Source organism: Heptranchias perlo, unplaced genomic scaffold, assembly GCF_035084215.1.
Source record: "Heptranchias perlo isolate sHepPer1 unplaced genomic scaffold, sHepPer1.hap1 HAP1_SCAFFOLD_639, whole genome shotgun sequence".
In the NCBI taxonomy this organism is placed as follows: Eukaryota; Metazoa; Chordata; class Chondrichthyes; order Hexanchiformes; family Hexanchidae; genus Heptranchias; species Heptranchias perlo.
In genome coordinates, this window is record NW_027139665.1 from 56,211 (window position 1) to 120,567 (window position 64,357).

At 54.8% G+C, this 64,357-nt stretch overlaps 2 protein-coding genes, 1 long non-coding RNA gene and 1 other non-coding gene across 5 annotated transcripts in view; all 4 read left to right on the forward strand.

The window, feature by feature from the left end:
• LOC137317900 (chromodomain-helicase-DNA-binding protein 7-like) overlaps positions 1–5,577 on the forward strand; it is a 13,931-nt gene extending 8,354 nt beyond the window's left edge. Inside the window, exon 5 of the mRNA XM_067980901.1 lies at positions 2,258–5,577. Within this exon, the coding sequence (XP_067837002.1) occupies positions 2,258–2,926 (669 nt within the window). The 3' untranslated portion in view covers positions 2,927–5,577. The remainder of the gene's footprint in view (positions 1–2,257) is intronic.
• A 1,403-nt stretch (positions 5,578–6,980) lies between these two features.
• LOC137317899 (uncharacterized) lies at positions 6,981–7,367 on the forward strand. 2 transcript variants are annotated; one of them, XR_010961772.1, is made up of 2 exons: positions 6,981–7,051; positions 7,139–7,367. It is a non-coding gene; the product is annotated as an uncharacterized lncRNA (long non-coding RNA). The 2 variants fall into 2 exon arrangements; XR_010961771.1 differs by lacking the exon at positions 6,981–7,051 and adding an exon at positions 7,075–7,089.
• Positions 7,368–15,522: 8,155 nt separating this feature from the next.
• Positions 15,523–60,661, forward strand: LOC137317901 (FACT complex subunit SPT16-like; the record flags this gene model as incomplete). The annotated part of the gene is given in 13 exon segments (XM_067980903.1): positions 15,523–15,682; positions 30,170–30,262; positions 30,372–30,542; positions 36,326–36,478; positions 41,054–41,200; positions 45,683–45,834; positions 50,149–50,321; positions 50,992–51,082; positions 51,810–51,883; positions 56,129–56,146; positions 56,149–56,240; positions 57,266–57,331; positions 60,566–60,661. Coding segments are annotated over 13 exon segments (1,392 nt in total), but the record flags the coding sequence as incomplete, so codon positions are not given.
• On the forward strand, positions 35,743–35,860 carry LOC137317902 (small nucleolar RNA U6-53/MBII-28). Its single transcript, XR_010961773.1, has one exon. It is a non-coding gene; the product is annotated as a small nucleolar RNA U6-53/MBII-28 (small nucleolar RNA).
• Positions 60,662–64,357: the final 3,696 nt, after the last annotated feature.

A 64,357-nucleotide genomic window follows, 5' to 3' on the forward strand; every position in this document is an offset into this window, starting at 1 on the left:
GGGAGTGTTTGATGGGACAGTGTCGAGGGAGCTTTACTCTGTATCTCACCCTGTACCTGCCCTGGGAGTGTTTGATGGGACAGTGTAGAGGGAGCTTTACTCTGTATCTAACCCTGTACCTGACCCTGGGAGTGTTTGATGGGACAGTGTAGAGGGAGCTTTACTCTGTATCTAACCCTGTACCTGACCCTGGGAGTGTTTGATGGGACAGTGTAGAGGGAGCTTTACTCTGTATCTAACCCTGTACCTGACCCTGGGAGTGTTTGATGGGACAGTGTAGAGGGAGCTTTACTCTGTATCTAACCCTGTACCTGCCCTGGGAGTGTTTGATGGGACAGTGTGGAGGGAGCTTTACTCTGTATCTAACCCTGTACCTGACCCTGGGAGTGTTTGATGGGACAGTGTAGAGGGAGCTTTACTCTGTATCTAACCCTGTACCTGACCCTGGGAGTGTTTGATGGGACAGTGTAGAGGGAGCTTTACTCTGTATCTAACCCTGTACCTGACCCTGGGAGTGTTTGATGGGACAGTGTAGAGGGAGCTTTACTCTGTATCTAACCCTGTACCTGACCCTGGGAGTGTTTGATGGGACAGTGTAGAGGGAGCTTTACTCTGTATCTAACCCTGTACCTGCCCTGGGAGTGTTTGATGGGACAGTGTGGAGGGAGCTTTACTCTGTATCTAACCCTGTACCTGACCCTGGGAGTGTTTGATGGGACAGTGTGGAGGGAGCTTTACTCTGTATCTAACCCTGTACCTGACCCTGGGAGTGTTTGATGGGACAGTGTGGAGGGAGCTTTACTCTGTATCTAACCCTGTACCTGACCCTGGGAGTGTTTGATGGGACAGTGTGGAGGGAGCTTTACTCTGTATCTAACCCTGTACCTGACCCTGGGAGTGTTTGATGGGACAGTGTAGAGGGAGCTTTACTCTGTATCTAACCCTGTACCTGCCCCTGGGAGTGTTTGATGGGACAGTGTAGAGGGAGCTTTACTCTGTATCTAACCCTGTACCTGACCCTGGGAGTGTTTGATGGGACAGTGTAGAGGGAGATTTACTCTGTATCTAACCCTGTACCTGACCCTGGGAGTGTTTGATGGGACAGTGTGGAGGGAGCTTTACTCTGTATCTAACCCTGTACCTGCCCCTGGGAGTGTTTGATGGGACAGTGTAGAGGGAGCTTTACTCTGTATCTAACCCTGTACCTGACCCTGGGAGTGTTTGATGGGACAGTGTAGAGGGAGCTTTACTCTGTATCTAACCCTGTACCTGACCCTGGGAGTGTTTGATGGGACAGTGTGGAGGGAGCTTTACTCTGTATCTAACCCTGTACCTGACCCTGGGAGTGTTTGATGGGACAGTGTAGAGGGAGCTTTACTCTGTATCTAACCCTGTACCTGACCCTGGGAGTGTTTGATGGGACAGTGTGGAGGGAGCTTTACTCTGTATCTAACCCTGTACCTGCCCTGGGAGTGTTTGATGGGACAGTGTAGAGGGAGCTTTACTCTGTATCTAACCCTGTACCTGACCCTGGGAGTGTTTGATGGGACAGTGTAGAGGGAGCTTTACTCTGTATCTAACCCTGTACCTGACCCTGGGAGTGTTTGATGGGACAGTGTAGAGGGAGCTTTACTCTGTATCTAACCCTGTACCTGACCCTGGGAGTGTTTGATGGGGCAGTGTAGAGGGAGCTTTACTCTGTATCTAACCCTGTACCTGCCCTGGGAGTGTTTGATGGGACAGTGTAGAGGGAGCTTTACTCTGTATCTAACCCTGTACCTGACCCTGGGAGTGTTTGATGGGACAGTGTAGAGGGAGCTTTACTCTGTATCTAACCCTGTACCTGACCCTGGGAGTGTTTGATGGGACAGTGTAGAGGGAGCTTTACTCTGTATCTAACCCTGTACCTGACCCTGGGAGTGTTTGATGGGACAGTGTGGAGGGAGCTTTACTCTGTATCTAACCCTGTACCTGACCCTGGGAGTGTTTGATGGGACAGTGTAGAGGGAGCTTTACTCTGTATCTAACCCTGTACCTGACCCTGGGAGTGTTTGATGGGACAGTGTAGAGGGAGCTTTACTCTGTATCTAACCCTGTACCTGACCCTGGGAGTGTTTGATGGGACAGTGTAGAGGGAGCTTTACTCTGTATCTAACCCTGTACCTGACCCTGGGAGTGTTTGATGGGACAGGGACTGAAATGACTGATTTGACCCTTGCTGATTTGAGTTGTGACCTTTGCCCCCCCGCTCCTCCAGGGCTACCTTCCAGAGGATATGTTTGATCGGATTCTCACAGGTCCAGTCGTGCCGGAGGAAGGAAGGCGGAGGGGCCGGAGACCCAAACATCTGGCTGCGGCCATGCAGGTCAACTCCCTGCTGGCCAGCGGCATGCTGGACGTCAACAGCCTGCAGGCCTTCCAGAAGAACCTGCAATCGCTGCAGCTGGCCGGCCTGATGGGCTACCCCGGAGAGACCAAGGAGATGACGGGCGGGCTGGCCGCAACTGACCCCAGCGCTGGGCCCCTGACCCTCGGAGGCTGCGGCAGCGAGCCCTCACAGACCAACGCCGCCCGCAGAGAGACCTGGGCCGCAGGACAACAGCGTGAGACCCTCTGCTCCCCGGCCCAGGGCGACTCCTTGACCCTCAACTCCTTGGTGCTGTCCAACATGTACGGGGGGATGTTCCTCCCGCAGGGCTTCGGAATGGGAATGTCGGAGCTGTCCCTGTCCGGCCTGGGCCACCCCGGAACGGCCAAGACTCATGAGGCCCGGGCGGGGGCCTTTGGGGTGACGGAGCAGGAGGCAGACGGCGACGATGATCTCTCTCAGGGCTACGACAGCACGGACGAGAAAGGGGACTATTCCCACTCCCTCATCGACGACCCCATGATGCCCACCAACTCTGATTTCAGTGGCGAGGACTGACCTGCTTTTCTTTTGTTGTTCCGAGAACATTAGGACCGGGGACTCGCCCGTTTGGAACGAGGGAGGAAATCCCTTTGGGTTCTGAAAACTCAGCAGGCTGGGGGCTGGCGTACCCCTTTCGAACTGACCCCCTCGCCCCCTTAACCCCCCACCCACCCGCCCGCCCCCCCCCGAAAAAGAAACTATCGCAGGCAGTAAACGAGTGGTTTGACCAACGGTTGCCCAGGAAATGAAGGGGGTGAGGGGTCGGGAGCGAGGCAGTGAATTCACCGGGAGAAGGGGAGGGGGAGGGGGGGCCGCGGGGATCGACAGGAGTTGGTACTTGAGCCACTGATTCCTGTACCTTGCTTTAACCCGGCTTGGGGCGGTGGAGGAATCCCCCGTGACTGAAGTGGTCCTGACCTGCGTGAGAGGGGGATTTAACGAGCTGCACCGGCCATTGACGTCGACCGGCGAGAATTGAGGGGGGAGGGGGGAGGAATAAACCACGGGAACCACGGAAAAACGGTCTTATATATTCTTGCTCTTACCCCCCCCCAAACCCAAACCCAACCAGGCGAGACCATTGGCCGTAAACTCCGACCCATTCTCAGCTCTTTGCATTCCACGAGGGGGCGACCTGTTTTATTGGTGGGTTGGGGTGGTGGGTTTACAGGGGAACGGGACACTGTCCTGAATTAATTCGGACGGGCGGTCCTTTGGTGCCAAACACCACGGACCTGCCAACCCCCAGCTCAGAGGAGCTGGGTCATCGACCCCGGGCAGCGCTCCCCACCGGGTGGACGGGGGTAATATCATTGGGTTGGTTTTCGCCACGATGCCAGCGGATGGGAGTGGGAGTCGGAAGGTGGCACACAGTGCAGTACCCATCACTGGGAGCCCGCTGCACTGTGCGGCTCCCTCGCTGCACTGTGCGGCTCCCTCGCTGCACTGTGCGGCTCCCTCGCTGCACTGTGCGGCTCCCTCGCTGCACTGTGCGGCTCCCTCGCTGCACTGTGCGGCTCCCTCGCTGCACTGTGCGGCTCCCTCGCTGCACTGTGCGGCTCCCTCGCTGCACTGTGCGGCTCCCTCGCTGCACTGTGCGGCTCCCTCGCTGCACTGTGCGGCTCCCTCGCTGCACTGTGCGGCTCCCTCGCTGCACTGTGCGGCTCCCTCGCTGCACTGTGCGGCTCCCTCGCTGCACTGTGCGGCTCCCTCGCTGCACTGTGCGGCTCCCTCGCTGCACTGTGCGGCTCCCTCGCTGCACTGTGCGGCTCCCTCGCTGCACTGTGCGGCTCCCTCGCTGCACTGTGCGGCTCCCTCGCTGCACTGTGCGGCTCCCTCGCTGCACTGTCACTCCTGCTCCATGTTCAGCCAACTGTCTTCGTAGAGGATGACCTCAGTCTCGACACTGCCCCCCTTTTAACCGTACACTGGGGGGTCTCAGTCCCCTCACCCTCGGAGATATCTGATCATTGACTGGTGTCTCTCAGGGAGATATCTGTACACTGACTGGTGTCTCTCAGTCCCCTCTCTCAGGGAGATATCTGTACACTGACTGGTGTCTCTCAGTCCCCTCTCTCTCAGGGAGATATCTGTACACTGACTGGTGTCTCTCAGTCCCCTCTCTCTCAGGGAGATATCTGTACACTGACTGGTGTCTCTCAGTCCCCTCTCTCTCAGGGAGATATCTGTACACTGACTGGTGTCTCTCAGTCCTCTCTCTCAGGGAGATATCTGTACACTGACTGGTGTCTCTCAGTCCCCTCTCTCAGGGAGATATCTGTACACTGACTGGTGTCTCTCAGTCCCCTCTCTCTCAGGGAGATATCTGTACACTGACTGGTGTCTCTCAGTCCCCTCTCTCTCAGGGAGATATCTGTACACTGACTGGTGTCTCTCAGTCCCTCTCTCTCATGGAGATATCTGTACACTGACTGGTGTCTCTCAGTCCCCTCTCTCTCAGGGAGATATCTGTACACTGACTGGTGTCTCTCAGTCCCCTCTCCCTCAGGGAGATATCAGTACACTGACTGGTGTCTCTCAGTCCCTCTCTCTCTCAGGGAGATATCTGTACACTGACTGGTGTCTCTCAGTCCCCTCTCTCTCAGGGAGATATCTGTACACTGACTGGTGTCTCTCAGTCCCCTCTCTCTCAGGGAGATATCTGTACACTGACTGGTGTCTCTCAGTCCCCTCTCTCTCTCAGGGAGATATCTGTACACTGACTGGTGTCTCTCAGTCCTCCCTCTCTCTCAGGGAGATATCTGTACACTGACTGCTGTCTCTCAGTCCCCTCTCTCTCAGGGAGATATCTGTACACTGACTGGTGTCTCTCAGTCCCCTCTCTCTCAGGGAGATATCTGTACACTGACTGGTGTCTCTCAGTCCCTCTCTCTCAGGGAGATATCTGTACACTGACTGGTGTCTCTCAGTCCCCTCTCTCTCAGGGAGATATCTGTACACTGACTGGTGTCTCTCAGTCCCCTCTCAGGGAGATATCTGTACACTGACTGGTGTCTCTCAGTCCCCTCTCTCTCAGGGAGATATCTGTACACTGACTGGTGTCTCTCAGTCCCCTCTCTCTCAGGGAGATATCTGTACACTGACTGGTGTCTCTCAGTCCCTCTCTCTCAGGGAGATATCTGTACACTGACTGGTGTCTCTCAGTCCCTCTCTCTCAGGGAGATATCTGTACACTGACTGGTGTCTCTCAGTCCCCTCTCAGGGAGATATCTGCACACTGACTGGTGTCTCTCAGTCCCCTTCCTCCGAATCTCGCCCACCCTCCTCCGCTGACCCGCTGGGCCGTTGCTGGACCCGAGGGGTTGATGAACCAGACTGGGGATACGGTGGGGATGGGCCTGGGTTGGGCACATCATATTCTGGGCCCCTGGACAGCTGGATAGAATTTGGTTGCCGATTTGCGGGTTAAGAAGTCCAACACTGTGGGGGTGGGAAGTTACTGTAAATCCGTGGTCCTGATTATTGACTGGGTGTCCTGCCTCTGCATGGCGGTGTTGATTGGGGAAATGATTGGAGCAGGCTGTGTGCCCAGGGTCTGGGAAGGGGGAGTGGGTTAATGGGCCAGCTGTACAAGGCCTGGTCCTGTTGTAATGCAGGAATATTTCGGTGCGTGTGTGAGTGTGGGTCCTCACCACCCCAATGGCCCCCACTGTCTTCCTTCCCCCCCCCCCCCAGAGCCTCCCAGGGGGCCAGCTGATGCCTGGTGGGACCTTCAGGATGTGCGGGATTGGGGTCGGTGGAGGGGAGGTTTGGTTGAAATCTGCACTGTGATCCTGTCTCCTGGCCCCCTGCCTCTCGCAGAGACCTGTGGAGCGCTGAACCTCTCTCTCTCTTTGTAAATGAGTGTTTCCCCCCCCCCGAGGGGGGGCGGAAGGCGACGACCTTTGAGGAGAGATGGGGCCGCTGTCGACCGTAACTTCGCACCGAGGGTTGGGGGGGTGGGGGCGAAGAAGCGGGGCAAACTTCTGGAACCCCGAATTACCTCCTGTGCTCACTGTTCCCCCGCCCCCCCTCTCACCAGGTTACCAGAATATCCCACCAAAGGAGAACGGGGGGAAGAGATCGGCCGATGGTCGCAGTCGCCCTGCTTTGTCTGCTGGTTGGGGGCGGTGTTTTATTGAGGGGTCGGGGGGGTCATGGCCTGCACTGTTAACACAGCCGTACCCCTCCCCTGCCCCCCCTCTTCCCCCTTCGCTTGTTCCTTTTCTGGGGAGGGGGAGGGAGGATCGGGTGGCCGGCCGACGGGAGGTCACGACAGAGAGAGAGAAAACTTTAATAATAAAAAAAAAAGTGAAGAAAAACCAAAAAAGAGGGAGGGAGGGGAGGAGGGAAATGAGTTTTTTTTTTAATAAGTGGTGGGTGTTGGGACTAAATTCTGCGACACACTGAGGAGAGAAAGGTTTAAATTATTTCATCAACTCGAGACAGGGAAAGGTGTATATTTAACTGAAATGGATGTGAGCACAATTAGGTTAATCCCAGTGTGCGCACTACGGTGTCCGCGAGCACGGTGTCCGCGAGCACGGTGTAGCGCTAGCGGGTGTCCGCGGCGCACGGTGTCCCGCGAGCGCACGGTGTCCGCGAGCGCACGGTGTCCGCGAGCGCACGGTGTCCGCGAGCGCACGCCATCGGTGTCCGCGAGCCACGGTGTCCCGCGAGCACGGTGTCCCGCGAGCACGGTGTCCCGCGAGCACGGTTCCCGCGGAGGCACGGTGTCCGCGAGCACGGTGTCCCGCGAGCGCACGGTGTCCCGCGAGCGCACGGTGTCCCGCGAGCGCACGGTGTCCCGCGAGCGCTACGGTGTCCGCACACGGTGTCCGCACACGGTGTCCCGCGAGCGCACGGTGTCCGCACACGGTGTCCGCACTCCTCATATCATTCTGACTGGAACCCTGTAAATAAAGAGAAAAATCCAGTGTTTTTTTCCTTTGGTAAATTTCTCTGTCTCAGTTTGTCTTTTTTCTCCTCTCCTCCACTCCCCTCCCCTCCTCTCCCCCCGTCTCCACTCCACTCCACTCCCCTCCCCTCCTCTCCCCCCGTCTCCACTCCACTCCACTCCCCTCCCCTCCTCTCCCCCCGTCTCCACTCCCCTCCTCTCCCCCCGTCTCCACTCCACTCCCCTCCTCTCCCCCGTCTCCACTCCACTCCACTCCCCTCCTCTCCCCCGTCTCCACCCACTCCACTCCCACTCCTCCTCCTCTCCCCCGTCTCCACTCCACCCTCTCCCCCCGTCTCCACTCCACTCCCACTCCCCTCCTCTCCCCCCGTCTCCACTCCACTCCACTCCCCTCCTCTCCCCCCGTCTCCACTCCCCTCCTCTCCCCCCTCCCCTCCTCTCCCCCCCCGTCTCCTCTCCCCCCGTCTCCACTCCCCTCCTCTCCCCCGTCTCCACTCCCCTCCTCTCCCCCCGTCTCCACTCCCCTCCTCTCCCCCCGTCTCCACTCCCCTCCTCTCCCCCCGTCTCCACTCCCCCTCCTCTCCCCCTGTCTCCCACTCCCCTCCTCTCCCCCCGTCTCCACTCCCCTCCTCTCCCCCTCCCCTCCTCTCCCCCCCCCGTCTCCTCTCCCCCCGTCTCCACTCCCCTCCTCTCCACCCGTCTCCACTCCCCTCCTCTCCCCCCGTCTCCACTCCCCTCCTCTCCCCCACGTCTCCACTCCCCTCCTCTCCCCCCCGTCTCCACTCCCCTCCTCTCCCCCCGTCTCCACTCCCCTCCTCTCCCCCCCGTCTCCACTCCCCTCCTCTCCCCCCGTCTCCACTCCCCTCCTCTCCCCCGTCTCCACTCCCCTCCTCTCCCCCCGTCTCCACTCCCCTCCTCTCCCCCCGTCTCCACTCCCCTCCTCTCCCCCCGTCTCCACTCCCCTCCTCTCCCCCCGTCTCCACTCCCCTCCTCTCCCCCCGTCTCCACTCCCCTCCTCTCCCCCCGTCTCCACTCCCTCCTCTCCCCCCGTCTCCACTCCCTCCTCTCCCCCCGTCTCCACTCCCCTCCTCTCCCCCCGTCTCCACTCCCCTCCTCTCCCCCCGTCTCACTCCCTCCTCTCCCCCCGTCTCCACTCCCCTCCTCTCCCCCCTTCTCCACTCACTCCTCTCTCTCCCCCTTCTCCACTCACTCCCCTCCCTCCTCTCCCCCGTCTCCACCCACTCCACTCCCCTCCCTCCTCTCCCGTCTCCACTCCACTCCACTCCACTCCCCCCGTCTCCACTCCACTCCCCCCGTCTCCACTCCACTCCACTCCCCTCCTCTCCCCCCGTCTTCACTCCACTCCACTCCTCTCCCCCCCGTCTCCACTCCCCTCCTCTCCCCCGTCTCCACTCCACTCCACTCCCCTCCTCTCCCCCGTCTCCACCACCCTCCTCTCCCCCCTCCCCTCCTCTCCCCCCTCCCCTCCTCTCCCCCGTCTCCACTCCCCTCCTCTCCCCCCGTCTCCACTCCCTCCCTCCCCCCGTCTCCACTCCCCTCCTCTCCCCCTTCTCCACTCCACTCCCCTCCCCTCCTCTCCCCTTCTCCACTCCACTCCCCTCCCCTCCTCTCCCCCCGTCTCCACTCCACTCCACTCCTCTCCCCCCGTCTCCACTCCACTCCCCTCCTCTCCCCCCGTCTCCACTCCACTCCACTCCCTCCTCTCCCCCCGTCTCCACTCCCCTCCTCTCCCCCCCGTCTCCACTCCACTCCACTCCCCTCCTCTCCCCCCGTCTCCACTCCCCTCCTCTCCCCCCGTCTCCACTCCCCTCCTCTCCCCCCGTCTCCACTCCCCTCCTCTCCCCCCCGTCTCCACTCCCCTCCTCTCCCCCCGTCTCCACTCCCCTCCTCTCCCCCCGTCTCCACTCCCCTCCTCTCCCCCCGTCTCCACTCCCCTCCTCTCCCCCCGTCTCCACTCCCCTCCTCTCCCCCCGTCTCCACTCCCCTCCTCTCCCCCCGTCTCCACTCCCCTCCTCTCCCCCCGTCTCCACTCCCCTCCTCTCCCCCCGTCTCCACTCCCCTCCTCTCCCCCCGTCTCCACTCCCTCCTCTCCCCCCGTCTCCACTCCCCTCCTCTCCCCCCGTCTCCACTCCCCTCCTCTCCCCCCGTCTCCACTCCCCTCCTCTCCCCCCCGTCTCCACTCCCCTCCTCTCCCCCCGTCTCCACTCCCCTCCTCTCCCCCCGTCTCCACTCCCCTCCTCTCCCCCCGTCTCCACTCCCCTCCTCTCCCCCCGTCTCCACTCCACTCCTCTCCCCCTTCTCCACTCCACTCCCCTCCCCTCCTCTCCCCCCGTCTCCACTCCACTCCCCTCCCCTCCTCTCCCCCCGTCTCCACTCCCCTCCTCTCCCCCCGTCTCCACTCCACTCCTCTCCCCCCGTCTCCACTCCACTCCTCTCCCCCCCGTCTCCACTCCACTCCACTCCCCTCCTCTCCCCCGTCTCCACTCCACTCCACTCCCCCCGTCTCCACTTCCCTCTCCCCCCGTCTTCACTCCACTCCACTCCCCTCCTCTCCCCCGTCTTCACTCCACTCCCCTCTCCCCCCGTCTCACTCCACTCCACTCCCTCCTCTCCCCCCCGTCTTCACTCCACTCCACTCCCCTCCTCCTCCCCCTGTCTTCACTCCACTCCACTCCCCTCCTCTCCCCCCGTCTTCACTCCACTCCACTACCCCTCCTCTCCCCCTTCTCCTCTCCACTCCACTCCCCCCTCCTCCCCCCGTCATCACTCCACTCCACTCCCCTCCTCTCCCCCTTCTCCCCTCCACTCCACTCACCCCCTCCTCTCCCCCGTCTTCACTCCACTCCCCTCCTCTCCCCCTTCTCCTCTCCACTCCACTCCCCTCCTCTCCCCCTTCTCCACTCCCCTCCTCTCCCCCCGTCTCCACTCCACTCCCCTCCTCTCCCCCCGTCTCCACTCCACTCCACTCCCCTCCTCCCCCGTCTCCACTCCACTCCACTCCCCTCCTCTCCCCCCAGTCTCCACTCCACTCCACTCCCCTCCTCTCCCCCGTCTCCACTCCACTCCACTCCCCTCCTCTCCCCCGTCTCCACTCCACTCCACTCCCCTCCTCTCCCCCTTCTCCACTCCCTCCCCCCGTCTCCACTCCACTCCCCTCCCCTCCTCTCCCCCCCGTCCTCCACTCCACATCCTCTCCCCCTTCTCCTCTCTCACTCCCCCCCCTCCCCCTTCTCCTCTCTCCTCTCCCCCTTCTCCTCTCCCCCTTCTCTCTCCCCCTTCTCTCTCTCTCTCACTCCCCTTCTCCTCCTCTCTCTCCCCTTCTCCTCTCTCTCCCCCTTCTCCTCTCTCTCTCCCCCTTCTCCTCTCTCTCTCCCCTTCTCTCCCTCTCTCACCCCCCTTCTCTCTCTCCCCCCTTCTCTCTCTCCTTCCCCTTCTCTCTCTCTCTCTCCCCTTCTCCTCTCTCCACCCCTTCCTCTCTCCCCCCTTCTCTCTCTCTCTCTCCCCTTCTCTCTCTCTCTCTCCCCTTCTCTCTCTCTCTCTCCCTTCTCCTCTCTCCACCCCTTCTCCTCTCTCCACCCCTTCTCCTCTCTCCACCCCTTCTCCTCTCTTCCCCCCTTCTCTCTCTCCCCCCCTTCTCCCTCTCCCCCCCTTCTCCTCTTCTCTCTCTCCCCCCCTTCTTCTCTTCTCCCTCCCCCCCTTCTCCTCTCTCTCCCCCTTCTCCTCTCTCTCTCCCCCTTCTCCTCTCTCTCTCCCCTTCTCTCCCTCTCCCCCCTTCTCTCTCTCCTCCCCCTTCTCTCTCTCTCCCCTTCTCTCTCTCTCTCTCCCCTTCTCCTCTCTCCACCCCTTCTCCTCTCTCCCCCCTTCTCTCTCTCTCTCTCTCCCCTTCTCTCTCTCTCTCTCCCCTTCTCCTCTCATCCACCCCTTCTCCTCTCTCCCCCCTTCTCTCTCTCTCTCTCCCCTTCTCTCTCTCTCTCTCCCCTTCTCTCTCTCTCTCTCCCCTTCTCTCTCTCTCTCTCCCCTTCTCCTCTCTCCACCCCTTCTCCTCTCTCCCCCCTTCTCTCTCTCTCTCTCCCCTTCTCCTCTCTCCACCCCTTCTCCTCTCTCCACCCCTTCTCCTCTCTTCCCCCCTTCTCTCTCTCCCCCCCTTCTCCCTCCCCCCCCCTTCTCCTCTTCTCTCTCTCCCCCTTCTTCTCTTCTCCCTCCCCCCTTCTCCTCTTCTCCCTCCCCCCCCTTCTCCTCTCCACTCCCTTCCCCCCCCCCCCCCCCCCCGTGGTTTGAACAGACGGTGAATATAACCGGGCCGGTGGTGAAGGGGATCGATTACTGGCCCCTTTTTGTTTCTCTGCTTCAAAAGGAAGCTTTTTCTTTTGAATGTTTTCAAGTAACTGGTTGGAAAACGAAGCTTCCCCCCCCCCCCCCCGGGGGGTGGGCTGCTCGGGGGTCTTTCGATGGAGAAGTGTCCGCTGCCCGACAGACTCTCCCCGGGGAAATATAATTCCTATTCTGAAAGACGCAGTCTGACTGGTGTCACCGAGGTTCTCTAACGGTGAGAGGACAAGGAGACACGTTCACCGCTGCTGCTTCCAGAGTCAGAGAATGAGGAGGAGGAGGCCATTCGCCCCATCGGGCCTCTGCTGGCTCTTGGGTTTAATTGTTCCCCACCCTGTCACTCCTTCCCCGTAGCCCAGTTTAATCGTTATTTCCATTGGTCGGTAAATAGAGGCCATTAATTTAAGATCAAAAGACGGAGGGAGGAGTTGGGGAGGGGGTTTGACCGAGGGTCCTTCCAATCACGGAAAACCCAACCCAGAACGGTTTGGGAAGGAGATTCCAGAACAGGGTGCAAACAGGAAGTGGAGAAAATAACTGGGAATGGGACTGAGGGGAGGGCGGAGAGGAGGGAATGGGACTGAGGGGAGAGCGGAGAGGAGGGGATGGGACTGGGGGGAGGGCGGAGAGGAGGGAATGGGACTGAGGGGAGGGCGGAGGGGATGGACTGAGGGGAGGGCGGAGGGGATGGGACTGAGGGGAGGGCGGAGGGAATGGGACTGAGGGGAGGGCGGAGGGGATGGGAATGGGACTGAGGGGAGGGCGGAGGGGATGGGAATGGGACTGAGGGGAGGGCGGAGGGGGGGAATGGGACTGAGGGGAGGGCGGAGAGGAGGGAATGGGACTGGGGAGAGCGGAGGGGAGGCGGAGAGGAGGGAATGGGACTGAGGGGAGGGGGGGAATGGGACTGAGGGGAGGGGGGGAATGGACTGAGGGGAGGGCGGAGAGGAGGGAATGGGACTGGGGGGAGGGCGGAGAGGAGGGGATGGGACTGAGGGGAGAGCGGAGAGGAGGGGATGGGACTGGGGGGAGGGCGGAGAGGAGGGAATGGGACTGGGGGGAGGGCGGAGAGGGAGGGAATGGGACTGGGGGGAGGGCGGAGAGGAGGGGATGGGACTGAGGGGAGGGCGGAGAGGAGGGAATGGGACTGGGGGGAGGGCGGAGAGGAGGGGATGGGACTGAGGGGAGAGCGGAGAGGAGGGGGATGGGACTGAGGGGAGAGCGGAGAGGAGGGGATGGGACTGAGGGGAGAGAGGAGGGGAGGGAATGGGACTGAGGGGAGAGGGGAGGGAATGGGACTGAGGGGAGAGAGGAGGGGATGGGACGGAGGGGAGAGAGGAGGGGAGGGGATGGGACGGAGGGGAGAGGAGGGGAGGGAATGGGACTGAGGGGAGAGAGGAGGGGATGGGACTGAGGGGAGAGCGGAGAGGTGGGGATGGGACTGAGGGGAGAGAGGAGGGGAGGGAATGGGACTGAGGGGAGAGAGGAGGGGATGGGACTGAGGGGAGAGCGGAGAGGTGGGGATGGGACTGAGGGGAGGGCGGAGGGGATGGGATGGGACTGAGGGGAGAGCGGAGAGGTGGGGATGGGACTGAGGGGAGAGCGGAGAGAGGAGGGGAGGGAATGGGACTGAGGGGAGAGGGGAGGGAATGGGACTGAGGGGAGAGAGGAGGGGATGGGACGGAGGGGAGAGAGGAGGGGAGGGAATGGGACTGAGGGGAGAGAGGAGGGGATGGGACTGAGGGGAGAGCGGAGAGGTGGGGATGGGACTGAGGGGAGGGCGGAGGGGATGGGATGGGACTGAGGGGAGAGCGGAGAGAGGAGGGGATGGGACTGAGGGGAGAGCGGAGAGGTGGGGATGGGACTGAGGGGAGAGCGGAGAGAGGAGGGGAGGGAATGGGACTGAGGGGAGAGGGGAGGGAATGGGACTGAGGGGAGAGAGGAGGGGATGGGACGGAGGGGAGAGAGGAGGGGAGGGAATGGGACTGAGGGGAGAGCCGGGGGGGGAATGGGACGGAGGGGAATGGGACTGGGGAGAGCAGAGGGGAGGGGGGAATGGGGCGGAGGGGAGAGCGGAGAGGGGGATGGGACGGTTTCGGGTCAATGGTTAGTGTTAGGATTTGTGGTTAAAAGTTGGGGTCTGATTAGGGTTAATGGTTAGGGTCGGTTGGGATCAGTGGGTGGGGTCAATGGTTAGTGATGGAATTACTAGTTTGGGTTGAGTTTGGGGTTAAAGGTTAGTGTCAGTGAGTGGGGGTCAGTGAGTGAGGGTCAATGGTTGGGGTCAGTGGTTAGCGATGGATTACTAGTTTGGGGTAAAGGTTAGAGTCAGTGGTTAGCAATGGATTACTAGTTTGGGTGAGTTTGGGGTCAAAGGTTAGAGTCAGTGAGTGGGGTCAATGGTTAGCGATGGATTACTAGTTTGGGGTTAAAGGTTAGAGTCAGTGAGTGGGAGTCAATGATTGGGGTCAGTGGTTAGCAATGGATTACTAGTTTGGGTTGAGTTTGGGGTTAAAGGTTAGAGTCACTGGTTGGGGTCAATGATTAGGGTCAGTGGTTAGCGATGGATTACTAGTTTGGGGTTAAAGGTTAGTCAGTGAGTGGGGGTCAGTGGTTGGGGTCAATGGTTAGTGATGGATTATTGGTTTGGGGTTAAAGGTTAGAGTCAGTGGTTGGGGTCAATGGTTAGCGATGGATTACTAGTTTGGAGTTAAAGGTTAGAGACAGAGAGTGGGGGTCAGTGGTTGGGGTCACTGGTTAGTGATGGATTACTAGTTTGGGGTTAAAGGTTGGGGTCACTGGTTAGCGATGGATTACTAGTTTGGGGTTAAAGGTTAGTGTTCTCTTCCCGCGCGATCCTTTTCCCGCCGATTTCCGGCCCCGCCCCCTCCATTCACGTCACGTGACCCGCCGATGACGCGCCGCTCCCGCTCCGTATTTAAATTAGACACAAACAGTGAAAGCGGTTTGGACCGATTGATCGGTGGGATGATGATGATGATTATTATTATTATTATTTATTTATTATTATTTATTTTTCTGCTTTTTTCACCTCAAAAACACGAAAAAATCTTCGATGGGATTTTAAAATATTTTTAACAAAGGACGATGACGTTAAAAGCCCCGCCCCCGCCGCGCGTGCGCAGTGGGCTTCCGCCCGGTCGCCCGTCACCCAACCTTAACCCCGCCCCCTCATTTACATACATTAAATATTTATATATTTCACCACACACCAAAAAAAAGTTAAATTCTGTCCGGTTTCATTTCATTCCAAATAAATATATAAATCTCTATAAATATATAAATATTATTAAGCGGGGGGCGGGGCGGACGGTTTGGCTCCGCCTCCTGCGTGTGCGGTCGTTGGCGCCACCTCGCTGCGCATGCGCTCTCTCCTCCTCCCCGAGGGACCGCCCCCTTTCCCTCCCGTCAATTTACATAAATAAAAATAATTAATTAAATCATAAAATCATAAATTGGAGCCACTTTTTATATATTTTTTTTCTCCTGTTTTTTTATAATTTGAGGGAAGAAATGACGAAAGTGAATAATTAACATGACGGTGACGGTTGGCTCCGCCCCCTCCGAGCACGCACCGCGCATGCGGCGACGGGGAGCGGAGAAGGGGCGGCACCGCGCATGCGGGGCGTGGCCAGGTGGGGGCGGCACCGCGCATGCGGGGCACGAAAGGGCGGCACCGCGCATGCGGGGTGAGGGGCGGGGGGGGGACGGAGGGCCGGCACCGCGCATGCGGGCGAGTGAGGGAGGGGGGAGGGGGGTGGGGGGGGCGCCGGCGCCGCGCATGCGGGGCGAGGGGAGGGGGGTTTAAGGGGGCGGTGCCGGGCGGCCGCGGCGCCATTTGCCGGGTGAGTGAGGAGGCCCCGGGGGGGCGGCGGCAGCGGCGGCGGGGGGAAGGAAGCGGCGAGTCCGAGCGCATCATGGCCGTCAGCCTGGACAAGGAGGCCTATTACCGGCGGCTCAAGCGGCTCTACAACCAGTGGAAGGTAACGCGAGCTCGGGGATTCCGGGCGGGCCTAGGCCTCGCCCTCCGCCTCCCGGGGCCTGGGGCTTGGGCCGAGGCCCGGCCCGGGCTACAGTGAGGGGGGGGAGGAGGTAGGAAAGACCCGGGGCCTCGGCCTTGGCCTCCTCGCACACCCTCCCCACAGGCCCCGGGGGAACCAGGGCCTTTCCTGCCCCTCCTGCCCCGGGCACCCCCTCCTCTCCCCGGCCCGGGGGGGGGCTGAGCCTCGGCCTTTGTGTAAAAGTGGGGAATGAATGAGAATTGTGGATCTTTCTGGTCAAATAACTGTGTTTTTATCAAAATCATCGCCCGCAGACTCATTAAACTATTAAAATATTAAACTCCGTCCAATAAACTATTAAAATATTAAACTCCGTCCAATAAACTATTAAAATATTAAACTCCGTCCAATAAACTATTAAAATATTAAACTCCGTCCAATAAACTATTAAAATATTAAACTCCGTCCATTAAACTATTAAAATATTAAACTCCGTCCAATAAACTATTAAAATATTAAACTCCGTCCAATAAACTATTAAAATATTAAACTCCGTCCATTAAACTATTAAAATATTAAACTCCGTCCAATAAACTATTAAAATATTAAACTCCGTCCAATAAACTATTAAAATATTAAACTCCGTCCATTAAACTATTAAAATATTAAACTCCGTCCAATAAACTATTAAAATATTAAACTCCGTCCATTAAACTATTAAAATATTAAACTCCGTCCAATAAACTATTAAAATATTAAACTCCGTCCATTAAACTATTAAAATATTAAACTCCGTCTATTAAACTATTAAAATATTAAACTCCGTCCAATAAACTATTAAAATATTAAACTCCGTCCAATAAACTATTAAAATATTAAACTCCGTCCAATAAACTATTAAAATATTAAACTCCGTCCAATAAACTATTAAAATATTAAACTCCGTCCAATAAACTATTAAAATATTAAACTCCGTCCAATAAACTATTAAAATATTAAACTCCGTCCAATAAACTATTAAAATATTAAACTCCGTCCATTAAACTATTAAAATATTAAACTCCGTCCAATAAACTATTAAAATATTAAACTCCGTCCATTAAACTATTAAAATATTAAACTCCGTCCAATAAACTATTAAAATATTAAACTCCGTCCAATAAACTATTAAAATATTAAACTCCGTCCAATAAACTATTAAAATATTAAACTCCGTCCATTAAACTATTAAAATATTAAACTCCGTCCATTAAACTATTAAAATATTAAACTCCGTCCAATAAACTATTAAAATATTAAACTCCGTCCAATAAACTATTAAAATATTAAACTCCGTCCATTAAACTATTAAAATATTAAACTCCGTCCATTAAACTATTAAAATATTAAACTCCGTCCATTAAACTATTAAAATATTAAACTCTGTCCATTAAACTATTAAAATATTAAACTCCGTCCATTAAACTATTAAAATATTAAACTCTGTCCATTAAACTATTAAAATATTAAACTCCGTCCAATAAACTATTAAAATATTAAACTCCGTCCAATAAACTATTAAAATATTAAACTCCGTCCAATAAACTATTAAAATATTAAACTCCGTCCAATAAACTTTTAAAATATTAAACTCCGTCCAATAAACTATTAAAATATTAAACTCCGTCCATTAAACTATTAAAATATTAAATTCCGTCCATTAAACTATTAAAATATTAAACTCCGTCCATTAAACTATTAAAATATTAAACTCCGTCCAATAAACTATTAAAATATTAAACTCCGTCCAATAAACTATTAAAATATTAAACTCCGTCCATTAAACTATTAAAATATTAAACTCCGTCCATTAAACTATTAAAATATTAAACTCCGTCCATTAAACTATTAAAATATTAAACTCCGTCTATTAAACTATTAAAATATTAAACTCCGTCCATTAAACTATTAAAATATTAAACTCCGTCCAATAAACTATTAAAATATTAAACTCCGTCCAATAAACTATTAAAATATTAAACTCCGTCCATTAAACTATTAAAATATTAAACTCCATCCATTAAACTATTAAAATATTAAACTCCGTCCAATAAACTATTAAAATATTAAACTCCGTCCATTAAACTATTAAAATATTAAATTCCGTCCATTAAACTATTAAAATATTAAACTCCGTCCATTAAACTATTAAAATATTAAATTTAATCCAATAAACTATTAAAATATTAAACTCCGTCCAATAAACTATTAAAATATCAAATTTAATCCATTAAATTATTAAAATATCAAATTTAATCCGATAAACTATTAAAATATCAAATTTAATCCGATAAACTATTAAAATATCAAATTTAATCCGATAAACTATTAAAATATCAAATTTAATCCGATAAACTATTAAAATATTAAATTTAATTCAATAAACTATTAACATATCAAATTCCATCCGATAAACTATTAAAATATCAAATTTCATCTAATAAACTATTAAAATATTAAATTCCATCCAATAAACTTGAAATATCAAATTTAATCCAATAAACTGTTGCAAAGCAAATTAAACTGGAAAGTTATCCAGGTTCCAAGTTGTTTTGTATTAAACTATTAAAACTGACCCGGTAGTGATCAGATTAAACCAGCGTTCACCCCGTGATATTTGTTAGAAAGTGTTTATTGAAGCCGTGTTTATTGGTGATTAAACTATTCGGGTCTCGCGCTCTCTCTCCTACCGATAATCTCTGCACCCAGTCAGCGTTTCCTGTTGCAACGTCCTGTGACCACATTTACAGTGGGGACTTCCTATGTAAACGTCACACTGCAGTTACACCCTCCCACCAGCGGTGGCACTGCAGAGCTGTGGGTGACCGAGCAGTGCCTGACGGAAAATTTCATCTGAAATGCGTTTACGCAGAGGCGAGGCTTCAGCGCCTGATGTAATAAACTTTATATCAACGGTTGGGCAGCCCGAGTACGAGTAAATTTAAAATGCTGATTTATCTTGAATGTAGGATGGTTTTTTGGTCCGATATTAAGTTTTAACTTCACGTTGTGTCGTATCACGGGCGCCCTAAATGCATCGCCGCTTAAAGTGCGGAAATGCTGGAAACATACAGCAGGTCAGGCAGCGTGTGTGGAGAGAGAGTTCACCTTTGTACAATTTATATAGCCCTGGAGTTCTTTGAAGCATCAGAGAGGGTCGATGAGGGCAGTGCAGTTGATGTTATGTATATGGACTTTCAAAAGGCGTTCGATAAAGTGCCACATTAGATTTATTCAAAATTCGAAGCACTGCATGAGATTAAAGGGACGGCAGTAACTTGGGGACACAATTAGCTAAAGGGGTAGGAGACAGCGAGTAGTGGTGAAAGATGCAGTGGGGTCCCCCGGGGGTCCATTGCTTTCTCTGGTTATATATAAATGACCTGGACTTGGGTATAGGGGGTACAGCTTTGACCTTTGTGGAAAGTTGGCAGCGTAGTAAATGTTGAGGAGGATGGTGACAGACTTCAGGAGGAGATGGACAGACTGGTGAAATGGGCAGACACACGGCAGGTGCAATTTAATGTGGATCAGTGTGAAATGAGGCCGTATAATCTAACTGGGACTATTCCGAGGGGGGGGTGCAAGAGCAGAGGGACCTGGGGGGGGCATATTCCCAAATCATTGAAGGTGGCAGGGCAAGTTGATCAGGCAGTTAAGAAAGTGTGTGGGATACTTGGCTTTTTGTAAATAAGGGCACTGAATACAAAAACAAGGGAGTAATGCTAAACTTTTACAATTCACTGGGTTCGGCCCCAGCTGGAGTATTGTGTCCAGTTCTGGGCCCCACACGTTAGGAAGGATGTGACGGCCTTAGAGAGGGTGCGGAGGAGATTTACTGGAATGGTCCCAGGGATGAGGGACCTCAGTGATGTGGAGAGACTGGAGAAGCTGGGATTGTTCTCCTCAGAGCAGAGAAGGTTAAGGGGAGACCTCATAGAAAATTTACGGCACAGAAGGAGGCCATTCGGCCCATCATGTCAGAGCCCCCCAGCCGAATCCCACTTTCCCGCACTCGGTCCCTATCCCTGTGGGTTTCGGCTCTTCAGGTACTCTTTAAATGAGTTGAGGGTTTCTGCCTCTCCCACCCTCTCAGGCAGTGAGTTCCAGACTCCCACCACCCTCTGGGTGAAAACATTTCTCCTCAGCTCCCCTCTAATCCTTCCACCAATCACTTTAAATCTATGCCCCCTGGTCACTGACCCCTCTGCTAAGGGAAATAGGTCCTCCCTATCCACTCTATCTGGGCCCCTCATAATTTTATCACCTCAATTAAATCTCCCCTCAGCCTCCTCTGTTCCAATGAAAACAACCCCAGTCTATCCAATCTTTCCTCATAGCTAAAATTCTCCAGTCCTGGCAACATCCTCGTAAATCTCCTCTGCACCCTCTCGAGTGCAATCACATCCTTCCTGTAATGTGGTGACCAGAACTGTGCACAGTACTCAAGCTGTGACCTAACCAGTGTTTTATACAGTTCCAGCATAACCTCCCTGATCTTATATACATGATGTGGAGATGCCGGTGATGGACTGGGGTTGACAATTGTAAACAATTTTACAACACCAAGTTATAGTCCAGCAATTTTATTTTAAATTCACAAGCTTTCGGAGGCTTCCTCCTTCCTCAGGTGAACGATGTGAAAAAGTCATCGTTCACCTGACGAAGGAGGTAGCCTCCGAAAGCTTGTGAATTTAAAATAAAATTGCTGGACTATAACTTGGTGTTGTAAAATTGTTTACAATTATATTCTATGCCTTGGCTATGGGTACGGTAGCATAGTGGTTATGTTACTGGACGAGTAATCCAGAGGCCTGGACTAATAATCCAGAGTTATGAGTTCAAATCCCACCACAGCAGCTGGGGAATTTAAATTCAGTTAATTAAATAAAATCTGGAATTAAAATACTAGTATCAGTAATGATGGCCATGAAACTACCGGATTGTTGTAAAAACCCACCTGCTTCACTAATGTCCTTTAGGGAAGGAAACCTGCCGTCCTTACCCGGTCTGGCCTATATGTGACTCCAGACCCACAGCAATGTGGTTGATTCTTAATCGCCCTCTGAAATGGCCGAGCAAGTCACTCAGTTGTAAAATCTTACTAAAAAAAGTCATAATAAGAATAAAACCGGACGGACCACCCGGCATCGGACCACTAGGCACCGGACACGACAACGGCAAAACACCAAGCCCAGTCGACCCTGCAAGGTGCTCCTTACTAACATCTGGGGACTTGTGCCAAAATTGGGAGAGCTGTCCCACAGACCAGTCAAGCAACAGCCTGACTTAGCCACACTCACAGAATCATACCTTTCAGCCAACGTCCCAGACTCTTCCATCACCATCCCTGGGTATGTCCTGTCCCACCGGCAGGACAGACCCACCAGAGGTGGTGGTACAGTGATATACAGTCAGGAGGGAGTGGCCCTGGGAGTCCTCAGCATTGACTCTGGACCCCATGAAATCTCATGGCATCAGATCAAACATGGGCAAGGAAACCTCCTGCTGATTACCACCTACCGCCCTCCCTCAGCTGATGAATCAATCCTCCTCAAGAGCAAGAGCCAGGTTCGGGGCACCACGGGTGGCTCTGCTGCACAGGAGGGGAGGAAGAAGAGTGGCAGGGCTATAGTGATAGGGGATTCAATTGTAAGGGGAACAGACAGGCGTTTCTGCGGCCGCAAACGTGACTCCAGGATGGTATGTTGCCTCCCTGGTGCTAGGGTTAAGGATGTCACGGAGCGGCTGCAGGGCATTCTGGAGGGGGAGGGTGAACAGCCAGTAGTCGTGGTCCATATCGGTACCAACGACATAGATTTTAAAAAAGGGATGAGGTCCTGCAAGGTGAATTTAAGGAGTTAGGAGATAAATTAAAAAGCAGGACCTCAAAGGTAGTGATCTCAGGATTACTCCCAGTGCCATGTGCTGGTGAGTATAGGAACAGGAGAATAGACAGGATGAATGCGTGGCTGCAGGGATGGTGTAGGAGGGAGGGATTTAGATTCTGGGACATTGGGACCGGTTCTGGGGAAGGTGGGACCTGTTCAAGCGGGACGGGTTACACCCGAGCAGGACCGGGACCGATGTCCTCGCGGGGGTGTTTGCTCGTGCTGTTGGGGAAGGTTTAAACTAGAGTGGCAGGGGGATGGGAACCTGAGCGGGGAGTTAGAAGGGAATAAAATTGAGAGCATCAGGAGAGGGGAAGACCCAGGGGAAATCTACAATACAAAGAGTAGAAACAGTTCAAGAACAAGTGAAAGGGAAAAGCGTAGAGCAGCGGAAAGAAAGTGTACTTTAGGCACGACAGATAAAGTGAAAACTAGAAGGCGTAAGGTGATTAACCCAGCATCAAAGCTGAAGGTCAGGCTAGGGTGTGTGGCCCAACTAAGAGTTCTATATACAAATGCACGGAGTATAAGGAATAAATTAAATGAACGACAGGTTCAAATTCAAATTGGAGGGTATGACATGATAGCTATTACTGAGACATGGCTGCAGGATGGTCAGGATTGGGAACTAAATATACCAGGTTATAAGGTCTACAGGAGAGACAGGGAAAATGGAAGAGGGGGAGGAGTAGCCTTAGTGATTAGAGATGAAATCACTTCAATGATAAAGGAGGATATAACGAGAGGTAAGCAGCCAACAGAGACCTTATGGGTTGAATTGAGAAATAGGAAAGGATCTAAGACTATAGTGGGAGTTGTGTATAGGACCCCTGGCAGCAGCTCTGAAGTGCTCGATTGTATAAATGCAGAGATTAGACAAGTGTGTAAGAAAGGCATAGTGGTCTTAATGGGGGACTTTAACCTTCACATAGATTGGGAAAAGCAGACAAACAACTGTCAGAAAGGTAGTGAATTTCTGGAGTGTGTCCGGGATAGTTTTCTACAGCAGTATGTCCTGGAGGCAACAAGGGGGCAAGTCATACTAGATTTAGTAATGAGTAATGAACCAGATTTAGTTAACGGCTTAACTGTGTGTGAACATCTATCCAATAGCGGTCATAACATGATCGAGTTCAATGTAGTGTTTGAAAGGGAAAAAAGTGAATCAGCTGCTAAGATTCTTGACTTGGGTAAGGCCGACTTCAATGGGATGAGACAGAGACTGTCCACAGTAAACTGGGCAAATCTGTTAATGGGTAAAACGACTGATGATCAGTGGGAAATGTTTAAAGAAACATTTAACGTGATACAGAATCGGTTTATACCCCTGAGGGGCAAGAACTCTACTTGCCAAAAAAAACAGCCATGGACAACTAAAGAGGCAAGGGACAGTATAAGACATAAGGAAAGGGCATACAAAAAGGCAAAAAATGGCACAGATCCTGGCGAATGGGAAAGATACAAAGATCAACAAAGGGTCACAAAACAGATAGTAAGAGCTACAAAAAGAGAGTATGAAAAGAAACTTGCAAGGGATATCAAAACCAATACAAAGAACTGTTATAGTTATATTAGGAAAAAGAGGGTGGTCAGGAGCAGTGTTGGCCCCTTAAAAACTGAAAGTGGGGATATTGTCATTGACAATGGCGGACATGTTGAACAATTACTTTGCGTCAGTATTTACAGTAGAAAAAGAGGATAGCATGCCGGAAATCCCAAGAAAACTAATATTGAACCGGGGACAGGGACTCGATAAAATTAATATAAGTAAAACAACAGTAATGAAGAAAATAATAGCACTAAAGAGTGACAAATCCCCAGGACCAGATGGTTTCCATCCCAGGGTTTTAAAGGAAGTAGGTGAGCACATTGCAGATGCCCTAACTATAATCTTTCAAAGTTCTCTAGATTCAGGAACTGTCCCTCTAGATTGGAAAATTGTACATGTCACTCTGCTTTTTAAGAAAGGAGAGAGAGGGAAACCAGGGAATTATAGACCAGTTAGCCTAACATCTGTTGTGGGGAAAATGCTGGAGTCTATAATTAAGGATAGGGTGACTGAACACCTTGAGAATTTTCAGTTAATCAGAGAGAGCCAGCATGGATTTGTGAAAGGTAGGTCGTGCCTGACAAACCTGATTGAATTTTTTGAAGAGGTGACTAAAGTAGTGGTCAGGGGAATGTCAATGGATGTTATTTATATGGACTTCCAGAAGGCATTTGATAAGGTCCCACATAAGAGACTGTTTGCTAAGATAGAAGCCCACGGAATCGAGGGAAAAGTACGGACTTGGTTAGGAAGTTGGCTGAGCGAAAGGCGACAGAGAGTAGGGATAATGGGAAGGTACTCACATTGGCAGGATGTGACTAGTGGAGTCCCGCAGGGATCTGTCTTGGGGCCTCAATTATTCACAATATTTATTAACGAATTAGATGAAGACATAGAAAGTCTCATATCTAAGTTTGCCGATGACACAAAGATTGGTGGCATTGTAAGCAGTGTAGATGAAAACATAAAATTACAAAGCGATATTGATAGATTAGGTGAATGGGCAAAACTGTGGCAAATGGAATTCAATGTAGACAAATGTGAGGTCATCCACTTTGGATCAAAAAAGGATAGAACAGGGTACTTTCTAAATGGTAAAAAGTTAAAAACAGTGGATGTCCAAAGGGACTTAGGGGTTCAGGTACATCGATCATTGAAGTGTCATGAACAGGTGCAGAAAATAATCAATAAGGCTAATGGAATGCTGGCCTTTATATCTAGAGGACCAGAGTACAAGGGGGCAGAAGTTATGCTGCAGCTATACAAAACCCTGGTTAGACCGCACCTGGAGTACTGTGAGCAGTTCTGGGCACCGCACCTTCGGAAGGACATATTGGCCTTGGAGGGAGTGCAGCGTAGGTTTACTAGAATGATACCCGGACTTCAAGGGTTAAGTTACGAGGAGAGATTACACAAATTGGGGTTGTATTCTCTCGAGTTTCGAAGGTTAAGGGGTGATCTGATCGAAGTTTATAAGATATTAAGGGGAACGGATAGGGTGGATAGAGAGAAACTATTTCCGCTGGTTGGGGATTCTAGGAGTAGGGGGCACAGTCTAAAAATTAGAGCCAGACCTTTCAGGAGTGAGATTAGAAAACATTTCTACACACAGGGTGGTAGAAGTTTGGAACTCTCTTCCGCAAACGGCAATTGATACTAGCTCAATTGCTAAATTTAAACCTGAGAGAGATAGCTTTTTGGCAACCAAAGGTATTAAGGGATATGGGCCAAAGGCAGGTATATGGAGTTAGATCACAGATCAGCCATGATCTTATCAAATGGCGGAGCAGGCACGAGGGGCTGAATGGCCTACTCCTGTTCCTATGTTCCTCCATGTTGAACACCACTTGGAGGAAGCACTGAGGGTAGCAAGGGCACAGAATGTACTCTGGGTGGGGGACTTCAATGTCCATCACCAAGAGTGGCTCGGTAGCACCACTACTGACCGAGCTGGCCGAGTCCTGAAGGACATAGCTGCAGACTGGGCCTGCGGCAGGTGGTGAGTGAACCAACACGAGGGAAAAACCTACTCGACCTCGTCCTCACCAATCTACCTGTCGCAAATGCATCTGTCCATGACAGTATTGGTAGGAGTGACCACCGCACAGTCCTCGTGGAGACAAAGTCCCATCTTCGCACTGAGGACACCATCCAACGTGTTGTGTGGCACTACCACCGTGCTAAATGGGATAGATTCAGAACAGATCTAGCAGCTCAAAACTGGGCATCCATGAGGGGCTGTGGGCCATCAGCAGCAGCAGAATTGTATTCCAGCACAATCTGTAACCTCATGGCCCGGCATATTCCTCACTCTACCATTACCAACAAGCCAGGGGATCAACCCTGGTTCAATGAGGAGTGTAGAAGAGCATGCCAGGAGCAGCACCAGACGTACCTAAAAATGAGGTGCCAACCTGGTGAAGCTACAACTCAGGACTACATGCATGCTAAACAGCGGAAGCAACATGCTATAGACAGAGCTAAGCGATTCCACAACCAACGGATCAGATCAAAGCTCTGCAGTCCTGCCACATCCAGTCATGAATGGTGGTGGACAATTAAACAACTAACGGGAGGAGGAGGCTCTGCAAACATCCCCATCCTCAATGATGGCGGAGTCCAGCACATGAGTGCAAAAGACAAGGCTGAAGCGTTTGCAACCATCTTCAGCCAGAAGTGCCGAGTGGATGATCCATCTCGGCCTCCTCCCGATATCCCCACCATCACGGAAGCCAGTCTTCAGCCAATTCGATTCACTCCACGTGATATCAAGAAACGGCTGAGTGCACTGGATACAGCAAAGGCTATGGGCCCCGACAACATCCCAGCTGTAGTGCTGAAGACTTGTGCTCCAGAACTAGCCGCGCCTCCAGCCAAACTGTTCCAGTACAGCTACAACACTGGCATCTACCCGACAATGTGGAAAATTGCCCAGGTATGTCCTGTCCACAAAAAGCAGGACAAATCCAATCCAGCCGATTACCGCCCCATCAGTCTACTCTCAATCATCAGCAAAGTGATGGAAGGTGTCGTCGACAGTGCTATCAAGCGGCACTTACTCACCAATAACCTGCTCACCGATGCTCAGTTTGGGTTCCGCCAGAACCACTCGGCACCAGACCTCATTACAGCCTTGGTCCAAACATGGACAAAAGAGCTGAATTCCAGAGGTGAGGTGAGAGTGACTGCCCTTGACATCAAGGCAGCATTTGACCGAGTGTGGCACCAAGGAGCCCTAGTAAAATTGAAGTCAATGGGAATCAGGGGGAAAACTCTCCAGTGGCTGGAGTCATACCTAGCACAAAGGAAGATGGTAGTGGTTGTTGGAGGCCAATCATCTCAGCCCCAGGACATTGCTGCAGGAGTTCCTCAGGGCAGTGTCCTAGGCCCAACCATCTTCAGCTGCTTCATCAATGACCTTCCCTCCATCAAAAGGTCAGAAATGGGGATGTTCGCTGATGATTGCACAGTGTTCAGTTCCATTCACAACCTCTTAGATAATGGAGCAGTCCGAGCCCGCATGCAGCAAGACCTGGTCAACATCCAGGCTTGGGCTCATAAGTGGCAAGTAACATTCGCACCAGACAAGTGCCAGGCAATGACCATCTCCAACAAGAAAGAGTCTAACCACCTCCCCTTGACATTCAACGGCATTACCATCGCCGAATCTCCCACCAACAACACCCTGGGGGTCACCATTGACCAGAAACTTAACTGGACCAGCCATATAAATACTGTGGCTGCAAGAGCAGGTCAGAGGCTGGGTATTCTGCGGCGAGTGACTCACCTCCTGACTCCCCAAAGCCTTTCCACCATCTCCAAGGCACAAGTCAGGAGTGTGATGGAATACTCTCCACTTGCCTGGATGAGTGCAGCTCCAACAACACTCAAGAAGGACAAAGCAGCCCGCTTGATTGGTACCCCATCCACCACCCGAAACATTCACTCCCTTCACCACCGGCGCACTGTGGCTGCAGTGTGTACCATCCACAGGATGCACTGCAGCAACTCGCCAAGGCTTCTTCAACAGCACCTCCCAAACCCGCCACCTCTACCACCTAGAAGGACAAGAGCAGCAGGCACATGGGAACAACACCACCTGCACGTTCCCCTCCAAGTCACACACCATCCCGACTTGGAAATATATCGCCGTTCCTTCATCGTCGCTGGGTCAAAATCCTGGAACTCCCTTCCTAACAGCACTGTGGGAGAACCTTCACCACACGGACTGCAGCGGTTCAAGAAGGCGGCTCACCACCACCTTCTCAAGGGCAATTAGGGATGGGCAATAAATGCCGGCCTCGCCAGCGACGCCCACATCCCATGAACGAATGAAAAAAAGGAAAGTATCCCGTCTGCCTTTTTAACCACCTTATTACCTGTCCTGCTCCCTTCAGGGATCTGTGGACATGCACTCCAAGGTCCCTCACTTCCCATTTATTGTGTATTCCCTTGCCTTGTTTGCTCTCCCCCGATGCATTACCTCGGAGGTAGTAGAAGTGTTCAAAATTGAGGGGTTTTGATCGAGGTTGTAATGTAGGAGACGCGGCAGCTCATTTGCGCACAGCAAGATCCCACAAACAGCAATGTGATACTGACTGGATCATCTGTTTGTGGTGATGTTGGTTGAGGGATAAATGTTGGCCCCAGGACACCGGGGAGAACTCCCCCTGCTCTTCATGAAAATAGGATGTGGGGTCTTTTACATCCACCCGAGGGGGCAGACAGGGCCTCGGTTTAACGTCTCATCCCAAAAGAGGGCACCTCTGACCGTCCCTCGGTACTAACCATCTGGCAGTGCAGCTCGTCCTCAGTCCCGTCCCTCCGCCGGGGGTGGGCGGCCCATCCTCAGTCCCGTCCCTCCGCCGGGGGTGGGCGGCCCGGCCTCAGTCCCGTCCCTCCGCCAGGGGTGGGCGGCCCGGCCTCAGTCCCGTCCCTCCGCCGGGGGTGGGCGGCCCGGCCTCAGTCCCGTCCCTCCGCCGGGGGTGGGCGGCCCGGCCTCAGTCCCGTCCCTCCGCCGGGGGTGGGCGGCCCGGCCCGGCCTCAGTCCCGTCCCTCCGCCGGGGGTGGGCGGCCCGGCCCGGCCTCAGTCCCGTCCCTCCGCCGGTGGGGGACAGCTCACCCTCAGTCCTGCCCCTCTGTCCCCAAACTGGAGTGTCAGTCTAGATCAAGTCTCTGCAACGTTCTAACTCTGAGGCGAGGGGGCTACCACCGAGGCTCTCACATTAGGAACAGGAGGAGGCCATTCAGCCCCCTTGGGACTGTTCCGTCATTCAATGAGATCATGGCTGGTCTACCTTAACTCCATTTACCCTCCTTTGTTCCATCTCAGTTAATCCCCTTACCGATCACCCGTCCACCAATCACAGTCCTGAAAGCTCCTTTTTGGGGGGGAAGAGTTCCAGATTCCCACTTCACCTTTGTGCTTCCCGACATCACCCCTGAACGGCCTGGCTCTAATTTTAAGGTTCTGCCCCCCTTGTTCTGGACTCCCCCCACCAGAGGAAATAGTTTCTCTCCATCGACCCTATCGAATCCTTAAACCCCTCGATTGGATCACCCCTCAATCTTCGACACTCGAGGGAATACAAGCCCCGGTCTGTGCGACCAGTCCCTCGTAATTTAACCCTTTAAACCCCGGGATCATTCTGGTGAATCTGCCCCCCCGCCCCTCCAGGGACCAATCTCTCCTTCCTGAGGGGCGGGGCCCAGATCTGAACCCAGTCTCTCCCAGACGGGGTCTGACCAGAGCTCGGGACAGCTGGACCATCACTCCCACCCCCTCTGGATTCCAGCCCTCGAGATAACGGCCAACGTCCCACTGGCCTTTTTGATTATTTTTTGGACCCGTCCACTGAGTTTTTTTAGTGATTTCTGTCCCGGGACCCCTCAATCTCTCTGCTCCTCCACCGTTCCGAGCTTCTCGCTGTTTAGAAAATACTCTGATCTCTTTCTCAGACCCAAAGTGGACGAACCTCACACTTTCTCACACTGAAATCCATCCATTACAGCGTTTCCCACTCACTCCATCTCTCAATGGCCCTTTGGAACTTGCTGCTCTGAGTTACACTGTTTACTGATCCTCCTTAGTGTGGTCGGCAAACCTGGACCCAGGACTCCCGATCCCTTCATCCCAGTCATTTATAAATACAGGGAAAAGCTGGGACCCCAGTGCAGATCCCCGGGGGGAGACCGCTAGTCCCAGCCTGTCAATTGGAGAATCGCCCATTATCCCCACTCTCTGTCTCCCACCCCCACTCTCCAGTCCAATGGGTTACCTCCAATTCTCTGCGGGCCCATTTTTGCCAATCTTTTGTTTAGAAACTTATCAAGTCCTTCTGGAAGTCCATCTCGATAATATCCAGAAACACACCCTTATTAAACCTCCTCCAAAAATTCAACTCAGTCCTGTCGGAGGGTCGGTCCTGAGGGAGGGCCGCACTGTCGGAGGGTCGGTGCCGAGGGAGGGCCGCACTGTCGGAGGGTCGGTGCCGAGGGAGCGCCGCACTGTCGGAGGGTCGGTACCGAGGGAGCGCCGCACTGTCGGAGGGTCGGTGCCGAGGGAGCGCCGCGCTGTCGGAGGGTCGGTGCCGAGGGAGCGCCGCACTGTCGGAGGGTCGGTACCGAGGGAGCGCCGCACTGTCGGAGGGTCGGGACCGAGGGAGCGCCGCGCTGTCGGAGGGTCGGTACCGAGGGAGCGCCGCGCTGTCGGAGGGTCGGTACCGAGGGAGCGCCGCGCTGTCGGAGGGTCGGTACCGAGGGAGCGCCGCGCTGTCGGAGGGTCGGTACCGAGGGAGCGCCGCACTGTCGGAGGGTCGGTGCTGAGGGAGCGCCGCGGTGTCGGAGGGTCGGTCCTGAGGGAGCGCCGCACTGTCGGAGGTGCCGTCCCTTCAGATGAGACGTGAGGTGAATCCCCCCTCCCCGTGTTTGGGGGTGAGGTGCCCCCTTGTTGATCCAGGATCCAATACTGATCTCGTTCCCTCTCCCCAGAAAGGAGATGATGAATACGGTAAAGTTGATGCCATCGTGGTGTCGGTGGGGGTCGATGAAGAGATTGTTTACGCCAAGTCTACAGCGTTACAGGTAAACACTCCCCACGCCCAACTTACCATCCTCTCTCTCTCTCTCTCTCTTTCCCCCCCGTGGCCCCTGCCCCTCCAATCCTGATCTCTGGTGATTTGTCTTTTCCCAGACGTGGCTGTTTGGTTACGAGCTGACAGACACCATCATGGTTTTCTGTGAGGAGAAGATCGTGTTCATGGCCAGCAAGAAGAAAGTGGAGTTCCTCAAACAGGTGGCAAACACGAAGGGGAGTGAGAACGCCAACGGTATCCCCGCGGTCACATTACTGGTCCGAGAGAAGGTGAGAGGGAGGGAGGGACACCAATGGGTGCGATCAACTCACTCAGCACAGCGCTGGGATTGGAGCCAACCTGTTTGGTCAGGGATCGGTGGGTGTGGGAGGTCCTGTTCCCGGTGTTTGCCCGTGTTCGGTGGGTGTGGGAGGTCCTGTTCCCGGTGTTTGCCCGTGTTCGGTGGGTGTGGGAGGCCCTGTTCCCGGTGTTTGCCCGTGTTCGGTGGGTGTGGGAGGCCCTGTTCCCGGTGTTTGCCCGTGTTCGGTGGGTGTGGGAGGCCCTGTTCCCGGTGTTTGCCCGTGTTCGGTGGGTGTGGGAGGCCCTGTTCCTGGTGTTTGCCCGTGTTCGGTGGGTGTGGGAGGTCCTGTTCCCGGTGTTTGCCCGTGTTCGGTGGGTGTGGGAGGTCCTGTTCCCGGTGTTTGCCCGTGTTCGGTGGGTGTGGGAGGTCCTGTTCCCGGTGTTTGCCCGTGTTCGGTGGGTGTGGGAGGTCCTGTTCCCGGTGTTTGCCCGTGTTCGGTGGGTGTGGGAGGTCCTGTTCCCGGTGTTTGCCCGTGTTCGGTGGGTGTGGGAGGTCCTGTTCCCGGTGTTTGCCCGTGTTCGGTGGGTGTGGGAGGCCCTGTTCCCGGTGTTTGCCCGTGTTCGGTGGGTGTGGGAGGCCCTGTTCCCGGTGTTTGCCCGTGTTCGGTGGGTGTGGGAGGCCCTGTTCCCGGTGTTTGCCCGTGTTCGGTGGGTGTGGGAGGCCCTGTTCCCGGTGTTTGCCCGTGTTCGGTGGGTGTGGGAGGTCCTGTTCCCGGTGTTTGCCCGTGTTCGGTGGGTGTGGGAGGTCCTGTTCCCGGTGTTTGCCCGTGTTCGGTGGGTGTGGGAGGCCCTGTTCCCGGTGTTTGCCCGTGTTCGGTGGGTGTGGGAGGCCCTGTTCCCGGTGTTTGCCCGTGTTCGGTGGGTGTGGGAGGTCCTGTTCCCGGTGTTTGCCCGTGTTCGGTGGGTGTGGGAGGTCCTGTTCCCGGTGTTTGCCCGTGTTCGGTGGGTGTGGGAGGTCCTGTTCCCGGTGTTTGCCCGTGTTCGGTGGGTGTGGGAGGCCCTGTTCCCGGTGTTTGCCCGTGTTCGGTGGGTGTGGGAGGTCCTGTTCCCGGTGTTTGCCCGTGTTCGGTGGGTGTGGGAGGCCCTGTTCCCGGTGTTTGCCCGTGTTCGGTGGGTGTGGGAGGTCCTGTTCCCGGTGTTTGCCCGTGTTCGGTGGGTGTGGGAGGTCCTGTTCCCGGTGTTTGCCCGTGTTCGGTGGGTGTGGGAGGCCCTGTTCCCGGTGTTTGCCCGTGTTCGGTGGGTGTGGGATGTCCTGTTCCCGGTGTTTGCCCGTGTTCGGTGGGTGTGGGAGGTCCCGTTCCCGGTGTTTGCCCGTGTTCGGTGGGTGTGGGAGGTCCTGTTCCCGGTGTTTGCCCGTGTTCGGTGGGTGGGGGAGGCCCTGTTCCCGGTGTTTGCCCGTGTTCGGTGGGTGTGGGAGGTCCTGTTCCCGGTGTTTGCCCGTGTTCGGTGGGTGGGGGAGGCCCTGTTCCCGGTGTTTGCCCTTGTTCGGTGGGTGTGGGAGGCCCTGTTCCCGGTGTTTGCCCGTGTTCGGTGGGTGTGGGAGGTCCTGTTCCCGGTGTTTGCCCGTGTTCGGTGGGTGTGGGAGGCCCTGTTCCCGGTGTTTGCCCGTGTTCGGTGGGTGTGGGAGGTCCTGTTCCCGGTGTTTGCCCGTGTTCGGTGGGTGTGGGAGGCCCTGTTCCCGGTGTTTGCCCGTGTTCGGTGGGTGGGGGAGGCCCTGTTCCCGGTGTTTGCCCGTGTTCGGTGGGTGTGGGAGGCCCTGTTCCCGGTGTTTGCCCGTGTTCGGTGGGTGTGGGAGGTCCTGTTCCCGGTGTTTGCCCGTGTTCGGTGGGTGTGGGAGGTCCTGTTCCCGGTGTTTGCCCGTGTTCGGTGGGTGTGGGAGGTCCCGTTCCCGGTGTTTGCACGTGTTCGGTGGGTGTGGGAGGTCCCGTTCCCGGTGTTTGCCCGTGTTCGGTGGGTGTGGGAGGTCCTGTTCCCGGTGTTTGCCCGTGTTCGGTGGGTGTGGGAGGCCCTGTTCCCGGTGTTTGCCCGTGTTCGGTGGGTGTGGGAGGTCCTGTTCCCGGTGTTTGCCCGTGTTCGGTGGGTGTGGGAGGTGCTGTTCCCGGTGTTTGCCCGTGTTCGGTGGGTGTGGGAGGTCCTGTTCCCGGTGTTTGCCCGTGTTCGGTGGGTGTGGGAGGCCCTGTTCCCGGTGTTTGCCCGTGTTCGGTGGGTGTGGGAGGTCCTGTTCCCGGTGTTTGCCCGTGTTCGGTGGGTGTGGGAGGTCCTGTTCCCGGTGTTTGCCCGTGTTCGGTGGGTGTGGGAGGTCCTGTTCCCGGTGTTTGCCCGTGTTCGGTGGGTGTGGGAGGTCCTGTTCCCGGTGTTTGCCCGTGTTCGGTGGGTGTGGGAGGCCCTGTTCCCGGTGTTTGCCCGTGTTCGGTGGGTGTGGGAGGTCCTGTTCCCGGTGTTTGCCCGTGTTCGGTGGGTGTGGGAGGTCCTGTTCCCGGTGTTTGCCCGTGTTCGGTGGGTGTGGGAGGTCCTGTTCCCGGTGTTTGCTCGTGTTCGGTGGGTGTGGGAGGTCCTGTTCCCGGTGTTTGCCCGTGTTCAGTGGGTGTGGGAGGTCCTGTTCCCGGTGTTTGCCCGTGTTCGGTGGGTGTGGGAGGTCCCGTTCCCGGTGTTTGCCCGTGTTCGGTGGGTGTGGGAGGCCCTGTTCCCGGTGTTTGCCCGTGTTCGGTGGGTGTGGGAGGTCCTGTTCCTGGTGTTTGCCCGTGTTCGGTGGGTGTGGGAGGTCCTGTTCCCGGTGTTTGCCCGTGTTCGGTGGGTGTGGGAGGTCCTGTTCCCGGTGTTTGCCCGTGTTCAGTGGGTGTGGGAGGTCCTGTTCCCGGTGTTTGCCCGTGTTCGGTGGGTGTGGGAGGCCCTGTTCCCGGTGTTTGCCCGTGTTCGGTGGGTGTGGGAGGCCCTGTTCCCGGTGTTTGCCCGTGTTCGGTGGGTGTGGGAGGCCCTGTTCCCGGTGTTTGCCCGTGTTCGGTGGGTGTGGGAGGTCCTGTTCCCGGTGTTTGCCCGTGTTCGGTGGGTGTGGGAGGTCCTGTTCCCGGTGTTTGCCCGTGTTCGGTGGGTGTGGGAGGCCCAGTTCCCGGTGTTTGCCCGTGTTCGGTGGGTGTGGGAGGTCCTGTTCCCGGTGTTTGCCCGTGTTCGGTGGGTGTGGGAGGTCCTGTTCCCGGTGTTTGCCCGTGTTCGGTGGGTGTGGGAGGTCCTGTTCCCGGTGTTTGCCCGTGTTCGGTGGGTGTGGGAGGTCCTGTTCCCGGTGTTTGCCCGTGTTCGGTGGGTGTGAGAGGTCCTGTTCCCGGTGTTTGCCCGTGTTCGGTGGGTGTGGGAGGTCCTGTTCCCGGTGTTTGCCCGTGTTCGGTGGGTGTGGGAGGTCCTGTTCCCGGTGTTTGCCCGTGTTCGGTGGGTGTGGGAGGCCCTGTTCCCGGTGTTTGCCCGTGTTCGGTGGGTGTGGGAGGCCCTGTTCCCGGTGTTTGCCCGTGTTCGGTGGGTGTGGGAGGTCCTGTTCCCGGTGTTTGCCCGTGTTCGGTGGGTGTGGGAGGTCCTGTTCCCGGTGTTTGCCCGTGTTCGGTGGGTGTGGGAGGTCCCGTTCCCGGTGTTTGCCCGTGTTCGGTGGGTGTGGGAGGCCCTGTTCCCGGTGTTTGCCCGTGTTCGGTGGGTGTGGGAGGTCCTGTTCCCGGTGTTTGCCCGTGTTCGGTGGGTGTGGGAGGTCCTGTTCCCGGTGTTTGCCCTTGTTCGGTGGGTGTGGGAGGCCCTGTTCCCGGTGTTTGCCCGTGTTCGGTGGGTGTGGGAGGTCCTGTTCCCGGTGTTTGCCCGTGTTCGGTGGGTGTGGGAGGTCCTGTTCCCGGTGTTTGCCCGTGTTCGGTGGGTGTGGGAGGCCCTGTTCCCGGTGTTTGCCCGTGTTCGGTGGGTGTGGGAGGTCCTGTTCCCGGTGTTTGCCCGTGTTCGGTGGGTGTGGGAGGTCCTGTTCCCGGTGTTTGCCCGTGTTCGGTGGGTGTGGGAGGTCCTGTTCCCGGTGTTTGCCCGTGTTTGGTGGGTGTGGGAGGCCCTGTTCCCGGTGTTTGCCCGTGTTCGGTGGGTGTGGGAGGCCCTGTTCCCGGTGTTTGCCCGTGTTCGGTGGGTGTGGGAGGTCCTGTTCCCGGTGTTTGCCCGTGTTCGGTGGGTGTGGGAGGTCCTGTTCCCGGTGTTTGCCCGTGTTCGGTGGGTGTGGGAGGTCCTGTTCCCGGTGTTTGCCCGTGTTCGGTGGGTGTGGGAGGTCCTGTTCCCGGTGTTTGCCCGTGTTCGGTGGGTGTGGGAGGTCCTGTTCCCGGTGTTTGCCCGTGTTCGGTGGGTGTGGGAGGTCCTGTTCCCGGTGTTTGCCCGTGTTCGGTGGGTGTGGGAGGTCCTGTTCCCGGTGTTTGCCCGTGTTCGGTGGGTGTGGGAGGTCCTGTTCCCGGTGTTTGCCCGTGTTCGGTGGGTGTGGGAGGCCCTGTTCCCGGTGTTTGCCCGTGTTCGGTGGGTGTGGGAGGTCCTGTTCCCGGTGTTTGCCCGTGTTCGGTGGGTGTGGGAGGCCCAGTTCCCGGTGTTTGCCCGTGTTCGGTGGGTGTGGGATGTCCTGTTCCCGGTGTTTGCCCGTGTTCGGTGGGTGTGGGAGGTCCTGTTCCCGGTGTTTGCCCGTGTTCGGTGGGTGTGTGAGGTCCTGTTCCCGGTGTTTGCCCGTGTTCGGTGGGTGTGGGAGGTCCTGTTCCCGGTGTTTGCCCGTGTTCGGTGGGTGTGGGAGGCCCTGTTCCCGGTGTTTGCCCGTGTTCGGTGGGTGTGGGAGGCCCTGTTCCCGGTGTTTGCCCGTGTTCGGTGGGTGTGGGAGGCCCTGTTCCCGGTGTTTGCCCGTGTTCGGTGGGTGTGGGAGGTCCCGTTCCCGGTGTTTGCCCGTGTTCGGTGGGTGTGGGAGGTCCTGTTCCCGGTGTTTGCCCGTGTTCGGTGGGTGTGGGAGGTCCTGTTCCCGGTGTTTGCCCGTGTTCGGTGGGTGTGGGAGGTCCTGTTCCCGGTGTTTGCCCGTGTTCGGTGGGTGTGGGAGGTCCTGTTCCCGGTGTTTGCCCGTGTTCGGTGGGTGTGGGAGGCCCTGTTCCCGGTGTTTGCCAGTGATGAGATGCCATGCTAATACCGATGCACCAGGCCGTGTCTGGCGATCGGGCTCTGGGTGTACGTGAGTTAAAATCACCTTCTCGACACAGTGTGTGGAGACCTGAGGCAAAGCACCATCGGTACACGAATTGTACCGGGCTGGGGGACTTCAGTTACGCGGATAGACCGGAGAATCACAGAATGTTATGGCACAGGAGGAGGCCATTCAGCCCATCGGGCCTGTGCTGGCTCTTGGAAAGATCTATCCAATTAGTCCCACGCCCCCTGCTCTTTCCCCGGAGCCCTGCAAATTTTTTCCCTTCCAGTATTTCTCCGTTCCCACAGGCACGATGGGCTGAATGGCCTCCTGTGCTGTAACATGCTGTGATACTAACAGTGAAGTTACCCAAAGGGGGGGTTCTGGGTGGATGTATTAAGATGGGCCGAATGGCCATGATGACCGGTATTGCTCCGTATTCCAGGATCAATCAATGGCGGTCCTGTTGTTTGTCTGGGATTATTTGTCCGGTGGGAGGGACATCCCTCGCTGATTTTTAATCGCACTTTCTTCTCCCCACACCGCCCCCCCTCCCAGAACGAAAGCAACAAAGCGAATTTCGACAAGATGATCGAAGCCATCAAGGAGAGTAAGAACGGGAAGACAATCGGGGTCTTCAGTAAAGACAAGTTCCCCGGAGACTTCATGAAGGCCTGGAACGACTGCCTCAACAAAGAGGGGCTGGAGAAGGTCGAGGGAGCTTTACTCTGTATCTAACCCTGTACCTGACCCTGGGAGTGTTTGATGGGACAGTGTAGAGGGAGCTTTACTCTGTATCTAACCCTGTACCTGACCCTAGGAGTGTTTGATGGGACAGTGTAGAGGGAGCTTTACTCTGTATCTAACCCTGTACCTGACCCTGGGAGTGTTTGATGGGACAGTGGAGAGGGAGCTTTACTCTGTATCTAACCCTGTACCTGACCCTGGGAGTGTTTGATGGGACAGTGCAGAGGGAGCTTTACTCTGTATCTAACCCTGTACCTGACCCTGGGAGTGTTTGATGGGACAGTGTAGAGGGAGCTTTACTCTGTATCTAACCCTGTACCTGCCCTGGGAGTGTTTGACGGGACAGTGTGGAGGGAGCTTTACTCTGTATCTAACCCTGTACCTGACCCTGGGAGTGTTTGATGGGACAGTGTAGAGGGAGCTTTACTCTGTATCTCACCCTGTACCTGACCCTGGGAGTGTTTGATGGGACAGTGTAGAGGGAGCTTTACTCTGTATCTAACCCTGTACCTGACCCTGGGAGTGTTTGATGGGACAGTGTAGAGGGAGCTTTACTCTGTATCTAACCCTGTACCTGACCCTGGGAGTGTTTGATGGGACAGTGTAGAGGGAGCTTTACTCTGTATCTAACCCTGTACCTGACCCTGGGAGTGTTTGATGGGACAGTGTAGAGGGAGCTTTACTCTGTATCTAACCCTGTACCTGCCCTGGGAGTGTTTGACGGGACAGTGTAGAGGGAGCTTTACTCTGTATCTAACCCTGTACCTGACCCTGGGAGTGTTTGATGGGACAGTGTAGAGGGAGCTTTACTCTGTATCTAACCCTGTACCTGACCCTGGGAGTGTTTGATGGGACAGTGCAGAGGGAGCTTTACTCTGTATCTAACCCCGTACCTGACCCTGGGAGTGTTTGACGGGACAGTGTAGAGGGAGCTTTACTCTGTATCTAACCCTGTACCTGACCCTGGGAGTGTTTGATGGGACAGTGTAGAGGGAGCTTTACTCTGTATCTAACCCTGTACCTGACCCTGGGAGTGTTTGATGGGACAGTGCAGAGGGAGCTTTACTCTGTATCTAACCCCGTACCTGACCCTGGGAGTGTTTGACGGGACAGTGTAGAGGGAGCTTTACTCTGTATCTAACCCTGTATCTGACCCTGGGAGTGTTTGATGGGACAGTGTAGAGGGAGCTTTACTCTGTATCTCACCCTGTATCTGACCCTGGGAGTGTTTGATGGGACAGTGTAGAGGGAGCTTTACTCTGTATCTAACCCTGTACCTGACCCTGGGAGTGTTTGACGGGACAGTGTAGAGGGAGCTTTACTCTGTATCTAACCCTGTACCTGACCCTGGGAGTGTTTGATGGGACAGTGTAGAGGGAGCTTTACTCTGTATCTAACCCTGTATCTGACCCTGGGAGTGTTTGATGGGACAGTGTAGAGGGAGCTTTACTCTGTATCTAACCCTGTACCTGCCTGGGAGTGTTTGATGGGACAGTGTAGAGGGAGCTTTACTCTGTATCTAACCCTGTACCTGACCCTGGGAGTGTTTGATGGGACAGTGTAGAGGGAGCTTTACTCTGTATCTAACCCTGTACCTGCCCTGGGAGTGTTTGATGGGACAGTGTAGAGGAGGCTTTACTCTGTATCTAACCCTGTACCTGACCCTGGGAGTGTTTGATGGGACAGTGTAGAGGGAGCTTTACTCTGTATCTAACCCTGTACCTGCCCTGGGAGTGTTTGATGGGACAGTGTAGAGGGAGCTTTACTCTGTATCTAACTCTGTACCTGACCCTGGGAGTGTTTGATGGGACAGTGTAGAGGAGGCTTTACTCTGTATCTAACCCTGTACCTGACCCTGGGAGTGTTTGATGGGACAGTGTAGAGGGAGCTTTACTCTGTATCTAACCCTGTACCTGCCCTGGGAGTGTTTGATGGGACAGTGTAGAGGGAGCTTTACTCTGTATCTAACCCTGTACCTGCCCTGGGAGTGTTTGATGGGACAGTGCAGAGGGAGCTTTACTCTGTATCTAACCCTGTACCTGACCCTGGGAGTGTTTGATGGGACAGTGTAGAGGGAGCTTTACTCTGTATCTAACCCTGTACCTGCCCTGGGAGTGTTTGATGGGACAGTGTAGAGGGAGCTTTACTCTGTATCTAACTCTGTACCTGACCCTGGGAGTGTTTGATGGGACAGTGTAGAGGAGGCTTTACTCTGTATCTAACCCTGTACCTGACCCTGGGAGTGTTTGATGGGACAGTGTAGAGGGAGCTTTACTCTGTATCTAACCCTGTACCTGCCCTGGGAGTGTTTGATGGGACAGTGTAGAGGGAGCTTTACTCTGTATCTAACCCTGTACCTGACCCTGGGAGTGTTTGATGGGACAGTGTAGAGGGAGCTTTACTCTGTATCTAACCCTGTACCTGACCCTGGGAGTGTTTGATGGGACAGTGTAGAGGGAGCTTTACTCTGTATCTAACCCTGTACCTGACCCTGGGAGTGTTTGATGGGACAGTGTAGAGGGAGCTTTACTCTGTATCTAACCCTGTACCTGACCCTGGGAGTGTTTGATGGGACAGTGTAGAGGGAGCTTTACTCTGTATCTAACCCTGTACCTGACCCTGGGAGTGTTTGATGGGACAGTGTAGAGGGAGCTTTACTCTGTATCTAACCCTGTACCTGACCCTGGGAGTGTTTGATGGGACAGTGTAGAGGGAGCTTTACTCTGTATCTAACCCTGTACCTGACCTGGGAGTGTTTGATGGGACAGTGTAGAGGGAGCTTTACTCTGTATCTAACCCTGTACCTGACCTGGGAGTGTTTGATGGGACAGTGTAGAGGGAGCTTTACTCTGTATCTAACCCTGTACCTGACCCTGGGAGTGTTTGATGGGACAGTGTAGAGGGAGCTTTACTCTGTATCTAACCCTGTACCTGACCCTGGGAGTGTTTGATGGGACAGTGTGGAGGGAGCTTTACTCTGTATCTAACCCTGTACCTGCCCTGGGAGTGTTTGATGGGACAGTGTGGAGGGAGCTTTACTCTGTATCTAACCCTGTACCTGACCCTGGGAGTGTTTGATGGGACAGTGTAGAGGGAGCTTTACTCTGTATCTAACCCTGTACCTGCCCTGGGAGTGTTTGATGGGACAGTGTAGAGGGAGCTTTACTCTGTATCTAACCCTGTACCGGCCCTGGGAGTGTTTGATGGGACAGTGTAGAGGGAGCTTTACTCTGTATCTAACCCTGTACCTGACCCTGGGAGTGTTTGATGGGACAGTGTAGAGGGAGCTTTACTCTGTATCTAACCCTGTACCTGACCCTGGGAGTGTTTGATGGGACAGTGTAGAGGGAGCTTTACTCTGTATCTAACCCTGTACCTGACCCTGGGAGTGTTTGATGGGACAGTGTAGAGGGAGCTTTACTCTGTATCTAACCCTGTACCTGACCCTGGGAGTGTTTGATGGGACAGTGTAGAGGGAGCTTTACTCTGTATCTAACCCTGTACCTGACCCTGGGAGTGTTTGATGGGACAGTGTAGAGGGAGCGTTACTCTGTATCTAACCCTGTACCTGACCCTGGGAGTGTTTGATGGGACAGTGTAGAGGGAGCTTTACTCTGTATCTAACCCTGTACCTGCCCTGGGAGTGTTTGATGGGACAGTGTAGAGGGAGCTTTACTCTGTATCTAACCCTGTACCTGACCCTGGGAGTGTTTGATGGGACAGTGTAGAGGGAGCTTTACTCTGTATCTAACCCTGTACCTGCCCTGGGAGTGTTTGATGGGACAGTGTAGAGGGAGCTTTACTCTGTATCTAACCCTGTACCTGACCCTGGGAGTGTTTGATGGGACAGTGTAGAGGGAGCTTTACTCTGTATCTAACCCTGTACCTGACCCTGGGAGTGTTTGATGGGACAGTGTAGAGGGAGCTTTACTCTGTATCTAACCCTGTCCCTGACCCTGGGAGTGTTTGATGGGACAGTGTAGAGGGAGCTTTACTCTGTATCTAACCCTGTACCTGACCCTGGGAGTGTTTGATGGGACAGTGTAGAGGGAGCTTTACTCTGTATCTAACCCTGTACCTGACCCTGGGAGTGTTTGATGGGACAGTGTAGAGGGAGCTTTACTCTGTATCTAACCCTGTACCTGACCCTGGGAGTGTTTGACGGGACAGTGTAGAGGGAGCTTTACTCTGTATCTAACCCTGTACCTGACCCTGGGAGTGTTTGATGGGACAGTGTAGAGGGAGCTTTACTCTGTATCTAACCCTGTACCTGACCCTGGGAGTGTTTGATGGGACAGTGTAGAGGGAGCTTTACTCTGTATCTAACCCTGTACCTGACCCTGGGAGTGTTTGATGGGACAGTGTAGAGGGAGCTTTACTCTGTATCTAACCCTGTACCTGACCCTGGGAGTGTTTGATGGGACAGTGTAGAGGGAGCTTTACTCTGTATCTAACCCTGTACCTGACCCTGGGAGTGTTTGATGGGACAGTGTAGAGGGAGCTTTACTCTGTATCTAACCCTGTACCTGCTGTCCCCAGGTCGATATGAGCGCCACAATCGCCTACTCTCTGGCGGTGAAGGAGGATGGGGAGCTGAACGCCATGAGGAAAGCCGCCACCATCACCTCCGAGGTGTTTAACAAGTTTTTCAAGGAGCGCGTGATGGAAATTGTGGACGCTGATGAGGTAAGCGGGACCTCCCCCTCCCCCACCGTGGGCCGTGCGGGAGGGGGCTCAGATTTGGAGGGATGCCTGGGCTGCTCGCCCTCGGGCCTCCTGTTGCGCCCTGGCCGAGTCTGGGTTTGGGGAGTCGTGAAGGTTTCTGGAGCCCGAGGAAACTTCCTGTGCGATTTCAGGGGCAGCCCGTCGCCAAGGAGGGTGTGGTACGGTCCCCTCGCTCGGTGTCGAGGGGAAAGCCCCACCCCACTCGAAACTGGAGAACTCGGATTGACAATTAAAGAGACGTCATTAAATCTCACAGTCAGTCCACGCGGGGAGTCCCAGCAACAAATTGTACCTTCAACATAGTAAAACATCCCCAAGAATTTAAACCGAGCGACGAGGAGATATTAGGTCAGGTGAGCGAAAGCTCGGTCAAAGCGGTGGGTTTTAAGGAGAGTCTGAGAGGAGGCGAGAGAGGGGGAACATACACCCGGCAAACAATGGGAGTGTTGCTGCAGCCTGTAACCCATCACCCTCGCCGACCTCCATAAGAAATAGGAGCAGGAGTAGGCCAATCGGCCCCTCGAGCCTGCTCCGCCATTCAATAAGATCATGGCTGATCTGATCCTAACCTCAAATCTAAAAAACACAAGAAGCAGGAGCAGGACCCGGCCACTCAGCCCCTGGGCCCTCTCCGCCACCCACAGGGCCTTGACCGATCCGAACTCAGCTTCATGTCCAATTTCCTGCCCGCTCCCCGTAACCCCGAATTCCCTTTACTTCTAGGAAACTGTCTATTTCTGTTTTAAATTTATTTAATGATGTACATTGGCTCCCGGTCCAGAAATGCCTCAGTTTTGAAGTTCTCCCATCCTCCTGTTCAAATCCTTCTCTGGCCCTCGCCCCCCCTCCCTATCTCTGTAACCTCCCCCAGCCCCTACAACCCTCCGAGATCTCTGCGCTCCTCCAATTCTGGCCTCTTGTCCATCCCCCCGATTCCCATCGCTCCACCATTGGCGGCCGTGCCTTCAGCTGCCCGGGGCCCTGAGCTCTGGAATTCCCTCCCAAAACCTCTCCGTCTCTCTCTCCTCCTTTAAGACTCTCCTTAAAACCTCCCTCTTTGACTGAGCTTTTGGTCACCTGTCCTGATATCTCCTCATGGCTCGATGTTGAATTTTATCTGATAATGTTCCTGTCAAGCCTCCTGGGCCATTTTACCATGTTCAAGGCTCAGTGTAATTTGTTATTTAACTAGTGCACAGGAGGGCATGAGGTGAGTCCCACAGTGTGGAGACCCTGGCAAAGATCAAGTTAGATCAGGGGACAGTGAGGTAGGTCTTCATTGCAAGGCAGGGAGGGAAGGTTCAGGGGCAGCACAGTCCAACATAGCATCAACAAAATAGAGATGGGAGGATGTGAGAGAGAGGTTATAGGTGTGTTAGAGGGGCCTCCCCAGATACGGAAGAGAGAAGGGGGGGCCTTCCCAGATACAGAAGAGAGAGAAAGACCTCCCCACATATGGGATACGGGACAGACCTCCCTCCCTCCCTCTCTCCCTCCCCGGATACGGGTGGCGGGGGAGAGAGAGAGAGAGACACACACTCCCCAGATACGAGAGCGAGAGAGACACCTCCCCAGATACGGGAGTGGGATTGAAGCCCTGAACCCAGTCTTAATTCAGTCATAGACTCATTTGTACCTAAATATCTCCTGGCAGCTCAGTATTTTTTAACTCTCTGTTTCTAATGCATCGTGCGGCTGACCTCCCCCACCGCTGCCTGCTTTAAAATGGCCGCTACCCTCTCCGGCGACCACCTGTTCAAAATAGCCACTGCCCTCCGGCGACCGCTTGTCTAAAATGGCTGCCGCCCTGTCGTGCAACAGCTGCATACAGTGACACCACTATTTCGGGCCAGAATGGAGATGATTTGGTAAATCCCCCGTCAATCACACCGAGAGACCGCACTCTGGAAGTGACCGGGACTGATATTACGTACAGAATTTGTATTCTGTAACTTTCGTCCACTCATTGCATTTTGCTGGAGAAATCACCCTGCTTTTATCGGGAGAGGTTGCTGCAGTTCATGGAGAGTTTTTAAATAGTAGATTGTTTGCTGTCGTGTGTTGTTTAAATGGACTCTGTGGACTGTTTACTGTCGTGTGTTGTTTAAATGGACTCTGTAGACTGTTTACTGTTGTTTAAATGGACTCTGTAGACTGTTTACTGTTGTTTAAATGGACTCTGTGGACTGTTTGATGTCATGCGTTGTTTAAATGGACTCTGTAGACTGTTTACTGTTGTTTAAATGGACTCTGTAGGCTGTTTACTGTTGTTTAAATGGACTCTGTAGGCTGTTTACTGTCGTGTGTTGTTTAAATAGACTCTGTAGACTGTTTACTGTCGTGTGTTGTTTAAATGGACTCTGTAGACTGTTTACTGTCGTGTGTTGTTTAAATGGACTCTGTAGACTGTTTACTGTCGTGTGTTGTTTAAATGGACTCTGTAGACTGTTTACTGTCGTGTGTTGTTTAAATGGACTCTGTAGACTGTTTACTGTCGTGTGTTGTTTAAATGGACTCTGTAGACTGTTTACTGTCGTGTGTTGTTTAAATGGACTCTGTAGACTGTTTACTGTCGTGTGTTGTTTAAATGGACTCTGTGGACTGTTTACTGTCGTGTGTTGTTTAAATGGACTCTGTGGACTGTTTACTGTCGTGTGTTGTTTAAATGGACTCTGTAGACTGTTTACTGTCGTGTGTTGTTTAAATGGACTCTGTAGACTGTTTACTGTCGTGTGTTGTTTAAATGGACTCTGTAGACTGTTTACTGTCGTGTGTTGTTTAAATGGACTCTGTAGACTGTTTACTGTCGTGTGTTGTTTAAATGGACTCTGTAGACTGTTTACTGTCGTGTGTTGTTTAAATGGACTCTGTAGACTGTTTACTGTCGTGTGTTGTTTAAATGGACTCTGTAGACTGTTTACTGTCGTGTGTTGTTTAAATGGACTCTGTAGACTGTTTACTGTCGTGTGTTGTTTAAATGGACTCTGGACTGTTTACTGTCGTGTGTTGTTTAAATGGACTCTGTAGACTGTTTACTGTCGTGTGTTGTTTAAATGGACTCTGGACTGTTTACTGTCGTGTGTTGTTTAAATGGACTCTGTGGACTGTTTACTGTTGTTCGTTGTTTAAATGGACTCTGTAGACTGTTTACTGTCGTGTGTTGTTTAAATGGACTCTGTAGACTGTTTACTGTCGTGTGTTGTTTAAATGGACTCTGTAGACTGTTTACTGTCGTGTGTTGTTTAAATGGACTCTGTAGACTGTTTACTGTCGTGTGTTGTTTAAATGGACTCTGTAGACTGTTTACTGTCGTGTGTTGTTTAAATGGACTCTGTAGACTGTTTACTGTTGTTCGTTGTTTAAATGGACTCTGTAGACTGTTTACTGTCGTGTGTTGTTTAAATGGACTCTGGACTGTTTACTGTCGTGTGTTGTTTAAATGGACTCTGTAGACTGTTTACTGTCGTGTGTTGTTTAAATGGACTCTGTAGACTGTTTACTGTCGTGTGTTGTTTAAATGGACTCTGGACTGTTTACTGTCGTGTGTTGTTTAAATGGACTCTGTGGACTGTTTACTGTTGTTCGTTGTTTAAATGGACTCTGTAGACTGTTTACTGTTGTTCGTTGTTTAAATGGACTCTGTAGACTGTTTACTGTCGTGTGTTGTTTAAATGGACTCTGTAGACTGTTTACTGTCGTGTGTTGTTTAAATGGACTCTGTGGACTGTTTACTGTCGTGTGTTGTTTAAATGGACTCTGTGGACTGTTTACTGTCGTGTGTTGTTTAAATGGACTCTGTAGACTGTTTACTGTCGTGTGTTGTTTAAATGGACTCTGTAGACTGTTTACTGTCGTGTGTTGTTTAAATGGACTCTGTAGACTGTTTACTGTCGTGTGTTGTTTAAATGGACTCTGTAGACTGTTTACTGTCGTGTGTTGTTTAAATGGACTCTGTAGACTGTTTACTGTCGTGTGTTGTTTAAATGGACTCTGTAGACTGTTTACTGTCGTGTGTTGTTTAAATGGACTCTGTAGACTGTTTACTGTCGTGTGTTGTTTAAATGGACTCTGTAGACTGTTTACTGTCGTGTGTTGTTTAAATGGACTCTGTAGACTGTTTACTGTCGTGTGTTGTTTAAATGGACTCTGTAGACTGTTTACTGTCGTGTGTTGTTTAAATGGACTCTGTAGACTGTTTACTGTCGTGTGTTGTTTAAATGGACTCTGTAGACTGTTTACTGTCGTGTGTTGTTTAAATGGACTCTGTAGACTGTTTACTGTTGTTCGTTGTTTAAATGGACTCTGTAGACTGTTTACTATTGTTCGTTGTTTAAATGGACTCTGTAGACTGTTTGATGTCGTGTGTTGTTTAACTAAAATGACTGGTGCCTTGCCGGTTTTAACCGCTCTTTTCTCCACCCTCCCCGGGTCCTGTCATGGCAGAAAGTCCGCCACAGTAAGCTGGCAGAGTCGGTGGAGAAGGCGATCGAAGACAAGAAGTACCTGGCTGGAGCTGACCCTTCGACGGTCGAGATGTGTTACCCTCCCATCATCCAGAGTGGCGGCAACTACAACCTGAAGTTCAGTGTGGTCAGGTACGGCTCGAATCGGAGGTCAGGCACTGACCTTCAGTTTGGTCGATGGGGAATAATGTGGGAAAATGGGAACTTGTCCACTTTGGCAGGAGGAATAGAAAAGCAGTATATTGTTTAAATGGAGAGAGATTGCAGAACTCTGAGATACAGAGGGATCTGGGTGTCCCAGTACATGAATCACAAAAAGTTAGTCTGCAGGTACAGCAAGTGATTCAGAAGGCAAATGGAATGTGGTCATTTATTGCAAGGGGAATGGAATATAAAAGTCGAGATGTTTTGCTCCAGTTGTACAGGGCATTGGTGAGACCACATCTAGAATACCGTGTGCAGTTTTGGTCTCCTTATTTAAGAAAGGACATAATTGCTTTGGAGGCGGTTCAGAGAAGGTTCACTCGACTGATTCCTGGGATGAGGGGGTTATCTTATGAGGAAAGGTTGGACAAGTTGGGCCTGTACACACTGGAGTTTAGAAGAATGAGAGGTGATCTTATTGAACCATATGTGATCCTGAGGGGACCAGAAGGGGTAGATGCTGAGAGGGTGTTTCCCCTTGTGGGAGAGACTGGAACTCGGGGCCACAGTTTAAAAATAAGGGGTCTCCCATTTAAGACGTAGATGAGAATTTTTTCTCTGAGGGTGGTGAGTCTGTGAAACTCCCTTCCTCAGAGAGCGGGGGAGGCAGGGTCAGTGAATATTTTTAAGGCTGAGTTAGACAGATTCCTGATTAACAAGGGAGTCAATGATTATAGTAAGTAGACAGGAAAGTAGGGTTGAGGTCACTATCAGATCAGTCTTGATCGTATCAAATGGCAGAGCAGGCTCGAGGGGCCGAATGGCCTACTCCTGCTCTTGATTCGTGTGTTCATATGACCTTTCACCCTCTGTGACCTGGGATCAGATCCAGCCCTAGACAGAGGGGGATGGTGGGACCCTCTAATGGGGGCCTGGGTAGGGTAGAGAATGTGAATTTTCACCCTGCCCTGGGAGTGTTTGATGGGACAGTGTAGAGGGAGCTTTACTCTGTATCTAACCCTGTACCTGACCCTGGGAGTGTTTGATGGGACAGTGTAGAGGGAGCTTTACTCTGTATCTAACCCTGTACCTGACCCTGGGAGTGTTTGATGGGACAGTGTAGAGGGAGCTTTACTCTGTATCTAACCCTGTACCTGACCCTGGGAGTGTTTGATGGGACAGTGTAGAGGGAGCTTTACTCTGTATCTAACCCTGTACCTGCCCTGGGAGTGTTTGATGGGACAGTGTAGAGGGAGCTTTACTCTGTATCTAACCCTGTACCTGACCCTGGGAGTGTTTGATGGGACAGTGTCGAGGGAGCTTTACTCTGTATCTAACCCTGTACCTGACCCTGGGAGTGTTTGATGGGACAGTGTAGAGGGAGCTTTACTCTGTATCGAACCCTGTACCTGACCCTGGGAGTGTTTGATGGGACAGTGCAGAGGGAGCTTTACTCTGTATCTAACCCTGTACCTGACCCTGGGAGTGTTTGATGGGACAGTGTAGAGCGAGCTTTACTCTGTATCTAACCCTGTACCTGCCCTGGGAGTGTTTGATGGGACAGTGTAGAGGGAGCTTTACTCTGTATCTAACCCTGTACCTGACCCTGGGAGTGTTTGATGGGACAGTGTAGAGGGAGCTTTACTCTGTATCTAACCCTGTACCTGACCTGGGAGTGTTTGACGGGACAGTGTGGAGGGAGCTTTACTCTGTATCTAACCCTGTACCTGACCCTGGGAGTGTTTGATGGGACAGTGTAGAGGGAGCTTTACTCTGTATCGAACCCTGTACCTGACCCTGGGAGTGTTTGATGGGACAGTGCAGAGGGAGCTTTACTCTGTATCTAACCCTGTACCTGACCCTGGGAGTGTTTGATGGGACAGTGTAGAGCGAGCTTTACTCTGTATCTAACCCTGTACCTGCCCTGGGAGTGTTTGATGGGACAGTGTAGAGGGAGCTTTACTCTGTATCTAACCCTGTACCTGACCCTGGGAGTGTTTGATGGGACAGTGTAGAGGGAGCTTTACTCTGTATCTAACCCTGTACCTGACCTGGGAGTGTTTGACGGGACAGTGTGGAGGGAGCTTTACTCTGTATCTAACCCTGTACCTGACCCTGGGAGTGTTTGATGGGACAGTGTAGAGGGAGCTTTACTCTGTATCTAACCCTGTACCTGCCCTGGGAGTGTTTGATGGGACAGTGTAGAGGGAGCTTTACTCTGTATCTAACCCTGTACCTGACCCTGGGAGTGTTTGATGGGACAGTGTAGAGGGAGCTTTACTCTGTATCTAACCCTGTACCTGACCCTGGGAGTGTTTGATGGGACAGTGTAGAGGGAGCTTTACTCTGTATCTAACCCTGTACCTGCCCTGGGAGTGTTTGATGGGACAGTGTAGAGGGAGCTTTACTCTGTATCTAACCCTGTACCTGCCCTGGGAGTGTTTGATGGTACAGTGTAGAGGGAGCTTTACTCTGTGTCTAACCCTGTACCTGACCCTGGGAGTGTTTGATGGGACAGTGTAGAGGGAGCTTTACTCTGTATCTAACCCTGTACCTGCCCTGGGAGTGTTTGATGGGACAGTGTAGAGGGAGCTTTACTCTGTATCTAACCCTGTACGTGACCCTGGGAGTGTTTGACGGGACAGTGTAGAGGGAGCTTTACTCTGTATCTAACCCTGTACCTGACCCTGGGAGTGTTTGATGGGACAGTGCAGAGGGAGCTTTACTCTGTATCTAACCCTGTACCTGCCCTGGGAGTGTTTGATGGGACAGTGTGGAGGGAGCTTTACTCTGTATCTAACCCTGTACCTGACCCTGGGAGTGTTTGATGGGACAGTGTGGAGGGAGCTTTACTCTGTATCTAACCCTGTACCTGACCCTGGGAGTGTTTGATGGGACAGTGTAGAGGGAGCTTTACTCTGTATCTAACCCTGTACCTGACCCTGGGAGTGTTTGATGGGACAGTGTAGAGGGAGCTTTACTCTGATGTGGGGGATGGAGAGAGGCGTGATGGGGAGTGGGGGGAGAGGAAATGGGTGGAGAGGGGAGGGTTTTGGGGGGGGAGGTGGATAGGGGAGGGTTTTGGGGGGGGAGGTGGAGAGGGGAGGGTTTTGGGGGGGGGAGGTGGAGAGGGGAGGGTTTTGGGGGGGGGAGGTGGAGAGGGGAGGGTTTTGGGGGGGGGAGGTGGAGAGGGAGGGTTTTGGGGGGGGAGGTGGAGAGGGGAGGGTTTTGGGGGGGGGAGGTGGAGAGGGGAGGGTTTTGGGGGGGGGAGGTGGAGAGGGGAGGGTTTTAGGTGGGGGGAGGTGGAGAGGGGAGGGGGGGAGGTGGAGAGGGGAGGGTTTTGGAGGGGGGGGGAGGTGGAGAGGGGAGTGTTTTGGTGGGGGGGGAGGTGGAGAGGGGAGGGTTTGTGGGGGGGGAGGTGGAGAGGGGAGGGTGGAGAGGGGAGGGTTTTGGAGGGTGGAGAGGGGAGGGTTTTGGAGGGTGGAGAGGGGAGGGTTTTGGAGGGTGGAGAGGGGAGGGTTTTGGAGGGTGGAGAGGGGAGGGTTTTGGAGGGTGGAGAGGGGAGGGTTTTGGAGGGTGGAGAGGGGAGGGTTTTGGAGGGTGGAGAGGGGAGGGTTTTGGAGGGTGGAGAGGGGAGGGTTTTGGAGAGGGGAGGGTTTTGGAGGGGGGAGAGGGGAGGGTTTTGGAGGGGGGAGAGGGGAGGGTTTTGGAGGGGGGAGAGGGGAGGGTTTTGGAGGGGGGAGAGGGGAGGGTTTTGGAGGGGGGAGAGGGGAGGGTTTTGGAGGGGGGAGAGGGGAGGGTTTTGGAGGGGGAGAGGGGAGGGTTTTGGAGGGGGGAGGTGTGGGGGTATTGGGGGGGTGTGAGGGAGGAGGGTATTGGGGGGGTGTGAGGGAGGAGGGTATTGGGGTGGGTGTGAGGGAGGAGGGTATTGGGGTGGGGGTGAGGGAGGAGGGTATTGGGGTGGGGGTGAGGGAGGAGGGTATTGGGGTGGGGGTGAGGGAGGAGGGTATTGGGGTGGGGGTGAGGGGGGAGGGTATGGGGTGGGGGTGAGGGAGGAGGGTATTGGGGTGGAGGTGAGGGAGGAGGGGTGAGGGAGAAGGGTATTGGGGTGGAGGTAAGGAGGAGGGTATTGGGGGGGTGAGGGGGGAGGGTATTGGGGTGGAGGTGAGGGAGGAGGGTATTGGGGGGGTGAGGGGGGAGGGTATTGGGGTGGGGTGGAGGGGGCAGCAGGGGGAGAGCTGGACCCCTCTCCCTGCGTGTGAACGTACCGTCAGTTAATGCCTCTTTCCCCATCTCTTTCAGTGACAAGAACCACATGCACTTCGGGGCGATCACCTGTGCGATGGGAATCCGCTATAAATCGTACTGCTCCAACATCGTGCGGACTCTGATGGTCGATCCTCCACAGGAGATGCAAGACAAGTACAACTTCCTGCTTCAGATCGAGGAGGAGCTGCTCAAGGAGATGAAGAATGGTGAGGGGTGGCAGGGGGTGGGTGAAGGGGAGCTGGGTAATGGGGGTGGGTGGAATGGGCTGGCCGGCAGTTTGTGTACTTCCCTGTCTGTACCCGCCGATCGAACCGGACAGCTATCCAGCCGACCTGGAGGCCATTCGGCCTATCTTTGTTCAAGCCCGCCCAAACTAATCCCGCTGCACCCCGCTCTTTCCCACCCCAGACCCCCATGGCCTTGCATCAATCCCAAACAGACTCGAGGGGCCGAATGGCCTCCTGTTCCCGTGTAACAGGCTCGAGGGGCCGAACGGCCTCCTCCTGTTGCCGTGTAACAGGCTCGAGGGGCCGAACGGCCTCCTCCTGTTCCCGTGTAACAGGCTCGAGGGGCTGAACGGCCTTCTCCTATAGTAACAGGCTCGAGGGGCTGAACGGCCTCCTCCTGTTCCTGTGTTGTCCCTGAACTTACGGTTTAGGGTCAGTTTAGTCAAGCTGTGTGGGTTGATATGTAATCTCTCTCTCTCTCCCTCTCTCCCTCTCCCTCTCTCCCTCTCTCCCTCTCTCTCTGTCTCTCTCTCTCCCTCTCTCCCTCTCTCCCTCTCTCCCTCTCCCTCTCTCCCTCTCTCCCTCTCCCTCTCTCCCTCTCTCTCTGTCTCTCCCTCTCCCTCTCTCCCTCCCTCTGCCCCTGTTGCAGGTTCCAAGATCTCGGACGTTTACCAGAATGTGATGACGCTTGTGAAGAGGGAAAAGCCGGAGCTGATGAACAAGATCACCAAGAACCTGGGGTGAGCAGCTGGCCGTGAGCTCCCAACTAACCTCCCTCCCCCAAAGCACTAACTCCTGCTCCTCACCGACTCCGAACTCTCTCCCCGTCCCACACAGAAAGCAGGTGGGGCAATGGGGTCAGACACTGACCTCTCACCCTCTGGGGTTAGATCCAGACCCCAGACGGGATGGAGGGTCTGTGTCTCCGGCGCGCGCCGTCTCTCGTTCGCTCTCCGGCGCGCGCCGTCTCTCGCTCGCGCCGTCTCTCGTTCGCTCTCCGGCGCGCGCCGTCTCTCGTTCGCTCTCCGGCGCGCGCCGTCTCTCGTTCGCTCTCCGGCGCGCGCCGTCTCTCGTTCTCGCTCTCCGGCGCGCGCCGTCTCTCGTTCTCGCTCTCCGGCGCGCGCCGTCTCTCGCTCTCGCTCTCCGGCGCGCGCCGTCTCTCGCTCTCGCTCTCCGGCGCGCGCCGTCTCTCGCTCTCGCTCTCCGGCGCGCGCCGTCTCTCGCTCTCGCTCTCCGGCGCGCGCCGTCTCTCGCTCTCGCTCTCCGGCGCGCGCCGTCTCTCGCTCTCGCTCTCCGGCGCGCGCCGTCTCTCGCTCGCGCCGTCTCTCGTTCGCTCTCCGGCGCGCGCCGTCTCTCGCTTGCGCTCTCCAGCGCGCGCCGTCTCCTCCTGTATCTGTTTAAGTCCCCGTGGTTTGTTGGATGTTACCGGGCGGTTTGCTAACGTTGGTGATTTGGTTCCCTTTCCAGGTTTGCCATGGGCATCGAGTTCAGGGAAGGATCCCTCGTGATCAATGCCAAGAACCAGTACCGGCTCAAAAAAGGTGAGTGGGAATCGTCCCACTGCGCACGGCTGATGGAAATGTTCGAGGGAGACTCTTTCTCGGTTGTGCGATGGTTTGATTGATGAGTAAAGCTGTATTAGCTGCTCCTCAGCGTACAGCTGGAACCCCTGCCCCTTCTACTCTACATACCTGCTCCATCACCAAGACCGCCTACATCCACCTCCGTAACATCGCCCGTCTCCACCCCTGCCTCAGCTCATCTGCTGCTGAAACCCTCATCCGGGCCTTTGTCACCTCCAGACTGGCCTGTTCCAATGCTCTCCTGGCCGGCCTCCCATCTCCCACCCTCCATAAACTTCAGCTCATCCAAAACTCTGCTGCCCGTATCCTAACTCACACTCGTCCCGTTCACCCCTCACCCCCTGTGCTCACTGACCGACATTGGCTCCCGGTCCGGGAACACCTCGATTTTAAGATTCTCCCCATCCTTGTGTTCAAATCCCTCCATGGCCCTCGCCCCCCCTCCCTATTTCTGTAACCTCCTCCAGCCCCTACGACCCTCCGAGATCTCTGCGCTCCTCCAATTCTGGCCTCTTGTCCATCCCCCGATTCCCATCGCTCCACCATTGGCGGCCGTGCCTTCAGCTGCCCGGGCCCTAACCTCTGGAATTCATGGGAACATAGGAACAGGAGGAGGCCATTCAGCCCCTCGTGCCTGCTCCGCCATTTGATAAGATCATGGCTGATCTGTGATCTAACTCCATATACCTGCCTTTGGCCCATATCCCTTAATACCTTTGGTTGCCAAAAAGCTATCTATCTCACATTTAAATTTAGCAATTGAGCTAGTATCAATTGCTGTTTGAGGAAGAGAGTTCCAAACTTCTACCACCCTTTGTGTGGAGAAATGTTTTCTAATCTCACTCCTGAAAGGTCTGGCTCTAATTTTTAGACTGTGCCCCCTACTCCTAGAATCCCCAACCAATTCCCTCCCTAAAACTCTCCGCCTCTCTTCCCCCTTTGAGACCCTCCATAAAACCCACCTGTTTGCCCGAGCTTTTGGTCACCTGTCCTAATATCTCCTAATGTGGCTCGGTGTTTGATAATCGCTCCTGTGAAGCACTTGCGATGTCTTATTACATTAAAGGTGCTGAATAAATGGGACTGTGTGTGGTGACTGGAACCATGAGGTGGGAGTGGGGAGGTGTATTTGGCATTGTGTGTGGAGACGGTGATAATCGGGAGTGGGGAGGTGTATTGCCGGTGTGTGTGGAGACGGTGATAACCGGGAGTGGGGAGGTGTATTGCCGGTGTGTGTGTGGAGACGGTGATAATCGGGAGTGGGGAGGTGTATTGGCAGTGTGTGTGGAGACGGTGATAATCGGGAGTGGGGAGGTGTATTGCCGGTGTGTGTGGAGACGGTGATAACCGGGAGTGGGGAGGTGTATTGCCGGTGTGTGTGTGGAGACGGTGATAATCGGGAGTGGGGAGGTGTATTGGCAGTGTGTGTGGAGACGGTGATAACCGGGAGTGGGGAGGTGTATTGCTGGTGTGTGTGTGGAGACGGTGATAACCGGGAGTGGGGAACTGTATTGGCAGTGTGTGTGAAGACGGTGATAACCGGGAGTGGGGAGGTGTATTGGCAGTGTGTTTGGAGACGGTGATAACCGGGAGTGGGGAGGTGTATTGGCAGTGTGTGTGGAGACGGTGATAACCAGGAGTGGGGAGGTGTATTGCTGGTGTGTGTGTGGAGACGGTGATAACCGGGAGTGGGGAACTGTATTGGCAGTGTGTGTGGAGACGGTGATAACCGGGAGTGGGGAGGTGTATTGGCAGTGTGTTTGGAGACGGTGATAACCGGGAGTGGGGAGGTGTATTGGCAGTGTGTGTGGAGACGGTGATAACCGGGAGTGGGGAGGTGTATTGCCGGTGTGTGGTGATGGAGACGGTGATAACCGGGAGTGGGGAGGTGTATTGGCAGTGTGTGTGGAGACGGTGATAACTGGGAGTGGGGAGGTGTATTGCCGGTGTGTGTGGAGACGGTGATAACCGGGAGTGGGGAGTTGTATTGGCAGTGTGTGTGGAGACGGTGATAACCGGGAGTGGGGAGGTGTATTGGCAGTGTGTGTGGAGACGGTGATAACCGGGAGTGGGGAGGTGTATTGCCGGTGTGTGTGGAGACGGTGATAACTGGGAGTGGGGAGGTGTATTGCTGGTGTGTGTGTGGAGACGGTGATAACCGGGAGTGGGGAGGAGTATTGCCGGTGTGTGTGGAGACGGTGATAACCGGGAGTGGGGAGTTGTATTGGCAGTGTGTGTGGAGACGGTGATAACTGGGAGTGGGGAGGTGTATTGCCGGTGTGTGTGGAGACGGTGATAACCGGGAGTGGGGAGGTGTATTACCGGGGTGTGTGTGGAGACGGTGATAACCGGGAGTGGGGAGGTGTATTGGCAGTGTGTGTGGAGACGGTGATAACCGGGAGTGGGGAGGTGTATTGCCGGTGTGTGTGGAGACGGTGATAACCGGGAGTGGGGAGGTGTATTACCGGGGTGTGTGTGGAGACGGTGATAACCGGGAGTGGGGAGGTGTATTACCGGTGTGTGTGGAGACGGTGATAACCGGGAGTGGGGAGGTGTATTGCCGGTGTGTGTGTGGAGACGGTGATAACCGGGAGTGGGGAGGTGTATTGCCGGTGTGTGTGGAGACGGTGATAACCGGGAGTGGGGAGGTGTATTGCCGGTGTGTGTGGAGACGGTGATCACCGGGAGTGGGGAGGTGTATTGGCAGTGTGTGTGGAGACGGTGATAACTGGGAGTGGGGAGGTGTATTGCCGGTGTGTGTGGAGACGGTGATAACCGGGAGTGGGGAGGTGTATTGCCCGTGTGTGTGGGGAGATGGTGATAACCGGGAGTGGGGAGGTGTATTGGCAGTGTGTGTGTGGAGACGGTGATCACCGGGAGTGGGGAGGTGTATTGCCGGTGTGTGTGGAGACGGTGATCACCGGGAGTGGGGAGGTGTATTACCGGGGTGTGGTGATGGAGACGGTGATCACCGGGAGTGGGGAGGTGTATTGCCGGTGTGTGTGAGGAGATGGTGATAACCGGGAGTGGGGAGGTGTATTGCCGGTGTGTGTGTGGAGACGGTGATAACCGGGAGTGGGGAGGTGTATTGCCGGGGTGTGTGTGGAGACGGTGATAACCGGGAGTGGGGAGGTGTATTGCCGGTGTGTGTGGGGAGACGGTGATAACCGGGAGTGGGGAGGTGTATTGCCGGTGTGTGGTTATGGAGACGGTGATCACCGGGAGTGGGGAGGTGTATTGCCGGTGTGTCTGGGGAGACGGTGATAACCGGGAGTGGGGAGGTGTATTGCCGGGGTGTGTGTGGAGACGGTGATAACCGGGAGTGGGGAGGTGTATTACCGGTGTGTGTGGAGACGGTGATCACCGGGAGTGGGGAGGTGTATTGCCGGGGTGTGTGGGGAGACGGTGATAACCGGGAGTGGGGAGGTGTATTACCGGGGTGTGTGTGGAGACGGTGATCACCGGGAGTGGGGAGGTGTATTACCGGGGTGTGTGTGGGGAGACGGTGATAACCGGGAGTGGGGAGGTGTATTACCGGGGTGTGTGTGGAGACGGTGATCACCGGGAGTGGGGAGGTGTATTACCGGGGTGTGTGTGGAGACGGTGATCACCGGGAGTGGGGAGGTTTATTGTCGGTGTGTGTGGGGAGACGGTGATAACCGGGAGTGGGGAGGTGTATTACCGGGGTGTGTGTGGGGAGACGGTGATAACCGGGAGTGGGGAGGTGTATTACCGGGGTGTGTGTGGAGACGGTGATCACCGGGAGTGGGGAGGTTTATTGCCGGTGTGTGTGGGGAGACGGTGATAACCGGGAGTGGGGAGGTGTATTACCGGGGTGTGTGTGGAGACGGTGATAACCGGGAGTGGGGAGGTGTATTGCCGGTGTGTGGGGAGACGGTGATAACCGGGAGTGGGAGGTGTATTACCGGGTGTGTGTGGAGACGGTGATAACCGGGAGTGGGGAGGTGTATTACCGGTGTGTGTGGGAGACGGTGATAACCGGGAGTGGGGAGGTGTATTACCGGTGTGTGTGGGGAGACGGTGATAACCGGGAGTGGGAGGTGTATTGCCGGTGTGTGTGGAGACGGTGATAACCGGGAGTGGGGATGGGGAGGTGTATTGCCGGTGTGTGTGGAGACGGTGATCACCGGGAGCGGTAAACGTGAGATCGAAGCCCATTCACCGATTGCCGTCTCTCCCCAGGGATGATGTTCAGCATTAATTAGGATTCTCTGCCATGGACAACAAGGAGGGCAAGACGGCGGAGGAGAAAACATATGCCCTCTTCATCGGGGACACTGTGCAGATCAACGAGGTAATCAGCAACATGTCCGCACACAGGTCCGAGGCAGCTGAAGGGAATGTGCGAGAGGCCAGAATTGGAGGAGCGCAGAGATCTCGGAGGGTCGTAGGGGCTGGAGGAGGTTACAGAGATAGGGAGGGGGGCGAGGGCCATGGAGGGATTTGAACACAAGGATGAGAATTTTAAAATCGAGGCGTTCCCGGACCGGGAGCCAATGTAGGTCAGCGAGCACAGGGGGTGAGGGGTGAACGGGACTCGGTGCGAGTTAGGATACGGGGGGCAGAGTTTTGGATGAGCTGAAGTTTACGGAGGGTGGGAGATGGGAGGCCGGTCAGGAGAGTATTGGAACAGGCCAGTCTGGAGGTAACAAAGACACGGACGAGGGTTTCAGCAGCAGATGAGCTGAGGCAGGGGTGGAGACGGGCGATGTTACGGAGGTGGATGTAGGCGGTCTCGGTGATGGAGCAGATATGTGGTCAGAAGCTCAGCTCAGGGTCAGATAGGTCACCGAGGTTGTGAACGGCCTGGTTCAGCCTCAGACAGTGGTCAGGGAGAGGGATGGAGTCGGTGACGAGGGAACGGAGTTTGTGACGGGGACTGAAGACAACGGCTTCGGTCTTCCCAATATTGAGTTGGAGATTTTTGCTCATCCAGGACTGGAAAGGCCCAGACTCTCTCCCGGCCTGTGCTGAGCTGGCCCGTCCCTGTCACTGTGGTGGGGAGGGCAGCAATCGGGGCTCTGGAGTGGCCCCAGCGTTCAGGCAGGGTCCCGGCTCCAGCTCCCGCTCCTGTTCGTCAGCTCCCGCTGTGTATTGAGGGGATGGTGGGGTTGGTTTCAGCGGTAAGGGGATCAGGGTTTGGCTGTGACACCCCCTTCACAGAGGAATAGCCGGTTGTTGGTCACTGGGATTACCCGGGACCTCTTGGATGAGTCCCCAGAGGGCGGGTGGAGCCCGGCCCCAGAGGGCGGGGGTGGTTAATGGGGGAGGGCAGGGGCTTGTGTCCCTCGTGTAACTTTCTGTGATGTCCCCCTGTAGGATGGACCAGCCACGATCATCACCAACGTGAAGAAAAAGGTCAAGAACGTCGGCATCTTTCTGAAGGTGAGTGTCGCTGGAGGGAGCTTCACTCTGTATCTAACCCTGTCCTGACCCTGGGAGTGTTTGATGGGACAGTGTAGAGGGAGCTTCACTCTGTATCTAACCCTGTCCCTGACCCTGGGAGTGTTTGATGGGACAGTGTAGAGGGAGCTTTACTCTGTATCTAACCCTGTACCTGCCTGGGAGTGTTTGATGGGACAGTGTAGAGGGAGCTTTACTCTGTATCTAACCCTGTACCTGACCCTGGGAGTGTTTGACGGGACAGTGTAGAGGGAGCTTTACTCTGTATCTAACCCTGTACCTGACCCTGGGAGTGTTTGACGGGACAGTGTAGAGTGAGCTTCACTCTGTATCTAACCCTGTCCCTGACCCTGGGAGTGTTTGATGGGACAGTGTAGAGGGAGCTTTACTCTGTATCTAACCCTGTACCTGCCCTGGGAGTGTTTGATGGGACAGTGTAGAGGGAGCTTTACTCTGTATCTAACCCTGTACCTGACCCTGGGAGTGTTTGACGGGACAGTGTAGAGGGAGCTTTACTCTGTATCTAACCCTGTACCTGACCCTGGGAGTGTTTGACGGGACAGTGTAGAGGGAGCTTTACTCTGTATCTAACCCTGTCCCTGACCCTGGGAGTGTTTGATGGGACAGTGTAGAGGGAGCTTTACTCTGTATCTAACCCTGTACCTGACCCTGGAGTGTTTGACGGGACAGTGTAGAGGGAGCTTTACTCTGTATCTAACCCTGTCCCTGACCCTGGGAGTGTTTGACGGGACAGTGTAGAGGGAGCTTTACTCTGTATCTAACCCTGTACCTGACCCTGGAGTGTTTGATGGACAGTGTAGAGGGAGCTTCACTCTGTATCTAACCTGTACCTGACCCTGGGAGTGTTTGATGGGACAGTGTAGAGGGAGCTTTACTCTGTATCTAACCCTGTACCTGACCCTGGGAGTGTTTGATGGGACAGTGTAGAGGGAGCTTTACTCTGTATCTAACCCTGTACCTGACCCTGGGAGTGTTTGATGGGACAGTGTAGAGGGAGCTTTACTCTGTATCTAACCCTGTCCCTGACCCTGGGAGTGTTTGATGGGACAGTGTAGAGGGAGCTTTACTCTGTATCTAACCCTGTACCTGACCCTGGAGTGTTTGATGGGACAGTGTAGAGGGAGCTTACTCTGTATCTAACCCTGTACCTGACCCTGGGAGTGTTTGATGGGACAGTGTAGAGGGAGCTTTACTCTGTATCTAACCCTGTACCTGACCCCTGGGAGTGTTTGACGGGACAGTGTAGAGGGAGCTTTACTCTGTATCTAACCCTGTACCTGACCCTGGGAGTGTTTGATGGACAGTGTAGAGGGAGCTTTACTCTGTATCTAACCCTGTCCCTGACCCTGGGAGTGTTTGATGGGACAGTGTAGAGGGAGCTTTACTCTGTATCTAACCCTGTACCTGCCCTGGGAGTGTTTGATGGGACAGTGTAGAGGGAGCTTTACTCTGTATCTAACCCTGTACCTGCCCTGGGAGTGTTTGATGGGACAGTGTAGAGGGAGCTTTACTCTGTATCTAACCCTGTACCTGACCCTGGGAGTGTTTGATGGGACAGTGTAGAGGGAGCTTTACTCTGTATCTAACCCTGTACCTGCCCTGGGAGTGTTTGACGGGACAGTGTAGAGGGAGCTTTACTCTGTATCTAACCCTGTACCTGCCCTGGGAGTGTTTGATGGGACAGTGTAGAGGGAGCTTTACTCTGTATCTAACCCTGTACCTGCCCTGGAGTGTTTGATGGGACAGTGTAGAGGGAGCTTTACTCTGTATCTAACCCTGTGCCTGACCCTGGGAGTGTTTGATGGGACAGTGTAGAGGGAGCTTTACTCTGTATCTAACCCTGTACCTGCCCCTGGGAGTGTTTGATGGGACAGTGTAGAGGGAGCTTTACTCTGTATCTAACCCTGTCCCTGACCCTGGGAGTGTTTGATGGGACAGTGTAGAGGGAGCTTTACTCTGTATCTAACCCTGTACCTGACCCTGGGAGTGTTTGATGGGACAGTGTAGAGGGAGCTTTACTCTGTATCTAACCCTGTACCTGACCCTGGAGTGTTTGATGGGACAGTGTAGAGGGAGCTTTACTCTGTATCTAACCCTGTACCTGACCCTGGGAGTGTTTGACGGGACAGTGTAGAGGAGCTTTACTCTGTATCTAACCTGTACCTGACCCTGGGAGTGTTTGATGGGACAGTGTAGAGGGAGCTTTACTCTGTATCTAACCCTGTCCCTGACCCTGGGAGTGTTTGATGGGACAGTGTAGAGGGAGCTTTACTCTGTATCTAACCCTGTACCTGCCCTGGGAGTGTTTGATGGGACAGTGTAGAGGGAGCTTTACTCTGTATCTAACCCTGTACCTGCCCTGGGGAGTGTTTGATGGGGACAGTGTAGAGGGAGCTTTACTCTGTATCTAACCCTGTACCTGACCCTGGGAGTGTTTGATGGGACAGTGTAGAGGGAGCTTTACTCTGTATCTAACCCTGTACCTGCCCTGGGAGTGTTTGACGGGACAGTGTAGAGGGAGCTTTACTCTGTATCTAACCCTGTACCTGCCCTGGGAGTGTTTGATGGGACAGTGTAGAGGGAGCTTTACTCTGTATCTAACCCTGTACCTGCCCTGGGAGTGTTTGATGGGACAGTGTAGAGGGAGCTTTACTCTGTATCTAACCCTGTGCCTGACCCTGGAGTGTTTGATGGGACAGTGTAGAGGGAGCTTTACTCTGTATCTAACCCTGTACCTGCCCCTGGGAGTGTTTGATGGGACAGTGTAGAGGGAGCTTTACTCTGTATCTAACCCTGTACCTGACCCTGGGAGTGTTTGATGGGACAGTGTAGAGGGAGCTTTACTCTGTATCTAACCCTGTACCTGACCCTGGGAGTGTTTGATAGGACAGTGTCGAGGGAGCTTTACTCTGTATCTAACACTGTACCTGACCCTGGGAGTGTTTGATGGGACAGTGTAGAGGGAGCTTTACTCTGTATCTAACCCTGTACCTGACCCTGGGAGTGTTTGACGGGACAGTGTAGAGGGAGCTTTACTCTGTATCTAACCCTGTACCTGACCCTGGGAGTGTTTGATGGGACAGTGTAGAGGAGCTTTACTCTGTATCTAACCCTGTACCTGACCCTGGGAGTGTTTGACGGGACAGTGTAGAGGGAGCTTTACTCTGTATCTAACCCGTGTTGTTTTTTTCTCAGAATGAAGATGAGGAGGAGGAGGATGAAGTGAAAGACGAGGCTGAAGATTTGTTGGGACGTGGTGGAAAGGCCAGTCTGCTCACCGAGAGGACCAGGGTGAGTCTGTCTGCACTCAGTCTAGACTTACTCCAGAACTGTTTCCTTGTCTGAGCCTCGAGTGTTCGTTGATTGGCCCCCTGTTGACTGTCACTTGTCTCAGACACAAGTTTGCTCTGGTGTCTCGGGTAGTTGTACGAGACCGTTGATAACTCCCCTCACCTCCATCGAATTGTGACCGAACCTGCAACTTCAAACTTCAAACCCATCGATAGATGTTTGGACTCTCGGGGAATCGAGGGATACGGGGATCGGCGGGAAAGTGGAGTTGAGGGCGAAGATCAGCCATGATCTGATTGAATGGCGGAGCAGGCTCGAGGGGCCGAATGGCCTACTCCTGCTCCTATTTCTTATGTTCTTATTATCTGGTCCCAAGTCGTCCCTCTCCCCTCCCTCTACCACTTGACGTCTCCCTCGCTCCAACCTGGAGAGACTGGTTCAGTTCTGGGCATCGCCCCCTCAGGAAGGGTATATCGGCCCCTTGGAGGGGGGGCAGCGCAGATTCACCAGAACGATCAAGATTCACCAGAACGATCCCGGGGTTTAAAGGGTTAAATTCCGAGGACAGGTCGCACAGACCGGGGCTTGTATTCCCTCGAGTGTCGAAGATTGAGGGGTGATCGAATCGAGGGGGTTTAAGGATTCGATAGGGTCGATGGAGAGAAACTATTCCCTCTGGTGGGGGGAGAGAGTCCAGAACAAGGGGGGCAGAACCTTAAAATTAGAGCCGGGCCGTTCAGGGGTGATGTCGGGAAGCGTTTCTTCACACAAAGGGGGAGTGGGAATCGGGAACTCTTTCCCCCCCCCCCCCCCCCCCCCCCCCCCAAAAAAAGCTGTGGAGGCCGGGGGTCGATTGGAGGTTTCAAGACCGAGATCGATAGATTTTTGGGGGGCCGGTGCCGAGGGAGGGCGGGCGCTGAGGCTGCGCTGTCGGGAGGGCGGGCGTGGCGCGGCGCTGTCGGGAGGGAGGGCGGGCGCTGAGGCTGCGCTGTCGGGAGGGCGGGCGGGGCGCGGTGCGGCGCTGTCGGGAGGGAGGGCGGGCGCGGTGCGGCGCTGTCGGGAGGGCGGGCGGGCGTGGCGCTGTCGGGAGGGCGGGCGTGGCGCTGTCGGGAGGGAGGGCGGGGCGTGGCGCTGTCGGGAGGGAGGGGAGGGCGCTGAAGCTGCGCTGTCGGGAGGGCGGGCGGGGCGTGGCGCTGTCGGGAGGGGCGGGCGTGGCGCTGTCGGGAGGGAGGGCGTGGCGCTGTCGGGAGGGAGGGTGGGCGTGGCGCTGTCGGGAGGGAGGGAGGGCGCTGAAGCTGCGCTGTCGGGAGGGCGGGCGGGCGTGGCGCTGTCGGGGAGGGCGGGCGTGGCGCTGGGAGGGAGGGCGGGCGCTGAGGCTGCGCTGTCGGGAGGGCGGGCGCTGTCGGGAGGGAGGGAGGGGCGCTGAGGCTGCGCTGTCGGGAGGGCGGGCGGGCGTGGCGCTGTCGGGAGGGAGGGCGGGCGCTGAGGCTGCGCTGTCGGGAGGGAGGGAGGGCGCTGCGCTGTCGGGAGGGAGGGAGGGCGCTGCGCTGTCGGGAGGGAGGGAGGGCGGGCGCGGTGCGGCGCTGTCGGGAGGGAGGGCGGGCGTGGCGCTGTCGGGAGGGAGGGAGGGCGCTGAGGCTGCGCTGTCGGGAGGGAGGGAGGGCGGGCGTGGCGCTGGGAGGAAGGGCGGGCACTGAGGCTGCGCTGTCGGGAGGGCGGGCGGGCGTGGCGCTGTCGGGAGGGAGGGCGGGCGCTGAGGCTGCGCTGTTGGGAGGGAGGGCGGGCGTGGCGCTGGGAGGAAGGGCGGGCACTGAGGCTGCGCTGTCGGGAGGGCGGGCGCGGTGCGGCGCTGTCGGGGAGGGCGGGCGCGGTGCGGCGCTGTCGGGAGGGCGGGCGGGCGTGGCGCTGTCGGGAGGGCGGGCGTGGCGCTGTCGGGAGGGCGGGCGCTGAGGCTGCACTGTCGGGAGTGAGGGCGGGCGCGGTGAGGCGCTGTCGGGAGGGAGGGCGGGCGCTGAGGCTGCGCTGTCGGGAGGGGCGGGCGGGCGCTGAGGCTGCGCTGTCGGGAGGGCGGGCGGGCGCTGAGGCTGCGCTGTCGGGAGGGCGGGCGGGCGCTGAGGCTGCGCTGTCGGGAGGGAGGGCACGGTGCGGTGAGGCGGTGTCGGGAGGGAGGGCGGGCGCTGAGGCTGCGCTGTCGGGGAGGGCGGGCGCTGAGGCTGCGCTGTCGGGAGGGCGGGCGCTGAGGCTGCGCTGTCGGGAGGGCGGGCGCTGAGGCTGCGCTGTCGGGAGGGAGGGCGCTGAGGCTGCGCTGTCGGGAGGGAGGGCGCTGAGGCTGCGCTGTCGGGAGGGAGGGCGCTGAGGCTGCGCTGTCGGGAGGGCGGGCGCTGAGGCTGCGCTGTCGGGAGGGCGGGGCGCGGTGCGGCGCTGTCGGGAGGGAGGGAGGGAGGGCGGGCGTGGCGCTGTCGGGAGGGAGGGCGGGCGTGGCGCTGTCGGGAGGGCGGGCGCTGAGGCTGCGCTGTCGGGAGGGAGGGCGCTGAGGCTGCGCTGTCGGGAGGGCGGGCGCGGTGCGGCGCTGTCGGGAGGGCGGGCGCGGTGCGGCGCTGTCGGGAGGGAGGGGCGGGCGTGGCGCTGTCGGGAGGGAGGGGCGGGGCGTGGCGCTGTCGGGAGGGCGGGCGCTGAGGCTGCGCTGTCGGGAGGGAGGGCGCGGTGCGGCGCTGTCGGAGGGCGGGACTCACTTTGGGAGGGTGTGAGAGGCACTGTGTGGATGTGAGACCTTTCTCTCCTGTTCAGTATCTCCCAAACCTCGATGTGGGACCGACCCTCTGGTACTTGTCCTGTTAACTTTCTCGGGTCTGTCCCCATATATCATTCCCTGTGATTTAAGCGATCAACTTAAAACACTTCCTACTCGTTGTAAAATCTCTGCCCCCCCCCTCCCCCCGTATCCTAACTCACACCCCAGTCCCGTTCACCCATCACCCCCTGTGCTCACTGACCCACATTGGCTCCCGGTCCAGGAACGCCTCGATTTTAAAATTCTCCATCCTCGTGTTCAAATCCCTCCATGGCCCTCGCCCCCCTCCCTCCCTCTCTCTGTAACCTCCTCCAGCCCCTACGACCCTCCCAGATCTCTGCGCTCCTCCAATTCTGGCCTCTTGTCCATCCCCCCGATTCCCATCGCTCCACCATTGGCGGCCGTGCCTTCAGCTGCCGGGGCCCTGAGCTCTGGAATTCCCTCCCTAAACCTCTCCGCCTCTCAATGCTGCCAGAAAGGATATAGAGGCACTGGAGAAGGTACAAAAAAGATTTACCAGGATGATCCCAGAACTGAGAGGTTTATAACTATCAGGAAAGGCTGAACAGGCTGGGACTCTTGTCTGGAAAAGAGAAGACTGAGGGGTGACCTGATCGAGGTCTTTAAGATTATGAGAGGGTTCGATAGGGTAGACGTAGAGAAGATATTTCCACTTGTGGGGGAGACCAGAACGAGGGGGGGGCCATAAATATAAGAGAGTCACTAATAAATCCAATGGGGAATTCAGGAGAAACTTCTTTCCCCAGAGAGCGGTGAGAATGTGGAACTCACTCCCACAAGGAGTGGTTGAGGTGAATAGTGGAGATGGATTTAAGGGGAAGCTCGATAAACACATGAGGGAGAAAGGGATAGAAGGAGATGGTGAGAGGGTGAGATGGAGGAGA